The sequence below is a fragment of the Thalia democratica genome, chromosome 4 (assembly GCF_965202585.1).
Source record: "Thalia democratica chromosome 4, ktThaDemo2.hap1.1, whole genome shotgun sequence".
In the NCBI taxonomy this organism is placed as follows: domain Eukaryota; kingdom Metazoa; phylum Chordata; class Thaliacea; order Salpida; family Salpidae; genus Thalia; species Thalia democratica.
Window position 1 is genome coordinate 57,633,981 of NC_139168.1, and position 72,089 is coordinate 57,706,069.

Below are 72,089 nucleotides of genomic sequence, written 5' to 3' on the forward strand. Positions count from 1 at the left end.
ATCTAAAGTTAAACTTAATACTAAATTTGTTTATTTAATTTCTAGACGGAAAAAAAAACACACTCATGGCTTTTCATACTGTTCAAAAATTCAAAAACTCGAGTTGTTACTGAGTGAATCAAAAATTCTCATATACAACATTATTAATTACAGCAATTAGAAGAATACTGTAATCAAAATTACTTTTAAAGCTATACATATTTTAAGTATTTTCTTATAAAACTACAAGCTACTTTATTATCTTTTATACTTCATTAAACGATCAAAAACAGAAAATAAAATATTTCCTTGGCGATCGATGTTGACAGGAAGATTAATGTCTATGTACTTAGAAAAGTTTCAATCATCACTAAAGCTTCATCATCTGCGTTTTATTATAATCATAGGCGTAAAACATGTAATATATTTATCTTAAAGATAGTAATCCTGAATCTTATAGAACATATTTGTACTATCTTTAAATAAAATAATGTTATAAAATTACTTATTTTTGAGTTTATTTAATTATTACTTGATAAAACAATAAAGTAAAGTGATCTTAATGTAAACTTTTTTTATTATTAAAAGTTTTAATACTAAATATTTTGAAAACAGTTGTTTAATAGACTTAAAACAAAACTTAAATGTTTTCTTCAAATAATTATAACTATTAGTTTTTTTTCAATGCATTTTTTATCATTCAGTTAGATTTTTTATTATTTGTAGATTGATGTTCAAAAAAAGAATGTTTAAAAGTTTCGTCTTGTGCGGTATAACTTTTTTAAATCATACATTTAATGCGCATAGTTAAAGTCGAAAGTTTGGTAGCATTTAGGTAATTTAAGTTTAGTAGGGTTTAGGTAACTTTTACTTAGTTTAATAAAATTTAAAATTAATAAAAATTAAATGCGCTGATATGAAATGCTGTACTTTATAATTTTCATAAACAATTTCAGTTCTATCCAACATGTGTTCCATTGGATTTGACTTACTAGTCATCGTATAAGTCAATGGCTGCTTGACCCCACTTATAGCCAACTGTGTGCAACTAGTTAGACCAAGTATACTTAAAAGTTCAATTAAATACATGGCAAATAACAGGATAACTGACATATTTACCTAGTAGTTACGTAGCTTAATGATTTTTGTCTTCACCTACCTTTATTATACATTAACCTGCTGCTTAAATACACACTTCCGGTTGGGTACGCACTTTTTAGTAGAAAGACGCTAGTTCAAATACAATTTGTTTTTTACTTTGAAATAAAAGCAGCAAACCTAAGTGTAGTAATATAAAAGTATTGTGTTATAATACAAATTATACTGTATTAAACTTATACAAATTTAAACTAAAGAAAACAGAAAAAAAATTACAAGTTTGATATCAAACCCAATATTTAAAAGAAAAAATATTACTGTTTATTTGAATAAACAGTTTAATTTAAATTAGCATACTCCATGATTAACACATAAATCTAAAACTTTTATAAAAATCTAAATTAAAATTTAGATAAACGAAAATAATGACCAGTGCAATTGACGTTTAAATATTTTATGATTAAAACATAAATGTAAAAAAATAAATTTTCATGAAACTAAAGAAAATTGCAATTTAAACTTATTTAGAGCTAAATTACTGTTAGTGTATTTGGGTTTATCAGACACTTTTTGTTGCTCGTAAGTTCTTTTTAAAATATTTTGATTTTTCTTTAAGCTAATTGTAGCTTTCCATAACTGTTTTCCCAGCAGCTACTTGCGTTTCTGCTAAAGACAGTTCTCCTTCTATAATGACAAAATTTTTGTAAACTTAATCAAGAATATTGGTAGCTTATAAACTTTGGCTACTTTGTCTACACAAACATTCATTGGCTCATCCTCATCTTACTTAATATTCTCATCTTCATTTACTGATCTTCAAAAAACGGGCACGAAACCATTTCCTCCTCAGAGTACCACACTATTTTATCCTTTACTGTTGTTTTTCTACCAAGACAAACAGTTAAGTAAGCAGGAGTAAATGTTATAAACCCTAAATTAGACTATTAAATAAATTTAAACTAATAAAAGGATAATCAATGTTTTTTAAAATGTATGTTTATTTAAAATTAATTGTCTATATAAATTTCAATAGTATTAAAAAAAATTGAACATAAGCATAAATACATACTTAAGACTTCTTAAGGCTTCAACGAATATGTTTTTTGTTATGGTATTTTTTTGGATTTTAGTGCTAGTCATATATAAACTTTAGTGGCTTTAAACATGCTTGTATTAAGCTTAATGTAAGTAATAAAGAACCAAAATTCTTAGGTACGCACTTTTGAGCTGTGTTTAAAGTGCGTACCGCAGCAGTTAAAGTAAACGAAATATTTTGGCCAAATAAAAAGTTTGTCATCCATCGGTAAGTAATATAAATTTTAGCAACTAAAAGTAATCACTTTTCTTATGAAACTTGTTAAGTTTAAAGCATTTTGAGGTTGATAGAGCAAGTACAGTGCTTATTCACTTATCTGGACAGTAGAAAATTTTTGTATGATACAAGTATTTAAGATTTAATACTGAAAGAAGATTTTAAGTGATTCACAAAGTTCTACAACTTTGTCCATTATTAAGACGTAATAATACTATTAAAGATTACATTCTATTTTTGTTCAAAGTTAGTTTCGTTATCAAAAATCTTTGCATGTAAAGTAAGTCAGTTTAAAAACTTTTAAAGCATAACTTTTAGTTTTTTATTTTAAAGTTTTTTTAAAGGTAATGAAATTATTAACTGTTTCAGCCAGAAGCCACACCAGAAAAAGTTTCAAAATTTTTTAAATTCCGTGACTTTTCTGCTGAAAACGTGGAAAAACAAACGTCTATTTTTTCTTAATTTAGTACAACTTCCAATAAAAACTAGTTTGTTAGGAGTGATATATTTCCTTTAAGTTGACTTCAAACTTAGTCAAAATTTTTCGTTTTTCTTTACGTCTGTTTTTTTTCTTTGTTTAAAAAGATTTTTTTCATTAAGAGATAGTTTTATATTATTTTTGTTTTCAAAGATAAACTTAATTTATATTCTTGTTTAAATGCAGTAGTTAAATTATTATATGAAAAAATTGTTTTTTGTACTTATCCGGACATGTTAACAGAAAAATCTTACCCAACGTGTCCGGATAAGTGAATAAGCACTGTAAAACTACAACATTTTGTAACAAAGCATTGTTCCCAGATCCCATAAAAGCATGTGAAAGTTAAGTTAAGTATATAGACTAAAAAAAATAATTATGAAATAATAAAAAATATATACAGCTTAAAAGGATCGAAAGCTGCAAACAAATCTTGAATATTTTTATTTTATTTAGGTGATTGATAATGACAGCTTTGAAAACTCGAATTTAAACGTTGCAATATTAGAACCAATTGGTCAACAAAAAAACATTAATCTATATTAAACAAATTTTTCACACATACAGTTTTTATTTCATATTTTTGAATGTTTTTAATAATTTGTGAACAAAATACAAAGTATAAAAATAAGTAATTACATTACAAAAAAAAACACAACGTGTACAAATTTGAAAATGAAGTCACAAAAAACAGAAGATTTTATAATTTAATTATTGTTAGAAATAAAATATCAAAACGACAAAAACACCATTAAAGTATAAAAAAAATTAAAGTTCAGCAAAACACATAATAGTCAGAAAGCATTTAAAATAAACGAAAATAAGTCAGGTGGAACATTCTAAGGAACAAACGAAGTTTTTTAAAAAATGATGTACAATATATTATCACGAAAAGTATAAAAATACTAAAATGAAGGAGAATAAACATATTTCAAGGTTGCTACTTTTTCTTAAAAAAAACTATTGTAGGCCAGACATGATAGATTGAAAATTATTACGTTTAAAATTGCTTTAAATTAACAAAGTATTAGCTGACCTTATAACAAAATATGAACAAAAAATATTTGAAACTATAATAAATCACTAATTTTTGCTTGACTTAAATAAAAAGAACAAGTAAAGCTAAACTTCACATGAAAGTAAATTCAAACTAGCTTACGTTGGCCTTAGGGAGTGGCAACCTTAATAACTTAAAATGTAATACTGTTTTTAAAATTAAAACAGTAGTTAACACATTAACTAAAACATAGCGTAAGATAACTTGTAAAGATTTAACTTTTTTCTAAAATATTTTATAAAAAACAGAAACAGGGGTAAATATTTAACAAAAAACGATTATTTTTTAAAATAGTTGTCACAAAACTACTTTTTCTTCAGTTTACAAAAACTGATAAACGAGTGTTTTCTATAAAAAACTAAGGCAGTAAAAAGTTAAAAGCAAATATTTTGATAACTTAACAAAATTTCACAACAGTCTTTACTATGAAAAACTTTAAAACGAGATAAATTATTGCTTTAAATTTAATAAAAACAATTCTTAATCTTAATCTACAGTTCTGATTACCAAGCTTGATTCGCAACTTATTTCTGCAAACTCTTCAATTAAATTCTCTGTGCATGATTTCTCGGTAGTCGAACATCAGAAGGTCGGTGAACATCAGCATTATCTCCACTTTCGTTCCCTGTGTATGTCGTATTTGGTGATAAACTAAAGTCGTAAGTGAAAAAAGTAACTTATTCTTTTTTACTTTATACATTAATTCCATAGGATAAGTTAGATACAAAAGTATAGCATTACTATTAAAATAAACTAAAAATAGTTTACTTGTCACTTAAAAAAATCTTGGTATAAAAAAATAAGCCTATTAATATTTTCAATAGTTAAAACAAAGTACCTATACTTCATAAGCAAGGTTTAAAATGACTTTAAATTTTTTTATTCCTTACAACAAAACGCTTTACATTAAGAATACAGCTTATAACATGGCGTCTATTTAACTTTTAACTAGTGATGTACCGGACTCACTATCCGGGTCCGGCCGGATATTGCCATTTTTGTCTGATATCCGGATCCGGCCGGACTCTAATTTGAAAAAAAAGTCCGGGTCCGGTTCCGGCCGGATTCTAATTTGAAAAAAAAGTCCGGATCCGGTTCCGGCCGGATTCTAATTTGAAAAAAAAGTCCGGATCCGGGTCCGGCCGGATCCTAACAGAGATCCGGCCGGACCCGGATCTAGTTAGTAAAAAAAGCATACTGAAAGGTATTTTTTCAAAAACAAACCCTGTGTAAATTAATAAGAGTCATTTTCGTCAGTTAAAATTAAACACCTACCGTGATTGGCTCATTTTGTACACGTGACTAATTTACATTTGTTTACATTTAAACTATGAAATAAACATTTCAGAAATGCAACTCTTTACATATGTTGTAAAACTGAAAACTTTTGAATGAATACTTGCATTATTTATTGTTTAAAGTTGAGCTCAGTGAATATTTAGAGTTAATACGGTTGAATGTATGAGCCAATGAGAATCATATGACGAAATGTTTCAAACTAAATACTGATGCAACAAAACATCAGAACATGACAGGCAGTTTTTATGTAAGCAGTTAGTTAGTTTGGTGTGCAGCTTGAAGCAACAAAATATCTTGAACTTTTTTGTTAATGCTTATTGTAAGTAGTGTTTTGTTTTAAAAGTGAATATTTCAACTGGTGTTTAATTGTTGACATATTTAAGCCAGGTTTATAGTTTAATAGTTTATTAAATTTTTTACAGTTTCTTCTTTACTAAATTTTTTTTTAATTTTTAGTTTATTGTTTTAAGTCTATTGATATAGATTTAAATAGCTTCCAGTTTTTAAAGTGTTACCAAAGTAATTAAAAATTTTGTATATGCTAGTATTTATTGTTGTGTTTTGTATAAAAGATTCATCACTCAAAACTGTCGTGTCTGATTATAGAAAGTAGTCTCAGTTAGAATTTAGTATTTGTTAGATATTAACTAAATAAGGTAAGATTTAATTATGATGGGTAGTACTAATAAGTTAAGTGTACCACAATCAGTCCACAACTTTACTACCAAATTGTCAACCTTTGCAAGCTGTTCTACTGATTATTAGATTAAAGTAATTTTTTCAGTTCTTAAAGACCTCATTCTGACTCAGGCTTGTTTATACTCACTCTAGCTAGTTTTATTGACTTAAACAGTGGCAACCCTGCTAGTTTGAAAATTTTTGGGAACTTTAGAAAATCTTGGACTGCCTTAGTCTAGTTTAGTTTTTTATAAAAACTCAGGCTAGTTTTCTTTTAAATTTTGAATGAGTTTGAGCTGATCCAGTTTTCTATATTTGTTAATTTTCTAGTGTATTTTGTTCAAAAACTTGATTTCAGATTTTTAATTGTAAATAACACCTAAATTTGTAAACCTTGTGGCTAGCTGTTTTACTTATTATTAGATTAAAGTTCTTTTTTTCAGTTTTTAAAAACCTCATTCTGACTCAGGCTAGTTTATACTAATGATGTAGCGGACTCACTATCCGGGTCCGGCCGGATATTGCCATTTTTGTCTGATATCCGGATCCGGCCGGATTCTAATTTGAAAAAAAAGTCCGGATCCGGCCGGATTCTAATTTGAAAAAAAAGTCCGGGTCCGGTTCCGGCCGGATTCTAATTTGAAAAAAAAAGTCCGGGTCCGGTTCCGGCCGGATTCTAACTTGAAAAAAAAGTCCGGATCCGGGTCCGGCCGGACCCGAAATTGTGGGTCCGGTACATCACTACTTTTAACACAAGCAATAACAAAAGCCTAACTTGATTTGATAAGTTTATTTCATATGTACTTTTAGTTTAATCAAAGCAAAATCATCTTCCGTAGGATATACGCCAAAAGAAATTGCAAAAACCAAACAATCTAACCGTCAACTTCCATTCTGACCACAGGCTGCATGTCCCCCTGACCAGCGTGCTGCTGATTTCTGCCGATAGATGTCACTGTTGTCGGTTTGTACTCCTGCCTGTTAAAAAGTCGCGGGAGAACGGTCAGGGTGCACGCTCTCACGCCACCAAGTGCTGCCGGAAGGCAGAAAGTTTTGGACCACACGTCCTCGGTCGGGTCGTAACATTGGACGATGTCCACCATGCATCTGTTGTTCCATGAGTAGCCGCCTTTGAAATTTGTTGCAATTGCACTATAACTGACTTTTAACAGTTTTTTGTTAAACTTAAAAAGTGTATTTTATATAAGTAACTGGTTATGATTTATATGCACCATTTTTTCAACATAAAAACTGAAAGAAAGTTGCAACTTTGTAAAACCAATTTTAAAAGAATTTGAAATACTTTTAAAAATAAATTAAGAGTACTTTTTTTTTTGTTTTTTAAAAGTTGTTTCAAGTTAGAAAAAAATTGCGGTTAAAAATGTTTTTGATTGGCGGACTGGATCGTAGATTGCCTACCATTATACTCTAATAAATGATTGTTTTAAACTTGATGGCGCATCTAGAATTTTTAACAAAAATCATGAACTGTGTTTTTAGCTAAAAATGAAATATATACTGAAAAAAAACTTTTTAAAAAAGTACTGATTTAACTGTTGATATTTATATCTGTTTTTATTTATATTGAAGATGTTGATCAGAAAAATTTTGTTGCTTGTTTTTGTTTTTTTAGTACAGATTATTTTGAAAATATTTATTAACCTTATAAATATTTTTCGTAAGCTTATCTTTGCAATAAGTAAAATTATAGTGTAATCGAAAAAAATCTTTACATTTGCAAACAACTGTCTAATTTCCGAAATAAGCTAACAGTTGTCGATCTAACAAAAGCGAACTAAAATGCAAATAATTTCAACAACTTATTTTTAACAAATAATAATACTTGATTTCATTAACTTCAGTTAAGCATTTGCTAAAACAAATATAGGTAAATTCACGAACCAGTGACATATATTTTATTGTTAAAAACGGCAACTCCGACATCAGACTGTCCAGTCAACATCGGAGCAACTGAAGTCCACTGGTCAGTTGCAGTCAGGTAGAACTCACATTCCAACACGTCGTCATAATCTGTTGTTCCTGAAAAAAAAAAATCTTTGTTGTACACTAAAGTTGCATTTAAAAAAATTTAGTATTTCATACAAGAGTTTTTATTCATATAGAAAAAAATAAATTCATACCTACCTACTACACATTGTTAAAATTTTAGTTACAAAATTTTGTGGGTTTTATACTCGAATATTTCAATTATAGAATGCAAAAGTTTATATAATTTATTAAGACTTTTAGAGGGGTGTTTAGAAAACAGCCTTTTTCTTTTGAGAAGTTTTAATAATTACTTGAAACATAATTTAGAATTAGATTAATATTGTTATAGTTATGCTCAAATAGTTACTAGAAATATTAAGATAAGCTATTAATTTTAAATTAAGATTTTTTTTAGTTTTGAATTTAATGACAGAATAAATATTTAAATAAAAATACAGTAACTACTCTACTATTCAACAATGATAACATTTTCTTATTTGCATTACTAAGTTTTAATGTGTACAAATAAATTTACTATTAAATTAAACTTTCAAAATTTACAACACACAAATTCAATATACTGTCAAATTTACATTGAATTTTATCGTAAAAGCTTGCAAAAAGTAAAACTACTGTTGTACATATCAAATTAATTATAAGATTACTCAACTAGAGATTTGAGTTCTCACAAACGCTAAATATAACAAATTCACTTAGAACTTTTAAACTAAAAATAATAAGTTGCCCAATACTTTATAAATATATCTAATGAATATATAGCATCAAACCTTTGAAATGATTGCCACCAATAACATAAAGTCTATCTGCAACTGTAGTCATGCAATGGAGGCCTCTAACAGTAGACATCGGTTGTCTACAAACATATATCTAATGTTAGAAAATTACATAAAGTTTTTGTGTGCTTTGAATTTTTAAAACAGTGTTTCTAATAAGTAATACTTTGCCGTTAAAAAACTGACATTGGTAATAAAGTTATCTTGTTAGTTAAACAAGTTCTAAGTTCTTAATTATATGTATTTTAAAGATTTAACTATTGATGCAAACGTATTAAAACTAGATTTTTCTTTAAAAATTTTAAAACTGTAAACTCAAAAATAATAACTTTACGATACAACTTTTTTAAGTCCCATAAAGTTTTATACTATTAGTTAAAATACAAGTTTTAACTTTATTTGAATTCTCAGACAAAATTAAGTAATACGTATATATATTTTTTGAAATTTTATGTAAAACTTTTTGCTAAAAAACAACTTAACTGCAATAAAAATTAATTTCATAGTAAAAAATTATATTGTAAAGTTATGAAAGATGCTTTATGGCTTAATAAAATTTTTGTATGAATAATTAATCACTTGAAGACAATTTGTGAAAAGATAAAGAAATAACTCATTTAGACGTCGCGTAATAAAATTAAAATTTGTTTACTTATTGACTAACTTATTGGCCCATTTGTTTGTCTCAGGGTCATAACAAAGTAATTTTTTTTGAAACGAATCATGTGTTATACCACCAGATATGTACATTTTGCCATCAAAAACAGTTCCTGTTAATGTATATCTTTATAGGTTTGTATTTTTTTAATTCAGCAATAAAAAAGTTGGACAAAACAAATGTACAAGTAGCATTAATAAAATAAATAATATTAATTTACACTGTACAATACTAGAATTTACTTATAATTTAAAAAAAGTTATTTAATTTTTGTTAAAATTAATTAAGTACTTGATCAAAAAACTTTTAAACCTGAATTTTATTACCAGTTTACTTTGTTTAGATTAAAATCTAAATTAAAACTTTGAAAATATTTACTAAAAAAAATCAAAAAAAAAAAAACTTGAAGAGATGGTTTTTTAAAACGAACAAACTAAACATATATTAATCTATAAAAAAGTAGCTTTTATCAATAAATGTTATAAAAGAGTTTATTTATATTAGCAAAACATACCAGCATGTCCATAATGTGGTTCAGACATCTTTTCAACGAACGACCATTCATTAACCATGGGGTTGTAACACTCCACAGTTGCAAGTTCACCAGCAGCATTTCTACCACCCACCGCGTACAAGTTGCCGTTGATCGCACTGTTAAACGTTTATTATGAGAATAGCGGATAACAAATTGAATATGTTTTATTAGATCTGTTGTAAACTAACAAAATCATAAATATTAAACTTGGTTTACAGCATTTCCTTTCAAGTAGTAAACCGCCAAAATATTTTATACTTTCGGTAATAAGTTCATTAATTATTTTTAAGTTACAGTTATTTTTAATTAAGATGAAAACTTAAACGATTTTAACAAGTTTTATGACCATAACTGATATTTATTTAAATATAACTTAAACCGTACAAACATATTTTTTATATATATAAGTACGCTCATGTTATTTATTGTAATTCACAACCAATTTATCTGATGAAAATGTGAAATAATGATTATTGTGAATTTTATGAGTAAGAAATATATATTGGAAAGGTCTTAGAGTTAAATATTTTAAAAATGTTCTTGGTAAAAAAGGAAAGCTCACATTCAACCTTGAAGCTGTTTGAAACTAATTTTAAATTTTGTTATTAGACTTGACAACACCCTATTTTATATAAAAGACACCTATTAATTTATTTAGAAGAATACACTAATTACAAAAATATAATTAATATAAAATAAAATGTACGAAGTTATACCTAAAATAAGTTATGGCTGTATAAGTATTTACCTAGCTTTCATTATGTTTTCTTGTACAGATTTTATCATTCTTTTAATTAGTTTTGAATAAACTCAACAAAGAAAGATATATTTATTTATGATAAAATCTTGCTGAATTGAATCTACAATGCCTGTGATTAAATGCCCTCTTGAGTGTTGCACATATGAAACACCAGACGTTGATGCTTCTGTAGCTGCTTCTTTACTTATCATTCACAACAACGTTCACATTAATGCAAATTCTTCAAAACCAAAGCCTCCAAAAATGGACCGTCCTCGAATAGGGAGAGACTGCAATGAAGAGGGTTGGAACATATTTTTGCAAAAGTGGACTATTTTTAAAGATAGTATGGAAATGACAGAAGTAGAAAAGCATCGTCAACTGTACCAGTGCTGTGAGGAAGATCTAGGCGATGCTATTTTGAAGGGACATAATGATGTAGTAAATTTAAGTGAGCAAGAGCTTTTAAGGATGATCAAGCAGCTTGCAGTTATTCCTGTTTCAGTTGTTGTACGACGATCAGACTTTCTTAGTACAAGACAGGATTTGACTGAAAACACGAGATCATTTGCTGCCCGTTTAAAGGGAAAAGCTAGTACATGCTCGTACTCATGTAAATGCCCAAAGGATGGCTGTAACCAAATAATAGATTTCACAGACATTATCCTTAAAGATGTCATGGTAACCGGTTTAGCTGATGAGGATATACGCAAAGAGGTGTTAGGATGGGGTAGTTTAGACGAGAAAGATGTCAATGAGACAATTGGTTTTATTGAAGCAAAAGAGATGGCACGTGATGCAATGACACAACCTGCTGTTACTCCCTCAGTTTCCTCGTACAAATCCTTTAGGAAAATTACAAAACGACCAAGTGGTAAAATAACTTGTAATATATGTAGTAAAACATCTACAAAATTTATTTGGAGCAAGAAAAATAACAAGTATATTGAGTGTTCTACATGTAAGCAATGCTGGATTAAATCCAGGAAAAAAGTTTATCATGGTGACAACAATTGTGCAGATGAGACGAATGCACTTCTAGTTGGTGGATCATATACACAAAATTTTGATGAGTCAGTTAATGTTAATGATAGTGTAGTAAAACTTGATCATTACGTCTTTGATTGTTTGAATGGATGGAAAACATCAGTGTCACTGAAACATCCAACAATTCAATTAAAAGCTTCTATTGATGAACAAGCATACACTCAGATGAATATAAAATGCCCTAGACAAAATTATTGCAAAATTAAGGTTGTCACAGATACGGGTGCTCAGTCATGCTTATGGGACCTTAATAGTTACCTCAAACATGGTTTTAAGAAGTCAAGTCTTATACCAGTTAAAAGGAAAATGTTAGCGGCCAACAGAGAACAGATCAAAATAACTGGTGCTATATTTATGGAATTAATGGCTAAAGATGTACAAGGTAAAGTTCATGTTGCAAAAGAAATGGTATATATAAGCCCATGTACTGACAGGTTTTTCCTTTCAAGAAATGCCTGCATAACACTTGGCATAATAAATCATGATTTTCCTCGTATTGGTGCGACCATTGAATCCTGCACTGTCCATGAAGAACTGCAAACTTGTGACTGTATACCTAGAACTCCTCCCCCTGATAGGCCAAAGGAGTTGCCATTTGCTTGCATTCCTGCAAACAATCAAAAGATGAGAGAATGGCTTTTAGAAAGGTACGCATCATCTACATTTAATAAATGTACTCACCAATTGCTTCCAGAAATGACAGGTCCACCTTTGAAAATTCATATTGACCCAGATGCCATTCCAAAAGCAATATCAACTGCTTCCCCAATTCCAAAACATTGGGAAAATGAAGTAAAAGATACTTTGGATAGGGATACTCGATTAGGTGTGCTTGGTAAGACTCCAGTTGGTGTTCCGTCTACTTGGGTACATCGTATGGTTGTGGTTGCTAAAGCTGATGGTAGCTGTAGGAGAGTTGTTGACCTTTCACCTTTAAATAAGTATTGTGTACGAGAAACACATCATGTAAAGCAGTGCTTCTGAAATGGGGTTCCGCGGAACCCTAGGGTTCCGCGACGCCTCTCAGGGGTTCCGCGAAGCCTTTCGAAATTTAAAAAAGAACATTTATTCAATTAAACATTTTATGTAGAATTAAAATTAGGGGTTCCGCGGAAAAATTGAATTTTGGAAAGGGGTTCCGCCACTAGAAAAAGGTTCAGAAGCACTGATGTAAAGCCTCCATTCATTCAAGTATGTGAAATTCCTGCAAACACCTGGAAAAGTGTGACCGATGCATGGAATGGGTTTCATTCAGTACCACTTCGTCCAGAAGATCATCATCTCACAACATTTCTCACTCCATGGGGGAGGTACTACTACAAAGTAGCACCACAAGGTTATTTGGCAAGTGGAGATGCATATACGCGCAGGTATGATGAAATCATAATAGACATACCTAGAAAGACAAAATGCGTTGATGACACTGTTTTATGGGATGAGAAGTTGGCTGATCATTGGTGGCGTATGATTGACTATTTAGATTTAATGGGAAAAAATGGAGTTGTACTCAATCCTGAAAAGTTTCAATTTGCACAAAAAGAAATAGATTTTGCTGGCTTTACTATTACGAAATCTGAAATTAAGCCACAAGAAAAGTTCATAAATGCTATTAGAGATTTTCCTATACCAAAGTCAATAACAGATGTGCGATCATGGTTTGGTTTAGTGCACCAAGTTTCACACTACAACCAATTGACTTCTTTGATGATTGTGTTTAAGCCATTATTAAGTCCAAAAACTAAATTTTACTGGAATGATGGGCTAGATGATACATTCTACAAATCAAGAGAAGCTATAGTTGCAGCCATAACAAAGGGAATACAAATTTTTGATTTGGGAAAGCCCACTTGTATACAGCCAGACTGGTCTACAACTGGTATTGGTTACTTTTTGTCGCAGAAACATTGCTCTTGTAAGTCTGCTGTGCCAGGATGTTGTCAAACCGGATGGCGTATTGTTTTAGCAGGCTCTCGCTTTCTTAGACCTTCTGAATCACGTTATGCTGCGGTAGAGGGAGAAAGCCTTGCAATTGTATGGGCACTTGAGCAATCACGGTATTTCACACAAGGATGTGATAATTTGTTGGTTCTGACTGATCATAAACCACTGGTTAAATTATTTGGAGACAGAACACTTGATGAAATTGCAAACCCCCGCCTTTTCCGGTTAAAGCAGAGAAGTCTTTTATGGCGATTCAAGATTCTACATAAACCTGGTAAACTACACCTTGCTCCAGATGCAATGTCACGTCATCCAGTGGTAACCGTACATAAAACAAAAGATGAAGTTTAGATAAGTGCTTCTGAAATTTTAGCTGGAATACGTTTGCCAGACAGTGAGTGTATCATTGCAAGTAATCAAGTAGGTGACAATTTTCAAGCTGTGACTTTTGACCGAGTTAAAGAAGAAACTTTAAAAGATAAACAAATGATGAAGCTTATTCATTATGTTCAAGCTGGTTTTCCAGAGACCAAATACCACCTACCATTAGAATTGCATGATTTTTGGATAGTTCGCTATTCTTTGTTTATGATGGATGGGGTCATTATGTGTGGTGATCGTAAACGAGAACTTGATCATAATAAGCTTCTATCACCTAGCAGTATACTTCAGGATGATGTGTATAGAATTGTTATTCCTCCATCATTAAGAAAAGAGGTTTTAAGAGTGTTGCATTCTGCTCATCAAGGAGTCACTGCAATGAACGAGCGAGCAAAATCGATTGTTTATTGGCCGGGAATAACAAATGACATTCAAGGCTGTCGGGAAAATTGCAATAGTTGCAACTTAATTGCACCAAGCAATCCTCGCCTACCTCCAATTGAACCATTGATTCCAAAGGTTCCTTTTGAGTCAATTGTTTGTGATTATTTTCAGTTCAAAGGTTGGTATTATTTTGTAGCTGCCGACAGACTTTCAGGATGGACAGAACAACAAAGAATCAAATTGGGTACAAATGATTCTGGTTCAAAAGGGCTGTGTAAAGCTTTGCGTCGTATTTTTGTGACTTTTGGTGTTCCAGTTGAAATATCTTCTGATGGAGGTCCAGAGTTTTCTGCAAAAGTTACCAAAGATTTTCTGAAACGATGGGGTATACACCATCGTATGTCATCTGCATATCATCCAGTGTCAAACGGTAGGGCGGAATTAGCAGTAAAGGCTTCTAAGCGATTGTTAATGGAGAATGTTGGTTCAAATGGTGAACTAAATAATGACAAAATGGTACAAGCTTTACTTACGCAGAGAAACACGCCTGATCCAGGATGCAAACTATCACCTGCACAGATCCTTCTTGGAAGAAATTTAAAGGACTCCTTGCCTTACCTCAGGAAGAGTATTATGGCTTACAATAACCCGCAGATCTTAAACATTTGGCGTAACGCATGGAGTAAAAAGGAAGAAGCTCTTAGGTCTCGTTATGTTAAGTCTCTCGAGAATTTAAGTGAGCACACAAGATTGTTGCCACCATTGAATTGCGGTGATCATGTCATGATACAGAATCAAGCAGGTAACTTCCCTAACAAGTGGGGGAAAAGTGGTGTAATAGTAGAACTAAAAGACTATCATCAGTATGTTGTCAAGATTGATGGATCAGGTCGCTTAACTGTACGAAATCGAAAGTTTTTAAGAAAATTTAATCCTCCTGTTTGCAAATCTCAAAATAGTATCCCTTATCTTAGAAAAGCAAACATACCAACGCAGAAGTTGGTTTTTTCTGGCAACTATGAGAGAAATGATTCCAAGGAAAGTTTTGATTGTGTGCGCTCCCATAAAGGAATACGTTTCAAAGCTGGAGATAACTTTGACAAAATTTGCAAAGCGAAACCAGCTACCTTCCTTTCACCTGAGGACTCAAATTGCACTGATGAAAGCCAATCCTCTACAAATCAGAAAAATGGTGTATTGTCTCGTTTGGACCCTAATGATAAATCTAGGATATTTGAAAGAAATTTTAATGACGATGGAGTATTTCCAGAAAATGAACTGCGTCGTTCCGGTCGTGTAAGAACCCGGAGAAAGATTTATGATGCCGAAAGCGGTACATACAAACCTGTTTAAACTGTTGTTAAAATTAATGTTTTTGTACAAATTGTAACTATGTTTATTGTAACATTTTAGTGATTTACGTTCGTTTTGAGTGTTGTTTCGTTGATGTTAGCACAGAAAACTGTATTTAAGTTTGCAATTTTGTAAATAATTTGTTTTGTTAGCTAGACGTGTCGTTTCATCTCCTTGGTGATAAAATCTGGGGGGAGATGTATAAGTATTTACCTAGCTTTCATTATGTTTTCTTGTACAGATTTTATCATTCTTTTAATTAGTTTTGAATAAACTCAACAAAGAAAGATATATTTATTTAATGGCAAACCTACTTTTAAAAATTAAATATAGGTAAAATATAGTAATGTGACTTTACTTTTACACTCGGTCATAAGTATAAAAAACTTAAAGTTAAAAAAAAATATTATGGTGGTCTAAATCAAAGTTAAATCAAAGAAAAGTTAAATTGCTAAAATAAAACTTAAAAGTTAGTTTAAGCAACTCTGTAAGTGTTTATACAAAAAGTGTTCTTTCTTAAGAAATATTTTAAACAATTGTTGTACATAAAGTTTTATGTTATTAATAAACTTGCAGACTTTTTTAGACGTTTTTCAATGTTAGTTTTTTTTTTCTAGCACTAAATAAGATCAAAATTATTAATAAAATATTTGTTGAAAATTACCTACTCTAATTGAAATAGTTTGGTTATGGTACTGGTTTTAAATGTAAAATTTGAACATAAGTCACTCATTTTAAAATTATTTAATAAAATAGTTGTATCTTTTCCAGCACTGTATTAAAAGTATATTTAACTACATTATTATTAATTTTTTATTGCAATTTAACTTTATATAAATTTGCTTTAAACATATATCAAGAAAAGATTTGCTTTTGTATTTAAATAATAAAGATGAATTTATAGTTTTGAGTTATGTTTATCTCTTGAAATATGATAAACTATGCAGACTCTTTATTTATTGAAAAAGTAAACATGGAACAAACCATAAAATTTATTTACCATTGAGATTTTTTGAACACAGGTGAACACAAATTAAAAAATTATATATATACATATAAATTTGAAAGTTGAAACTTAGTAAACAATACGAAAATTAGTTGTTTTTTTGTAATATATATATAATTAATTATAGATATGGTGAATTTAAAGTTTTAAAAATATGTATACAGCTAATAGTATGTTACTTGTTTATTTTTTCATAAACAAATAACTAATACTGTTTATCAATGTTAGACATTATTTCTAGAACTTAATAAGAGCAAAATTATTAATAAAATATTTGTTCAAAATTATGTATAATAGCGGTAAATTATTTTTTGTATCTACCTAGTTATTACAATTAACCAAGTCTATCCCTGATATTAGTCAAGTATTGATAAAAAATTGATTTGATTATTAATTACATGAATTAAAAAAACCACTTTTTATTTTTAAATCTATAACCGTGTCATTACAATTTTCTTTAAATTTTAAAAACATTTACAAAACATACAACTAAGAGTAAAGCTACAAAATAGCAAAGATAATGGTAAAATAAAAGTATATGCGTTTTAAAAAGTAAAAAAAGTTTAACTACAGTTGAAAAAACCTTGTTTCAATGTATTTTATTTTATAATACTATTTCTTTATAATAAAGGATCAACATAAAAAAAAACTAACGGTATAAAAAAAATCGACTTTACAAAACAGTACAAAAATCTATTAAGCAGTACAAAATAGTTATACTTAAAAATTGTTTGATAACTACTTTCTATTAAATTTAATAGACATAGTTTAACTTATATTCTGCGTCAACAAAAGTCTTAAAATAAAGGTTACATGATACTTTAAATTACGACAAATCAAATTCTCATAGAAATTTTTAAGGGGCCACATCTCAAAAATTAATAGAAAATTAATAAATAATAAGTAAGGTACTTGAAATAAATTAACTTTATATTAATTCTTCAAAATAGTGTTTATAGTCAATAAGGTTATGATAGTAAAAGAAATGATTTTTTTTTATAATTATAAAAAGATAAATTTCATATTCACTAAAAAGAGCTATATTAAAGTAGGTTTTTAAAATAGTTTTAGTCAAATACAACAAAAATTAATTTTAAATAACAAAAAATGTTCTTGTCGTTTTAATTATTAAGTTTATTAAAGTAATAAAAAAACTAAATAATAATCTACAATAATTCAGAACTGTTATAATTTAAAATGTCGGAACTTGAATTGTTGTGCACCCTTAAATAAGATATACACAAGGCAAAAATAAAACTAAAAAGTCTTATTAAAAGCCTCACTTCAAATAAAACTTTAAAAACTCCTTACACTTGTATATAAATATTTAAATGAAACTCATTAGGTTATTGCGTTAAATTGTAATAAAATGTAGGAACCGATGTTGTTTGTTAAAATTATACCATAAAAACTCTAACAATTTTAAAAATTTGACATGGAAATATAAACAAGGCTTACGCAAAATAAAATAATACAAGTCAATTAAAAAAAAAGTTTAAACAACCAAATAAAATTTTATTCTAATTGAACTTTTATCAAATACAAACAGTGAATTGCAATTTCGGCAATCAAATAACTTTTTTCTTAAATAACTTAAAATAGTGTCAGTAACTAAACTATATTTATGGAAGAAAAGTTATTTCATTATCTTAACCAAGTTTAAATTCGCTTATTTTGACAGAACTTTAAAAGATAGTATAACTAAGTACTTTTAGCAAAATAATAATGTAATTCTAGTTAAGTTTAAATGTCAATAAGATAAACAAAATAGTTATTAAAGTTTTAATACTACAACTTAGTAATAAAATATTTTTTAGTAGAATCGTATTTTACTGTAACCAGCTATACTTTCCAACCTTATTAAATATGGAATCCAAGTTAATAAAATTTAACTTTTATTAACTAGATCACTCTGCATCAATTAAAAATTTTTAACACACAAAAAATTAAAAAAAAAACTTAAAACAGTTCATCTTTAAAATTATTGAAACTTAACACTTGCAAAAAACTCACATAAATATATTATGCTTATTATTATAAGTCACAAAACTTAATACACCAGGGTTGCCAAATGTTTTTTGTAAATTTCTCCAAGGTTTTAAAAAACATGTTTTTAGTACGATTGTAGTATAAAATTAAACTTAAGGTAAAAAAAAACTGTATTAAATAGAACAACGAAATTGGAAAGATAGTGTAAAGTTACTTTAATTTTTTTCATGAAATTAATGATACAAAAATTGTTTTAACTTTATAGTAGATTTTTCGTGTTTAATCAAAATTTCGTAACTTTATATTTGAAAACAAATTGAAATTCAAGTTTTTTTTTCAAATCTCTCAAATTCCAGATTTTTCCAGTTTTTTTTTGACTAAATTGTCAAACTCCAGTTTTCCAGGTTTTTTGGCGACCCTGATATACTAATAGTAACTTTAATTTAATTTAATAGCTGCTTACAGTAAAAAAATGTATTAAAAAACTTAAGTATTTTAAAAGGGTTGATATATTAATAAATATCTAAACTTAATCAACTATTTTATAATACTTCACATTTAATAATTTAAACTAAGCATACTAGTATACTTTAGTGAGTAATTTTATACACACTAAATAAAAGTATAAAAAACCCTTAATATAATATTTATTTAGCATGTATATTAATGATAAATTATAATTACCATACTTAAAAGTCTACATACCATAAAAACTTGTACTGTAGCTTGTACTGAACTAAAAACATAACTAGTGATAATAACCTTAAATGGAAGAAAGTTCTTTTTTCTATGAGAGATGCAGCATTAGTCCACTTATTGTATCGAGGATCGTACCTGAAGACGGTGTCTACTGCAGTCTTGCCTTTCGTGTCATAGTTGCTCTGGCCACCGACTACAAACAAAAAATTTCCGATCACCGCTATACCATGCTGGTATCTGTGAACATATTAGTTTGATTTGACATTTTTATTTTAACAAAAGAAAGCTATCTTGTTATATTTACAAGTTATTTTTTTAAATGGTTTTTAAAAGCGAGAAAATAAAACAGACACTTTTGTTTATATTTATTTAAAAATAGATTCCACTTTGAAATCACACTTTAAATTATTTTTACAGTTAGTATTATTTTTTAAGCGTCGTTGCACTAACTAAAAAATACGATTTAAATATCCAGAAAGACTATTACATACCTTGAACCAATTTAGTATCAATATTTTTATAGATCACAGCAAAAAGTTAGATAAATGAATAAAAAATTCAGCTGACTCAAAATAAATATTTAAAATGCTACGCTCTTAGGTAGTATAAGCTGACTCAACTATTTTTAGTTGTTTGAGAAACAAGTTTCATTATATTATAAAAACAAAAATATTTATAAAAAGTTATTGTTAAATATAATTTATATTAGTATCCAAAACTTGATTTTAGTGATGTATATTTAAACCAAAAAATTTTAGTATATAAAAAAAAATAATAAGAAGTACAAATAACCACAATTCAAATAGATTTAATTGTCTTGAGTGACAAATTTTATATTTGACATTAAATTCATAAAAACTTTTAAATTGTAACTGAACTAAAAAAATTTCGATTCATTTAAGAAATATATCAAAACTAATATTCACCATATAAGTATTGCTGCACATTTCAATTTAACAATTTTTCGAACATATGCCAGCTCCTTTAAATTAATATGTGCTTAATCAATATTCTTTTAGACTAGAAATGAATTTCGTATTTAAAAATTAAATTTCACTTCGATTAAAATAACAAAGAGTTACAGAAATTGTGTTTTGCAACTTTTAATGAAAATATTTAACAAAAATATAAGTAAAAGCCTAAAGTTTTTTGTAGTGAACAATTAGTAAAATATTCTTTAATTATTAACTAGTGTTTTACACATAACTTTAGTATGATAAGATTTATCAAGAACTTTATTTTAAAAATGTTTAACCTAGCTCAGTTTATATATTATTTAATTTAAATTTAACAAAGGTATGGCATTGGATAACAGTATAGGGTAGGGGTGGGCAACGTACGGCCCGCGGGCCGGATCCGGCCCGCAGAGTGAAAAAGACCGGCCCCCAAACCTTTTTTAATTTTAAATGGAATCCGGCCCACAGACAAAATTGATCCGGCCCGCAAGTGGATGATCCGGCCCGCTAAGCATTTTCAAAATTTATATAAAATCCGGCCAAAAAATTTAAGTGTTACAAAACTTGTAGAAAACCTTCTTTGAACTATTTTATTAAACAAAACTGTAAGACTTTGACCCTGAAAACGTTTGTGAAAATGGCTTATTATTTTGTGGTGATAAAACACTATTTTGTTATAGTATCTTGTTCTGTTTCAAGTCAGTTGAAGTAATCCTTTCTCAAATTATCAAAAAGCAATTGTTTGCTGAACTAACTTTGATGATTTTACCTACCATAATGTTTTCATAAAATATAAATGTGTCAAAAATTGCTGTCTTTTCCAGATAATTGTTGAGTTGTTTTTTAAATGTTTAAAAAAGTGAAAAAAATATGCTTTTAAACATTGAAAATTTTTTAAAGTCAAACTGCTCAAATTTAAATTTTAGTCAAATGTTTTAAGTTGACACTACAATTTGCACTTTTTCTGCTATTGTTTTTTCATTAAGGACTTTTTGATTAATTATATGGTTAAATTTAGTGATGACCAATTGATGAAAATAGTTTCACTTGATAATAAGTTTGGTCGTCGTTTTGCAGACTTTCAACAATTAAGTGAAAAATTCGACATTACTTAATCACCGTCGACGTTTGACACCGAAATGTACTTAGTAATATTGTTAGAACTGTTGAACTTCAAAGTAGCAATACACAAAAAGAAAAGTTAAATATTGAAAAATTGAGATATTTTATGACTTACTTAACAAGTCAAAGTTTGTTAATTTAAAAAAGATGACACTGAAGTTATTTGTTCTGTTTGTGTCTACATATATTTGCAAACAAACATTCTTAATCATGTATATAAACAAAAGTAAGCTGCGTTCAAATAATACTGATACCAATCTGCAGTCATTACTGAGAATATCTACTTCAAATATACTTCCAGATTTTAAACAACTTGTTAAAAACTTTTATGATCCACAAATGTCTCATTGACTTCTTCTTAGTGTAATTATTCTTGCTAAATTCTTTAAACTTAACATTTTAAGTATAATGTGACAGTTTTATGTTTTAGTTTTTCGTTTAGTAATATTTTCATTAGTGAAATCGATCTTAATCTAAAGTCTATTAAATTAATATGTTTGTTATGTTTTAAATATATATTAATTTCTTTTTTGTTTTAATCTTTCGTTATTTTGTGTTAGTACTCTTATTAAATTATTTTAGGTGCATTGTTTGATAATAATATTTTAAAAGTACAAAGTCGTAAATTAATTTTAACTATTAGATATTTTGAAAGTAAAAGTCTTAACATTTTAAGCCAAAGTAATTCCTTATCTAGGCTTAACTGTTTTTCAAATAAGTTATTAAGAAAATTTGAAATCAAACATAAAATTTTCGTTGTTTTATAAGATTTTTAGATAGATTTTATGTATTATTGATCGAGCCAAAGTTTGTCAACTTCTAAAGATGACCATGAAACTAGTTGTGTTGTTCGATACTTCATACATTTGAAAATAAACATTTCCGACCATAAACATTAACAAGGATAAGCTAATTTCAAACCTAATCGGTGTTTCAGTAGACTTGAAGATTTTCCCAAACTGTCATGCAACTAGATTTAATCAACTCTAATACATAATACTTAAGTGTTTCATTAAGATCTTTTTATAGTAAAACTGTTTATTTATATTATATTTTTTGTTTTGTTTCTTTTATACATACACAAAAGTGTAATGAATCTTCTTTAGCTTAATTAAGTTAAAAAGTAGTAGTTTAATATTGTAATGTTTGTTAATTTTTAAAAAATATTATCAATATAAACTCGAGATAAGGATTGCCAAAATTAATTAATTTCGAATAGTTAGCAATTTTTTTATGTTTTAGCTTGAAATGTTAGGCTCGAGTAACTTTTGTAACCAAATTATCATTTTTTTAGGACTAACTAGTATTAGTTCGGTCCAAAGTTATGATATATACAGTATTATGGATACTAAACAAAGTTTAACAAAAAATTTCATAATTGAGAACCTTGGTAAATAGTATATGGATTCAAAATTCTGAAATACCCGATCAATCAGCATCTAGCCGGATCCAAATCTTTTTGAAATTAGCTACCTTTCGGATCCAGACCTTTGTCTAAAATTAGTTTTTAGCCGGATCCGGATAATATGTTTAAAATAGGATCCGGATCTAAAAAAGGATCAAGCTGAATCCGTATAATCACTAACTTGAAATGATCCGGCCCGCTGAGGACTATTTTTTTCTGGATCCGGCCCGTCATGTATTTACGTTGCCCACCCCTAGTATAGGGGGATCAAGGCAATTTTTTACAAAAATTATCATATTCAATTTATATGAAAACTTAAAGTACGAACGTTAAGTTATTCTTTTTCGATTTTTTTTTAAATTAATTTTGTATAATTTTTCCATTACAAACGTATGTTTTTATTGTCTGTTTTTTTTTATGAAATTTAAAATTTCAGCAAAATTGGATTTTTAATTCATTTTGAGCTACAAATTGGGATGAAAAGGGGAGGGGGGTCAATTGACTAGAAAAAATAATTAGCTGAATAGAAAATCAAACTAAGAGTTATACATAGTTGGATATAACTTTATTTCTTATTTAAAAAATAAATTTTGTCATTTTGATACTTGAAGTATATCAAAAGTTAAGTAAGTTTAAATCCAATCAATTTTTGTGATATTTGCTATATAAAAATAAGATTTTTAACTAAAAAGTCGCAATTTTTCTTCTTACAAGTTTACAGAACACAAAAAAAAAGAAACCTTAAAAACATATGTCTGTATTTGGCTGGTAGTTGTTTTCAGAAATGAAAAACAACTCCATATTTATTTTGTTAATCTAATTCAGTTTTAACTTAATGAACGATCTGTAAATATAATAATACGATAAAATGAGCTACATAACTCTACATCCCAGCAGCTCAGTTAATTCAATTATTATTGAATATCGTTCATGATAAATAACTCTTTATTTAGTTTGCTAAGTTTATTTAGTTTTAAATATTAAACAATTCGTAAAAATCATTAAAGATAATAAAATAAGATAAAATGAGCTACATAACTTTACAAGAATATTGCTTATCTACTTTTCGTTGGGAAACTCCAATAGACAAGTATAAAAAATACTTATCAAAAACATCAAAAAAAAACTTTTACGTACTTGTAGAACAATTTACAATACTTGAAGTTATTAAAACTTAAAAATACACATTAACATTTAATAAAAAGTTTCATGAAAACTAAAAAATAAGCACAAAATAAATATACATCATACTTACATTTAAAATATTGTTATTTGAAAACTATAAATATTATTTTCTAAAACAATTTTAAAATTAAACATATGTGTTAAACAACAGAAACTAACAATAGTTTTCAATTACATCAAAAAATCGCTATAAATAGCTAACCTGGAATTTTCCATTGAGGTAAGATTTATCCAACGCTGTCTACTATCATCATACACTCGAAGTTCTTTTGAGACATCTAACTGGTGCCTTAAAACTCCACCTTGATTGAAAATAACTTGTTAATATATTTTTTTAATTCAAGTAACAATAGCTAAAAAGGCTTAAAATATTAAAATACTCAGAATTTTTTTCAACATAAACGGTAAAATAGTTATATAAATATATTTGAAGGAGAATATAATATAGCTTCAAAAAAAATGTTTTAAAAATAACTAATATATTTTTAATCTTCTTCTTCGAAATAAATCAGAAGCTTTTAAACTTTATAATACAGGAAAGCTATAGCATTATTATTAAAATCACTTATAGTATGTTAAAAGAAAATAAAAAATAAAGCATGTATATTTTGCAAGCTATACATAATGTATATGTAAGCAAAAACAAAAACTATAGCATCGCCTAAAAATCTTAATTGTTCACTTAAAAAACTTAGAAAAAAATTAAGAAAATTTTAGTGTTCCCAAAAAACTTTTAGTACCCTTTAAGATTTACGAGTTTAAAAGAAGTCTTATTTCTAAATTTTATACAAACCATAGTTGCAACAAATTACATATCTAATAACGACTTTCCACTTTCTAGAGGTGCCAATAACAAATTCAATCATGTATATATATAAACAGGGTTGCCAAAGAATTTTTGTAAATTTTTTCTACGTTTTTAAAAACAAGGTTTTCGGTTCATTTTTAGTATAAAATTATGCTTGAGTTAAAAAAACAACTTCTTCAAAAGTCCAACAACATTGATACTGTAAAGCTACTTTAAATATGTTTTTTTATGAAAATTTAAATGATAGAAATCATTTTTTATTTTTATAATATGTTTTTCGTACCTGATCGAAATTTTATTACTTGACATGTAAAAATCGTTCTAAATTCCAGGTCTTTTAACTATTTTTCTTCAAAATTAAAGGATTTTTACAAAGTTTCTCAAGTTCTAGGTGTTTTGCCTAAATTGTCAAACCCTAGTTTTTTTTCATGATTCCAGTTTTTTTGGCATCCCTGTATATATATGGTATACTATCAGAACCCACCCGCGTTCAAAATCTACCCGCGTTCAAAATCCACCAGATTTTTTTTTTACATTTTCTTTATTTACTAACTTATTTTATATATTTTTTGAGTTTTTTTTTATTTATTTTTCACTATCACTGTTACCTCTAACCCTTACCCTTGTTCGGTAAGCGGTTCTCGAATTTGACTGGGTGATTTTGAACGTGTCCCATATATATATATATATAGAAAATAATGTGTTAAATAAACTTAAAAACTTTCCACATAGCCCACTTGAAGGGCTTTTAAATAATTTAGTTGATTTAGAAAAAAATGAACAAATGCCTTATAAAAAGCAAAACGCAAAAATTATGTACATATGTTAATAAATGTTCTAGCCACCCAAAAAATATTATAAAACAAATACCAAACATAATTAATCAACGTTTAAATAAAAGATCAAGTAACGAAGAATACTTTTTAAAGACAAAACACGATCACGAATTAATAATGAAAAAATATGGTTACAATGATAAACTTAAAACAGAGCAAAAAACTAAAACGAACGATAAAAATAAAAGAAAACGAAATATAATTTGGTATAATCCCCCATTCAGCAGTTCAGTTATATCAAATATAGGCAGAGAATTTATAAATCGAGTAAAAAAACATTTCAGCAAAAATAATTTATTAACAAAAATCTTTAATAACTATAAAATCCGAACTAGTAATTTATGTACGGCTAATTTGGAGAGATGAATCAAGTCACACAATCAATATATATTAAATAAAAGTAATCTAATCCAGAATCAATGTAGTTGCGCTGGTGGCTGCAAATATAATTTGAAAGGGGGGTAATTATTACCGTTCGAAGAACATTATTTACAAGGCAACAGGGCATAGGGGGGGTCCGACATTTTTTTTACTAAAAATAACATTGTATCTTAAATGAAATCTTAAAGTACATACTACAAGCCAGTTTTTATAGAAATAAAAAATCTTATATAACTTTTGAGATATTGTAATTTTTATAAAAAGTGTCCGATACAAACGTATGGACCGCATACTTTTTGAGGTCAATTTTCTCGGAAATTTAAAAAATCATTAAAAACCTATCTTATGAGCTAGAGACCTCAAACTTTCAGGAAACGTTCCTTTTGAAATTTAGAAGACTTTGAATGTTGGAATTTTGAATATATCAAAAAATAAAAATTTTAGATTAAAAAAATAGGTGGTTTTTTTTTAGTAAAAAAATTATTTTTCAAAATTAAAAAAATTCTGCATTCAATCTCTTAACAATTTAGTAATACACTTTCTGTGAAAGTTTGAAGAAGATTGCTTAAAAAATGAAGGAGGAGATAGATTTTTAGTGAAGTGGTCTTTTTTCTCATTTTTAGTTTGCGCCTTCCATTAGGAACCTATTGATGTCACTGACTTTGATCGCTTATATCTTAAAAAATACTTTGAATTTTTTCAAGTGGTTAAAAATGTCTGATAGCTCAGATAAAACTCTATAAAATAAGATCTACTTGTAAAAATCAAGGTGGACCCCCCTATGCCCTTAACTCTGACCTTGGAAAGAAGTTCTACATCGGCTTATGCTCAACTCAGTTCAGATTCCGATATGCTAACCATAAAAAAACCTTTTAAAAGTGGTGTATATGAAAATGAGACTGAGCTCTCAAAGTGTGTTTGTGACCTAACGCGCAAAAACATTGATTTTAGAACAATCTGGGAGGTGATAAAAGAGGACAGCCAATAGCAGATGGTAATAACTCTGTTTGTAGGCTGTGCTTAAAAGAATCAACGGCCCTTGTGTATGCGTTAAAAAAAGAAGGTGGCTTAAATAAGAGGAGTGAATTTATATAGTCTTGTCGACATATGAAAAAGCTTCATTTAAAATACAATAAATTTTTAAGTTTTTCATAGTCACTCAATTGTAGTTTTGTGAATTTTAGTTGTTTGTTAGGATGGAAGATTAAATTTTGCACTGAATACTTGTACTGTACAATATTCAAAAACTACATGATATCGTTGTTTGTTTTTTTGTATAACTTTTGTATCATTGTTTAGCAAAGTGCTATTTATTTCAAACTGTACTAGCTGAAGATTAGAGCATTCAGCTTCTTTTTTTTTTAATCGACTTTTCTAAATAAATTATATACATATATACAATTATACACAAAAACTATATGTATAATTTGCTGAACTTTTCTGTATATAACACAAGTTGTCAGTAAGATTTTTATTTATTACAGAGAAATTGCAAACATATAAATATTTTGTCATATTGTTTAAATTTGGCATTATGTTAATCAATGTTTTATAAGCCAAGGAATAAAAGTGTACTTTTAAAACAAAAACAAACCTTTGTTTATAATTATTAGATTTAATAGGTAAAAATCAAATAATTTTTCAATTGTAACAATGCGAATTAGAATTTATACAAAAAATACAGGTAATGAACGGTGATATTTTTTATGACTGGTTAAGTTTGTAAATGGTATTTTTATTTAGTTATACAAATGAATAATTTTCTTATAATTGTGTAAAGTAAAAGAATTGACGAGAACTTATAATTTTACACTATCATTACAAAACTATTTTAAATATTTAGTTCGTAAGTTAGCTAACTATCGTCTATCTTTTTTTTTACTAGTAAAAGTAGATAAAACATATTTAAAATATAATAAAATATGTTCGTGTTTGTGGCTTGAGTTTGTGTTTAACTTAGGGTTGTTTGTTTGAAATTTTGTTAAATAATCACTTTTTGAAGTAGACTCATACTTTCTTTAATTCTGTTTTTTTTTTTGTTTAAAGCTTTTGATTAATTTTTTTTTTCAATTTTTCCAGTGTGCTTAGTTTACTATTTTTTAATCAAATATAGCTCTGCTGTGCTTATATTTCCCCACTATAAATAGTAAATGATGAAAAATATCGTTTCCTCAAAGTTATTCATAGTTTTTCAAAGTATAGACCAGGGTTTCCCAAACTTTTTTTCATAAGGCCAAGGCCCCCTTTGAAGAAACTAAAATAGTTATGGCCCCCTCCGACAAGATTTCTCAAAAAACTGCCATTAAAAACGCATAAGACTTTTTTTTTGATTTTTATATCAACTAAGTTTTAAATTGTATCCTTATGGCCCCCCTTTTTACAGCTTATGGTTTATTTATAAAATTTTCCTATAAAGTCTAGTATAAGAAAATCTAGTATAAGTTTCCAAACTACCCTTATTTACGCTTAAGACTTGTTTTTTGCTTTTTATCATTGACTTCTAAATATTTAGTTGTATTGTTAAATTATGGCCCCTTTTATACTGACGGCCCTCCTTAAGCCTCTTTGCAGCTTTTGGCCCCCTAAAATTCTGAAATGGCTCCTAAGAGGGATGTATGACCTTCTTTGGGAAACCCTGCTTTAAACAATATATCAGAAAAAATAGCACATACGTCAATATCCAACAATGTTTACTAATACACTACTAAACATATACTAATGTTGTATATATTTTATCTTACTTTGAAATAATTTCTAAAGAGATACAAAGTTTTTTAAGAGGAAAACTAAAATTAAGTTGAATCATGGTAATTCTAAATGTCTAACAAAGCATCAAAAAATTTAAAAAAGCGCATTGTAGCATAATGTTTTACAAAGTTTTAAAAGTAAAACATATAATCTTATTTCAGCAAAAGTTTCTAATCTTACTAACTTTGTTGTTACAAAACTTAGAAATTAAATATTTGTTTAAAAAATTACTTTATTCATCAACGTTTTTTGTTATAGTACAAGTTAACAAAAAACCTAATGCAACGAGATGTTTTGATTCAGCTCTAATTTGAGTTCTAGGAGTTTGCAAAACAGGTTGCATAAAAGGTACCATAGCATAATTTGAAGCTTCCAGTAATAATCTCATGCAGATTGGGTCATTTTTCATAAACTCAACTTCCTAATAAATAATTTAAATTTGTACCAGTCTTTGATTAATAAACACCAAGAGACTATGTATTTAAATTGGAAATATATTTTTCATACAAAAGAGTAAAAAACAGTTATTTTATAATAGTCTTATAATAATTACAACTTCTTAAGATATTGCATGAAAAACTTAAAGAAAAATAGTAAAATTAAAAACTTTTATGGTTCTATATAAACTTAGAAAAAAACAAAATGTTAGTAAAAAACTTAAACAGATTTTATAAAATTAGTATTTACTTGCACATGAGTTATTAATTCAGTAGGTGACATTAAAGGAAATCTTATTTTTTCCATTAATTTTGCAGCGTGTTTTATTCTATTTTTCTTGTCACTTTCTATCCAGTTTTTTGCAGCATTGAACAACTGTATTTCACTAAAATCCTATAAAATGATTATTAGCTTAAAAACTATTTTTTACAACTATAACTAAGAAACATTTATTGTTACTCACAAAAACAAAAAAAAGTTAAAAACTAATAGTGTTTTATAAATTATGTTTTTTCATTACCTTCAATACATCACTAGACAACAAATAGTTCATTCTCTCAAAAGAAATTTTGTTGAAATCTGTAACATCATTGAAATTTTCTAACATGAACAAGCTCACTTGCCTGTCAACTTGTTCTAAATGAAAGTTATTCGCAATCACACCAATTTCAACACAGTTTTCAGTAGTAATTTCAGCAATTAGAAATTTCTGTAAAAGAACACAATTTAAAGTATAAAATTAACTTTTTGAATTGTAAAAAAAACATATTACCACATCTACAACTTTATTGAATCAATTGGTATTGGTTGCAAAAACTATTAAGCCTAAGACAGGATTGCCTTTCTTAGAATCAAAAAACTGTCCTGAGTCACCCTGATTTTTTTTTCTAATTGTTTAAAAAAAAATTTGCCTTTGACGCAAATTACTTATACCTTATGTTCATTCTTCTTTATAGCTAAACGGAAGGTTGTATGTGTATACATCTGCATTAGATGTTCTTAAAACTTATGAAAAATACTGTTTTCAAAGACAGGACAACACTATTCTTCTATACTAGCTTTTTAATTTTTTACTGAATACAAGTATTTATGAATTATAACAAACATCTTAATATATGAATTGACAGTGTAAAAAACATTATAAGTATACTAAACTATATAAGTAACTAAAATAATAAAGTGTATTAAAGCTTTTTTATGCACATTTAAACTTTTATATCTCTAAACTAATTCTGATAATATAAACTCAAATCATATTAAGTATTAAATTCAGATTTAACAGAAACACTTAAGTGTTATTACTCAGAATGGTTAAGAGCTAGCAAGGCTAAAAAAATTGATAAGCATTTCAAAATCAACATTAATTATGTTCCTGAACGAAATTGGGTATAAAAATAAGAAAATATTGAAACTTAATCAACCAAATCTCAATATAGATCTAGAAAAAACCTGCTTTGATATTTTCTAAAAACCTTTAAATGATCCTTAGATTTTATAAAAATCAAAACTACCCTGAGTCATCCAGAATTTAAACAAAATCAAAATATCCTGAGTTACTCTGAGTCTACCTGAGATTTTCTAGAACTTAAAAATACCCCGAGTTTACCTGCTTGTGTGGCAACCCTGCTAAGAAAAAGGTTTAAGTCAATAAAAGCAAAAAACTAATTAACAAATTTGTGGCTAGAAAGGAAAAGTTTTAACTGAGCTTAAACACTATGAATGACCAAAAAACTTTAATTTTGATACAAAGTCACTAAAAAATTATATCAAGACTAAAATTTACATAAAAAGTCAAAACTTATCAAGTTTTAAAAACTAAATCAGACTAGACTAAATATAAACTTTTACCCTACACTACATTTGAAAAGTGTTAAGTTTTTTTTTAACTGTTTAAAAAATATAACTATTTTACATTAAGTTATTTGACCAAAATGTCACAAACTAAAATATTCTTTAATAATAAATCAATACTAACATTGCAAAAATCAAGAACTTCTGGAACTTGTACATAAGAAGCAGTTTGTAGCAAACTATTAATGTTTTGTAAACAAATTTGAATTCTTCCACTGTAAATAAAGTCCATAATGCATTTCAGCCCCACAGCTGAAACATCCTTCAGAATAATTTCAGTTTCAGTCATTTCACTCATTCCACTGGTACCAAGCATTGCTTAAAATATAAGTATTTTTATGAAAAAAGTTTTAGTAATAAATTAACTTAACTTATAGATGGATATAACATTGCTTTTTAACAAAAAACATAACAGTTACAAAAAAATTGGTTGCATTTCTAAATTAAAAGTAAAATACTATACAACAGGTTCTATAATGATTTAGTTTTATATAAAAAAATAATTGACTCTTAAAACATAGCTATAAAACTGAAGCTAATTATGTAGTTATTTTGCAAACCTCTAAAATAATCAGAAGTACAAGCTAGCAGTGCTCTGTGGGCTGGAAAACGCTGTTCCTCTGCAATTAAAACAATATCACACAATATCATTTGATCTCTTAAAAAAGAAAATCCAGTCACAAGTCGACTAGAGTAAGATTTTGACTCATATGATCTTGAAGAATTTGTAATTAACACTTCAGAATTCATTTGAAATATTATAATTTTTCTGATACATATAGTTGGTTATTTATTACTCAAAAATAAACAAATAAAACAAACAGAAAGAGAAAATGATTGTTTAAAAAATACTGTTTTTTTCTAAAACTGTTTGTTTGTTTGTTGAGCATGGTAAATTTGTACATGATTTAGTTTAATAAACACATACATGTATTTATTGCTTAAAAGGTAAGGGCATAGGGGGACAAAAATATCCTGAATTTATAAAAGACCTTAAATATGTGTTCAATATCAGCACAATTATCTTTAAACCAGTTTGCAAAAAAATGTATAAAAATACAACTATTCAAAATATAAGTTTAAGCAATTTAGTTGAGATCCTAGCAAAAATAGTTCACTGGAATATACAATGTTAACCAATTATACAGTATCCTTCTTTTATTACACTTACATATGTTTCTGTGTGTTAAATGAGTCAACACACTTCAACTGAGCTCTGTAAAAAAATAAATACTGTGAGGAAAGAATAGAAGCTTAAGTAGGTATATTAATATGTCCATTCAAAATAAAATAATTGCAATAGATTTTTATAGGTTATTAATAGATAAAACACTTAATGTTAATTCCAACTGTTATAAAACTAAATAATATTTGTAATTATTATATCTAAATTAAATAAATAAAGTAAAAATACAAAATAAGATAACAAATCATAATATAAAATATTTACACAAAAATAAAGGAAGTACTAATTCTAAAATATTTACTGGTTACTAATTGTTGAAAAAAAATGTATCTAATAATTACGCCACAATATAAATGAACATTAGAGATAGTATAATTTATACTACTAAGTTAGATAATTTATTCCTTATGTTTAAAAAAAGTAGTAGAGCATTTTAATTTAAAAAAGAAATGTAGAAATATTTACCTAGTTTTAGTTATGTTTTGTGTTACAGACTTTATCATTCTTGTAATTAGTTTGTGAATAAACTCAACCAAGAAAGATATATTTATTTATAATTATTATATTTATTATTATATAATTATTAGAAACATATATTAGATATGATAAAGTCAAGCTGAATTGAATCAACAATGCCTGTGATTAGATGCCCTCTTGAGAGTTGCACATATGAAACACTAGATGTCAATGTTTCTGTGCCTCTTTGCTTATCATTCACAACAATGTACACATTAATGCAAATTCTTCAAAACCAAAGCTTCCAAAGATGGACCGTCCTCGAATAGGGACAGACTGCAACAAAGAGGGTTGGAACATATTTGTACAAAAGTGGACTATCAAAAAGATAGCATGGAGATGACAGATGTAGAAAAACGCCGTCAACTGTACCAGTGCTGTGAGGAAGATTTAGGCGATGCTATTCTGAAGGGACATGAAGATGTAGTAAATTTAAGTGAGCAAGAGCTTTTAAGGATGATCAAGCAGCTTGCAGTTATTCCTGTTTCAGTTGTTGTACGACAATCAGACTTTCTTAGTGGAAGACAGGATTTGATTGAAAACACTAGATCATTTGCTGCCCGTTTAAGGGGAAAAGCCAGTACATGCTCGTACACATGTAAATGCCTAAAGGATGGCTGTAATCAAATGATAGATTTTACAGACATAATCCTAAAAGATGTCATGGTAACAGGTTTAGCCGATGAGGATATCCGTAAAGAGGTGCTAGGATGGGAAAATCTAGATGAGAAAAATGTCAATGAGACAATTGGTTTTATTGAAGGAAAAGAGATGGCACGTGATGCAATGTCAAAACCTGCTGTTACAGCATCAGTTTTCTCATACAAATCCTCAAAGAAAACCACACAAAATCCAAGTGGTAAAATAACTTGTGACACATGTAATAAATCAACTGATAAACTTGTTTGGAGCAGTAAAAATATGAGGTATATTGAGTGTTTTGCCTGTAAAAAATGCTGGATAAAGTCCCGTAAAAAAGTTTATCAAAGTCATCAAAATTTTGCTGATGAGTCAAATGCACTTCTAGTTGGTGGATTGTATACACAAAACTTTGATGGCCTTTATAGCCAAGATCGTAGAAAAAATATGTTCAAGCGAAAAATTGCAAAGAAAAAGGAGGTACAGGGACAGAAAAACGTACTTTTACACACTGGATCGCAACGAAAATTAAAGAAGTAATTAGCTTACGTCAGAAAAAGCGTTATGACCTACAATAACCCGCAGATCTCAAAAATTTGGTGTGACGTTTGGAATAAAAAGGAAGAATCTATCAGTATTTGTTTTGTTAAGTCTCTGGAAAATATAAGTGAGAACACAAAATCGTTGCCACCACTGAATTTTGGTGATCATGTTGTGATACTAAATCGAACAGGTAACTTTCCTAGCAAGTGGGGGAATAGTAGAGTGGTGGTGGAAGTGAAGGACTGCCATCAATTTGTTGTCAAAGTTGATGGATCAGGTCGCTTAACTGCTCAAAATCGTAAGTTTCTGAGAAGATTTACCCCTCCTTTAAGTAGTATCCCTTATCTTTAAGTAGTATCCCTTATCTGAGAAAGGCAAACATACCACTGTAAAAGTTTGTCTTTTCTGTAAGGTTGAGAAAAAGATGTCAAGAAAAGTTTTAATGTTCTATGTTTTTATAAAAGGAAGATTCTTTTTGTGAAGCATTGTGTAATTTCCTTCTGTACTAATGGTTTTCTTCAAAATTGATGTTGAACTGGAATGGCTCGGATTTGCTTTGATCTATATTTTCTTAACTTATATTTTCTACAGAAAAGCAAATAGACAGCCAAAGTTTACTGCAAACAACAATGTGTCCGGGATGAGTGTGTGAAATTATCGGATTATTTGCAGCGTTTCCTTGTAAGACTTTACGATAATTTCCAAAAGCTTTGTGCCACCAATGTTGCTATATTCATTTATTGTCAAGTTGGAATGTTCACTGTAAATTACTATTTTATGGTCTAATGAATGAGTTTCAGTCCAATGGTGACGTCCTAAAGTTTGTAGTTGACTTTGCAGCAGACTAGTCTAACAGCCATCTGTTCAAAGTGATCATGGATGAGGACGTAGAGATTGACTTTCAAAAATTCGAACTGTTGGTTGGTATCGAGTATTTGGAAAATAAGTGTAGCAGTATTTCGTCAGTGTTCAATGCTATCAGTAATGCACCTTCTACTTTGTTTAAAGTCAAAAGTATGATAAAGATGTTTATCAGCAAATGAAGTGAAGTTTTAAGATGGTTAGATGAATGGCGTGTGGTTTCGTTCTTCAAAGCTGAAAAGTTCGAATTGGTGAAGCAATTAAGTTTTTAAATGCTTGTATTCAGCAACTGAGTGAAGAAAAGTAAAGATTAAGTCTCAATTTTTTTGTTACAGTTTGTTTGTCTAAGTTGTACTTTGTTAACAAATCATTTATTAGTGTCTAAGTTAATTGTAATTTTTGAAATGTTTTTGTCTTTTTTAGTTTAATTTCGTTGAATTTTAGACCTGAAAAATGCGTTTAAGTTGTAACAAGTTGTTTAAAAAAAAATTTTGTTTTGCTAGGTAAATTTTCTGTTTTATCTCCTTGTAGATAAAATCTGGGGGGAAATGTAGAAGTATTTACCTAGTTTTAGTTATGTTTTGTGTTACAGACTTTATCATTCTTGTAATTAGTTTGTGAATAAACTCAACCAAGAAAGATATATTTATTTAAGAAATATGTAATCTATTTTGAATAAAAAGTATAACAATAGTAAAGGCAATAAAAGCCACTGAAACTTGGTATAATGTATATTTATTTTTTGAATGTTTATAGTGATCAAGTCTAAATTATAACAAAATTAAAGTTAAATACAGTTAGAAATCAGATTGAGTTTAATCTAATATAATTTTAAAACAAAAATTAAACTTTGTACAGCGCCATACATAAAACCACCATGACTTAAACTACATGTATATTATACATTAATTAATTATTGTTTTACAAAGGAGCAGCAGGGTATCTAAATCAAAGATCTAATACAGATGTTTTAAATATTTAATAATTAAACTATGTTATAAATTATGAGTTTGTGTTAAATATGAAACTTAAAATGTAAAACATAAAACAACAATGTGGTTATATGCTAAGTATAAACCTGCAGTAAAAAGACCTGTTATTTCAATACAGATTTTCAATTAAACTTGGAACTTTATGCATAAAAAAAGAAAAATTATAGTCAAAGAATAAAATGAATATATAAAATGTCCATGAATAGAAAGTGACATGTGTGAAATAAATATACAAAAATAAATGAACAAAACTATATTTTTACTTAGGATATATTACTACATTAAAATATATAAGTGAGTGTGTGTGTTTATGTAAAGGTAAATGAAAAGTGAGAAAGCGCCAAGGTAGTATTTGAAGAAGCCAAACGTTCTTACTGCCACTAATGGTTTTTAATAAGCTTCTTCCAATTTTCTTAATTTCTTCTAGGTTTTTGAAAGGACACATTTTTGGGTCTATTTTTAGTTTAAAGTAAAGTTTAAGGCTAAATAATGAATTAAAGTTTAAATTAAGTTAAAGGTTAAAACAGTATAATAATATTAAAAAGATTAAAAGCTACTGTAACTCGGTTTTTTAATAAGAAAAATTGGTGACAAAAAGTTTTAATTTATTTGATAGACTTTTTGTTCAAATCAAAATTTTACTACTTACATTTAAAAAATGTTTAGAATTTCATGTTTTTAGTGAATTTTGTTAAAAATGTCAGGTTTTTTCAAATATTTCTCAATTTCAGGTTTTCTCAATTTTCATGTTTTTTCAGACATTTTTCGCCTAAGTTGTTAAACTCCAGGTTTTTCCAGGACTCCAGTTTTTGATACAACCCTGAAGAAGATTTACCATACTGAATAAGGAATTTAAAAACATAATTGTTTATTGTTGTAAAAAGAAGAGGAAGTCTGATGTTTTTCTATCATTAAAATAATAGGTAATTACTAAGGATTATGTTGCATCAATATCAAACTGAAAATATATTTAATTTTTTGCTTTTTTAAACCATATTTTTAGGCTAAATATTCATATTTTATAAATACATAAATAAAATTAAACTTATTTATCATAAATTAATAAAACTTATATATTTAATTGCTTTTACTTGACAATATAAAGCATTTATATTAACACAATAGTTTATATGTATAAAGATATTGTAAAATAAAGTCAATTAAATATTTTAGTTTATCGTAAATAAATTTATATCTTACTATGTATTTATATAGCTTTTTTGATAAAAATGTTTTTTTTAGATTAAACATATTAGGCTAAAAACATTGATTTTTAGCCTATAATTATGGTTAAAAAAGATATAAAATAAAATATATTTTCAGTTTGGTATTGGTGCAACATCATCCTAGGTAATTACCAAATAATAATAGTAATACATCAATTTTAGAGTAATTGCTTTTATCTAAATAGTATTTTATTTAAGGGTAAAAAACAATATAGTATACATTCAGAAATAAAAAACATTACACAGTAAAACAATATGTATATAGTATCTAAACTTAGACTAATTAAAACAGCTTTGTAAAACTATAACAAACAGCTGAGTGAAAACAGGAGTATTTAAAGATAAGTTTTGACTTATAGAAGAAAAAAGTATTTTTTTTTATAAACTGATAAATTTTTCACCTTAATTGTTTTTAAATTCATGCACATTTATTACAATATAAACAAATTGAGGATCATTTTGTCATAAATTAACACAGTAGTGAGTACTATTATCTTTTAAATAAGCTAAATTCCAAGTAATTTTAATACTGAAAACTTTTCATACAATTTTAAAGTTTTGACAAAATTATGTTATGAATAACAATTGCTTGCTGGTTATTTTTTTAGGAAAAAAACAATAGTATTTACTTTCCTACAACTATCTTACAACCTCAAATTTGAATGCTTTTGTTTTTAAATAACTTTCACAGTTTTATGAGAAGTACAAAACCGTTCTTTTGAATTAATTAATTTAAGTAAAAAAACAAAATTCATTTATAATGATCTTTAAGCTAAATTTTATTAAAGTTCTAATTAAAACTTATCAAAGTTATTTACAAAATATATGGTGTGAGGCTGATGACCGAAAGGTCTTTCTCCACACCAATCTATTGAACATAGTTGTGAGTTGTGACCATAGTTGATCATAGTTGTGGACATTCACACTTTTCTTTTCTTTGAGTAGTTTTATCAAATAATTACCAGTAAAAGCTGGTTTTGTTTTTTTAAATTTGATTTACTACTAAAAGATAAGAGTAAATCAAATCTCCTAAGGATAAACATACGAGGGTTACTTTGGCTCGAACAGCTTTTTTTGTGTTTATTTAAACGAAACTTTAAAACCAATTTTTTTCAAATTGTTTAATGCTAACTTGGAACTTTTTTTTTATTCTCAAGAACGTTCTTTTGCTTTCCTTTTCATAATAATTTTTATCGAATTTGGGTTTGACTTTAGTATTGAGTTTGAGACCCTTTGAAAATTTAACGTTTTTTTCAATTTTTTACTTATTTTAGATTTTCTGCAAAAAAAAAAATGTTTATATATTTTTCAACTTTCTTATTGAACTGATTAAATTTTCAAGGTAATAATATTTTTACCTTTAATTTTTTTTTATAAGATATCCTTAATTAAAGTTTTCCATTATCATGGCTTTACTGCAAATATATTATATTTTTGAAATAATTTTCATTTTCATTATTCTTTTTCAACTAAGTTTTATATTAAGGAAATATTAACTTTTTCTTTTTTTTTTACGACCGATGCAAGTTTTACATAAATTCATAGCACTTGAGCAAGTAATCCCTCGAATAATGAGTAATAACTTAGAGAATTTCCCATATATTTAAAGTTAACAACTAGTAACTAATGAAAGCTTAGTTACTAAAAAGTTTATTCTTAATCATAAAATAAATTTTTATTAATGTTTTAGTTTTATTACAGAATGAATCCAAAAAATATTCTAGATCATAGCAGTTCAAATAAAAAAATTAATATTTATATTTTCATTAAATTGAAAAATGTTGTCGGTTTTTCATAGAAACTATTGTATGATCATCTCAAGATGAAAATTAATTTTGTTTTTAAGGCCTGACATTGGTTTAATTTTCTATTTTTATAGATTGAGTTTTACAAAAATTATACTAGGCTATGGGCCAGTATCTCCTCTTCTAAAATTGATAGCAAAAAAAAATCTAATCTTTCTAGCATCACTTTGCTACGTTTAGACTATAATGATTGTTTAATATATGTCTATCTTAAAATGTCTGATAGTTTAAAGTATTTACATAAAAAATATATAGATCACTACTATTTGCAACCAACTGGAAATATGCATTTACTACTTCATCATCTAGTCAGCTGGAACCTTGCAGTGTTACAATACCTTGGCCTGTAATTAAATTATTACTGATAAAATTAACTTTGGCACTATTACTCTTATTCATTGTACTTTGGTAAATTTTATGGGTGTTGTAAAAAAATTTTTAAGTTCTAGGTTTTTTAAATAGTTGTGATCACTGAGCAAACAACGATATAGTGTTTTATTTAACTGTGGATATAACTTAGAAGGTCCAGACTTCCCCTTAGGGGTCATACATAAAGTATTTGCCCCGTTACTATTTAAATTTGCATTTAATTTTTCGCCTTTTTATTAATTTGATAATGCCCCTTGATAACCAAAACAACTCCTAAACGAGCGATATTGTCTACTTTATGAAACCATATTTAAACGATTTGTAGCTAAAAGATTATTTTCGAAGTTGAACAGGAATTTTATAACTTTTTATCTAATTTTTTATAATTTACTCGACATTTACTTTTTTTTTCAACTCTTAATTTTATCTTAAACTGCTTTTTCTACATTTAAAAATTGTTAAACTTCAACTTTTAATATCAATGATGCTTTGTTTATTTTAAATTTACTACATTCTAGAGTACTTTTAAATCGTATTTAATGCAACAACTTAATTTTAAACAGTTTAAATTTTATTTATACTATATAGTATATACTAAAGCTAAAGTCTGTTTTGGGAAAAAATATTTTCAATAGCTTTATAATATTACAATATAATAACTTTACATCTTTATTTTAAAACATTGTTAAAAGAGTTGTGTTTTTAATTTTACTTAAGTCACAGACTAATATAAAAAAGATAAACCTTGAAAAACTCTAAAAGTTACTTATTTAAGTATAACTAGTATGATGAGACTTAGTTATTTGCTTTTAGATTTTGGTTAACATGTAATTTAACATAGGTGCACGACGATTCAAACTGATATAAACTAAATTTTAACATTACAAATTGTGATAATTCAAAATGATGAAAAGTATAAATTAAATTTTAGAAGGTATAGTGAATTATAACAAAAAATGGGATATAGTAGTTAAAGTTTTTTCGACTAAATTGTTGTTAAGCTGGCCTATACAGGTACTTCAAAATTACAAACAACAACTTAAGAGTATTTCAGCGCAAGAATTTAATACAAACAATGTTAATCAATAACTTTGCCTAATCAGTTGTTTATAATTAATCACAAAAAATAAGAATAATGGAAGACACCTATTAATTGTTCAGCCAACTATTATTTATCTAATTACATATAACTTTATAAGAAGTAAACTTGTGAAAACTATAATCAAATTCAAATTAGCTAAATAAATATTTGTATAAAACTTATTGTTCTCAAAGTACTAACTTAGAACACAGGCAAAAAATTCAAGTTAAATTGAAAAAAAAAAAACATAAATCCATAACAATTTAGAAATAATTGAAAAATAAATAGACGGAAAATGGGGTCATTCAAATGTAATTTAATTTAGTACTTATGCTTTTTATTTTTCAGTTTCAACGGTTGCCATTTCTCTAAGCTACGTATAGTCAGAACGGGTCAAAAATGCACAAAGACATTTTTACACGAAGGGTCAAATATGCACGAAAGGAAAATTTTGCACAAAGACATTTTTGCACGAAAATAAAATCAAACAAAAAAAAATACATAAAAAGATAAATTAACAAAAAAAGTTACCGACCGAGGATAAGGGTTAGGGGTAACAGTGATAGTAAAAAAAAATAATAACGTTATTAATAAAAATAATTTCTAAAAAAACCAAGTAAACAAAAACAAATGTTAATAAAAAAAAAGTTACCGACCGAGGGTAATGGATAGGGGTAATAGTGATAGTAAAATTAAAAAATAAATAAACTAATTAAAATTAATAAGGAAAATAAGAAAGAAAATTTTCAACCCCGTGCAAAAGTGACCCTTCGTGAATATTTGACTACTACCCACATATAGTACAGTTGTTGACATTTTTAAAGATCTTAAAATGAACTTTAAATGTCTATTAACTTTTGAGAATTTGATATAAGTTGCGACTATGAATTTTGATAAGGTAGTTGAATGAGTTTTTCGTTAACACTCAACTTGTTTTGTTCTCATAGAGACTACCGTCATTCAAATATATTCTTTCATACTATAATTAATCTTAATAATGGTTATATAGACTCATTTTGATATGCATTTTCCGTTGATTGAACTAGATTAAACGCTACAACTACAACTTCTAACCAATTTTTTCTTATTATCTAAGATATATTCATTTTGATGATAATTTTGTTAAAAACTTTGTCTAACTTGTTGCTATACGGGAAATGTATATTACCCAATTCCAGATAGCTTTGTCAATATTTATATTAAAGTTTTTACTAAAATGGTGTATTAAATGAAAATAATTTTCTTTATTTGTACTTATTGCTCTTGTTTTTATTGGTTATAGTAATTTCATTGTAGCCTTTGAATTTTGCATGGCCAATTGCAGCAAAACATTGATATAATCATTTTTAATGTTAACAAAAATAGCTATATTGCTATATCATCATTTTAATTTATTGTTTATCATTGGATTAATCCTGTTTTTTATAACAGTTAGATGATTCGACTAGTTGTTTATGTTTTTAGCATTTAAGTTATCTTTTCTGTATAGAGCATATGTGTTTGTGCTCAAATTCGTATTAATGTTTAAGAAGTCGGTTTGAATCATATTACTTTCTACAGGTGTATTGAAATCGTGTTTTTTAAATCATTTTTAATTTTTTTACAGCTATCTTCACTTCACCCTTTAATTTTGTCAAAACTGCTAACTCATCGTCGCAATCTTTATGGTCTAATCTTTATGATATAAAACTTGTCAGCTCAGCAACAATTTAGACGAATAAAACATAATATATTTTGAATAATAGTTTATTCAAGTTTTTAATAATAGTTTTATTGAATAGAATATTTCTTTATATTTTTTACCATCGCAAATTTAGTGAATTAAAGATTTTACTATTTTATACATTTTTTATTCAAGATTATTTTCGAAAAACGGTCAAAACATATTTTAAAACCTTCTTCAACATAACATTTTTTTGTATTGTGAATTATTTATTTAATTTTTTGATTTTTCTTTATCATAAGTTTTACAAAATTGATTTTCTTTGTTCGATTTTAGATTTTTGTTTTGAGGTAAAGGCCCTAGAAAAACTACAAAAAAATTGAATCGTCGAGTGATGTTACCATTTATTATTTAGTCTTAAATAAAAGAATAATTTCATTGTATTAATAAGTTTTTGAAATTATGTTCGATATAAGTTTGGTGCTAGTAATAAGTAAACATTAAAATTTCAGAATAGTATGGCGTCACTTTAGCAGGGAGTAATACTTTTAAAGACTGAGCGTAACTTTAGAACGAAATGACACTTTAGCTCACAGCGTCATTTTTGTACGGAGCATAAATTTAGCACAGAGCGTCACTTTAGCACGGAGTATGACTTTGCATCTTTATTTTTTTATTCTTATATATCATTTGTACTTTTATTTTTAAAAGTATAAAAAAGAACAATTCAAAATGTTATCTAAAAGTTAACAAGCTTTTAATGTGTTACAACTTTAAGCTTAAAGTAAAACTTTGTGTTTGAACTGAACTAATAACTATTTAAAAACAAAGCAAAACTTTTTACAAACAAGAAAAAAGTAAGTTTACAAAACTTGTTATTTAATTTTCATTATAAAAGTTTAAGAAGTTTTAGTATTTGTATTTTTGCTTTTTCAACATAAAGCTTTTTTTGTTGACTTTGTGAAATGTAAGAGATAAGTACTCTTTCCCTTAAATTCACACTTTGAAGTGCCTAAAGTGCGTACTAAAGAGAATGATTACTGTATTCAGTATAATTTTAAACATTTTATTTAACATAATTTATACCTTTATTAGATTTAATAACTAAAGAGTATTGATTGTGCTTAGGTGAAGCAACGTGCAAAAGTCGTACTAAAGTGTCACTAGGTACAAAAGTTACGCTGTACTAAGTTATCGCTCTGTGCAAAAGTGACACTCCGTTATAAAGCTTTCCTCTGTTACTAAACGTATAAGCTAAAATTTAAGCGTGCTAAAGTGACAACCCGTGCTAAAGTGTCACTGTGCGATTATAACTCCTACCCAAGTAAATCACACTCTACATACAACATTTTTGTTAGCTTTTTATTTGATATAATGAAAGGAACTTTTTCAATACACACACTTTTATTTATTCTTTTTTGCAAGTGATTGTAGCTTTTTGTTTGAAATAAAAAGTCATACACAATCTTTTTTTTTTTACAAACAAATGATAATGTAAAAGTTTTATGCCAACAACTTAGCACAAGTTTAAAAAAAAACACAAAATAAGTTGTTTAGATTGTCTAAAAGCTTGTAATAGCTTATATAACAACCAATTATATTTTAATATACCTAAAAACTAGTTTTTGAAAAAAAAAAAGTAATAAATTCCTTCTTATAAACAATATAAATATTTATACACACATATAAGATGCATTAAAATATTATCAACAAAAATAAATTAGATGATTTTTTAGTTGCATGTGTTTCTAATATTGGAAAGTAGTTATTTACACAAATCTAAATAAAATTTTGTATCAAAGCATTTTAATTTTTATTTTTTTATTAAAAAAAATTCAGTGCAATTGCATAACACTAGTTAATTTAAGTTTACTACATTAAGCATTTAATTATACTGTCGTACATTTAATTACTAGTTTACATTTACAGATTTTAACTTACCTTAAGTCAGATTTTGCCTGTATATGGTTGCTTTTTGAGATTTAAATATTTTTTTATGAAATTTATTTTCTGCTGAAAATAACGTATTAACAGTGATCAGTCGCATGTTATCTAGCAATATTGTAATAGCTACCATAAGTATATATTACTACTGTAGTAGACTACTGTGAAACATGTTTTACCAACACATTATTATACGTTCTTTTGAAATCTCGAAATTTAACCAACATATAGAACTTATTATCCACTATAACTAAATATACATTGTAACAAACTTTTTATAGTAAGAATATCGATAACGTACGCGAACGCATGAAGTACGCAGTAAATTGAAAAAGTGAGCCAACAGTTTTTCGAAAACTGTTTTTTATGATAAATCGCTGAAGAGTAAAACTATTTTTAAAATTATTTTCAATATACTTATTTTGATTAAGTATCTCAAATAAATTTTAAAAATTATATTTTTAGTGAAAGTGTATATAAAGTATAATTCAGTGTTAAATTGGTAAAGTTTGACTAAGATTGTAAAGGATTTGCGTATTTTATCGATGTCTAAACTGTAACAATAATGAAAAGCATTGACAGTTTCTCGCTGATTAAATAATAGTTTAAAATATTAAGGTTAATAAACATGTAGTTAATAATATGATTGCCATTTTAAACTGAAATAAAAAGAAAATTTTTAAGGTGTTTAATATATTTTTTTTAAACATTTTTTCGTTATATAACAAATGTACAATGTATATTTTAATTTTTGTTAACATATAATAACTTTGTAGTTTTTAAGTATAAATCTTTTAAAATAGTAAAATATATTTTTGTCACAAAAATAAGAATTTGTACTAAATTTGATGGACTAGTTTTTTAAACAAAAAACAATAAGTCATTATTCATTAGAACTTTTGAACAGCTAAAGAAGTATTGTAGGTTTTATGAATTTGATTCTTTCGTTGTCAAGAAAAAAAAATCAAGCAACTTAGTTATACTCCGTAAACTTTAAATAGTCATTAAATAAGTAAATTGCGTTTTTTTTAGTTGTTTTTTGTCTTATTTAAGATTAAATAATTTAAAAATATCGTAGGTTTACTAATTCTAATACTATATCGAAGAAATGTTAATAAAGTAATCTTTATTCAAAAATAGTATTTGCAATAACAACTATCGTGACAATAAAAACTAAACAAGTGTTTTAATACATTGATCAAATAAAATAAGTTAACTAATTCAACATAAAAAAACAGAGTTTTAGTTCTACAATACAAAAGTAAATTTACATGTTTACTGTACGGTTATGAATGTAGTTGAGAGTCAATATAAGAAAAATATTAAGTTACTTTTTAATGATTTTAACATTTACTAACTTTTGCTTAAAATTGTCGTCTTAAAAGTAAAAACTAACATGCAGTAATTACAGTACTTTTTAAGCACAAAGCAATTATTGACAGTTAATAGCTTTCGAACTTATAAGCTAATAGTGATCATGTATAAACGTAAATAAAATAAATTTATATACTAAGTTGTGTAACTTTACAAATTGTTGATGGAGTATTAAGTTGGTAACAAAATGTTAATACATATTATAACAACTATTAAAAATAGTAACTTAAATTGGTAAGTAAAGTATTCAAGTTAATTGATAATTAATTATTTATAGAATTAAAAACTATCCTTTAGTTTTTATTTATTTTAAGTTTATTTTTAGTATATGATTTAAGTTTCTTTTTTAACTAAAGTTAGTTTTAGTGAAGCTTTGTTTTTACAAAAATCTTTAAAAAGATTTGTTAAATATATAATATTTAAAACTGTAGCACATTTAACTTAACAACTTTACAATTTGATTTAAATACAAGTCTATATGTTTATTATACTCGTCTGTCTATGAAAAAACACGGAATAAGGAAAAGTGCTTATATTAAAATTTGTTTATTAATGAGAAAAAAATAGAAGTATATAACTGTATTGACAATAGTTTTATTTCATTAACAAAAAATGTTTTTAGACTTACTTTATTCTACTGTTGTCTTTAAAAGTTGTAGAAGAAAGTTTTAAATAGGTATATAATATAAAACATTTAAAAATAGTAGATAAGTTTCTTTAAAGCATATCTAAAAATAAGATTATTTTACTTAAATTTTGAAAATATCAATAAAGTATAGTAATGGTTTCGTTAATAATCAAGTTGTAATATATAACATTAGCTATATTAAGTATTGATATTTTTTGTTAACAAGACCTGTACAGTATTTTACAATACTACACAAATTAATTATAAAAAATATATAATTAATTTCTAAGTGAGTTAGCTATAAAGAAAAAAGGTAATAAATTACGCCTAACCTTTTAACTTTTGTTTCACATGTCCCTACTTAGACTAATATCTTCTCTAAACCTTGTTTGTCGGTGTCAAGTTGGATTTATAGCTAAATGAAATGACGTAGCTTAAAAATTTAATTGTAATCCCGTAGTCTATTAATAATAGGATTTTTAGTACATTATTCAAGTAGAAGTTTTTTTTATGTTTTAAAATCTATTTTATAAAAAAAAAACGAACATACTCTCAAATTTACTTTAAAAGCTTGATTTTCTTAAGCTTTTGAGCTGAAAAATTCGTCCATTTTGTCAATAATGCTTTAAACTTGCTAAAATTAGGGATAAAAATACCAAGTGATGATTCAGAATGAAACTCAGAACTTATTAATTTACAAAAAAATCAAAACTTTACTTAGAACTTAAAAGATTTTAAAAACTTGTACTGATTGACCCTGACGCATAAAAATCCTGAACAAATTTGATATATAAAGAAGTAAATAGTTTTAAACCTAGTTCTATTAAAAAAATGTAACGACAAATATTTAGACTAGTATATATATTTTTATAACCCTGACTTTATTGTTTTGATTCTTAAAAACTACAACATTTAATAAACAGTGCTTCCTTTTTGTATATTCAAGTCTTAAAAACTTAATATTTTATGTATAAATTTTATATTTTCGATAACAAGGCTTTTAATTTTTTTAGTGAAGTATTTTTTAGTACTAATATTTTAGTACTATTTATATTCATATTGAAAATAAATTATACAAATATAAAAAACAAGTCTTAAAGTTATATCTCAGTGTAACTACGTATTTTAAGTAATTGATAAAAGCTACGCAAAAAGTATTTATATTGTCTTTTTTACTATTTTCTAGTTGACAAAACAAGGTTCTATTTTAAACGTTAAAATAACTTTACAGTGTTTAAGTTTTATTTAAAGTTCACACTATCGATGATTATGTAAACACAATGATATTTTTTCTTCTGAAGCTGTATAACTAATATGTAAAAACAATTTGAAGATTTGTTGAAATTTAAAACTAAAACTCAGAAAATAAGACTTTTATTTTAATTTCAACAAAGTTGAGATGTTTTATGCCATCGATAATAAACAATGAACTTCACTGCACAACCAACAACAAGAGCACCCGAGACAACCTACGACCGGTTTTGTCCTTTTTAAGACTCATCAGTCACTCCTCACTGATGAGTCCTAAAAAGGACAAAACCGGTCGTAGGTTGTCTCGGATGCTGTTGTTGTTGGTCGTGCGGTGAAGTTCATTGTTATTATACTATTTTACAAAAGTTATAATTAGTGCAAACATATATAAAATTAAAAATTAAAACAAATAGTTCGCAGAAATTTTTTATTAAAAGGTTTAATATGATCAAAATTGTACCTTTTTTATTAAGTTAAATATATCTTAATAATTGATATTTAAAATTTATCTAAAAGTATAACAAAAATTTTTTTGAGTTATACTAAAATATAAATTAAATTAGAAATTTAGTGAAATTAAAAGTTTTAATTTATATTTATACATGTGCCTGATACATATTACCTCATTGCAATTTTTCGTGCTTATTTTTCTAACTTGAATTTTCTTATTGAAGCAGCATAGTTTTATTACCATTGGTTATTTACTAAAGTAAAAAAACAACATTGAATAAACTAAACGATTTGTTTTAACTATAATTTACTTAGTTTTTACAAAAATCTAAAATCTGTTGTGGTTAAAATTTTTAGCTTTTTATAAGTATCCACAGTTAAAACTAAAAGTTTTTTATCGTTTAAAAATATTTGCATACCAGATTGTTGTTATATAGTATCAAACTTGACATTTTATTATTATCAGAAAGTTTATATAGAATGTTAAACATTAAATCATGATAATTTCCACAAAAGTACTCAAAGAAAGTTTTGTTAAATAAAGATTTCAACGATTTTATGGTATTTAACTTAGTTGCATAAATGTGTAAGACAAATAATAACTGACGAAAATTTGTATGAGCGCATTTTCTAAGAAGTCACCTCCAGTTTAGAGTGAAACCATTTTAAAACAAACTCTTAAAATCTTATACATTCTTTACTAAAACTAAAACGTATCAAAGCAAGACTAAAATTAATATTTTAGTTTTATATAAAGAATTACAGCGTTCATACTATATAAAACTTACATATGATGGTATCAGAGCAAATAGAGTTAGATGATCGGGAAAAAATAGTAAAAAGTGACAACGAATGTGAAGAAGACGAAACACAAGAAAAGGGATGTTGTTCATGCTGGAATAAAAAATCACGTGATGAAAAAAAGTTATTTATTGTAATAATTATTGCGGTAATTTGTGTCGTTCTTACAGTGGTAACAGCTGTAATTGTTTGTATTATGAAACCAGATCCTACTACAAAACCATCACCTACAACAAAACCATCTTCTACGACTATAGAACAATGTATTCCTCAAGGTACTTATCGTTTTTTTTTTATTTAACAAATCAGAATTTTAGACTGTTTGCAGAGAGTATATGTTTTTTTGAGTTTAAGCGTGTGAAAAATAAAAAAATCTTAATTAATTAATAATAAAGGTTATTAAAAATTAAAAAAAAAACTAATTAAACTTAATCTAAAGTTTGTTTTTGTTAACTAATTTAATACTTTTTTTTTAATTTGTAAGATACTTTTTGAAACTAAAACTTTACATGTGATGTAAGGAGAGACAAGATTTAACAATTAAAATTAATTATGACAATAGCTTCTGTGTGCAAAAACTTAAAAAAAAAAAAAAAAATTATCAGAAAAGAGTAATTGCAAAATTTCTAAAATACCAAATGCCATTGATCATAGAAAATTAATTTATCACGACGAAACTTTTATGTACAAATGCCAAGAAGGATTTTCGAACTCGTTCACAAACAGAACCTGCAATAATGGTAGATTGCAGCCCTCTCCATTGGACATACCGCTTGACTGTGTGCCAAGTTGGTTAAATTCTAAAATAACAGTTTTAAAGATTTTTTTACAACTTATTTGACTTTTAATTCAGCAATGATTTTTTCACATTGAATTTTTATTTAATTTGTCTTTTGTACGGAAATTCTTTGTTCTACTTACAACGTTTTGCTGTTCATAAATATGACCATTTTTACATAACCTTTAGTCATTATAGAATACAACAGCTAAAAAACGTGCAAAAAACTGTATGCAATATAGATACGTACCTATTAGGTATACCCATATAAAAATGTATATTAACTGAAAACAGGATGGAACAGTTTTAATAAAGTGAAAACTTTTTTTTTCCGAGAGCTTTGTTTGTCTGGACCTTTAGGATTTAAAATCCTATTACGTTGTGGCTGATATATTTATCTAATTGTAATTAATAACTTTTTAAGACACAAAAATAAGTTAAGTGTTATTAAGAAAAATGAAACCAAGTTTATTATGTTTAGTAAACAATATATAATTTTACATTACAGTATAAGTTTATCTTCCCCAATATCTTTAAAATCTTTAGTACTTTTTTGCCTGTACAAGTGTTATTCTACATTAATTTGTAAATTTAAATTTTAAACGTAAGACTTTTCACGACACATTTACTTAACAACTAACGTTTTATTTTTTATTGCTTTAGTGCAATAGTTTTGATTTTTTTAAAAAATTAGATGTTTTTTCTGGTTAATTAAAAAAAAGTCTAATCAAACTTATTGAAACAAATTATGCTATAAGAAAGTTACAAAATTTCCTGTAACTGTACATTCTAAACCTGAATAAAAAAAAAACTTTTTATTATATTATAGGTGATTTATAACTTTGTAATATTTATATAATTGTATTTTGGTAGCCAACTACTTTTTTATTGACTTAAACACTTGATAAAAGATGACTGCTACATCGAAGATATCCTAAATTCAAAAGAGCATCCGAATAATATAAAGCATGGTAGAGACTTAGTGTACGAATGCAAACAAGGCTACTTTAACGAGTATACAACCAGAATGTGTATGAATGGTAACATTTCCCCAAGTGACAAAGATAAGCAACTCGAATGTTTTCCAAGTAATTTTTATCATTTTATTTTTTAATAATTTAAAAGCATTTAACTTTTTTATATTTGAATTAGCTTTAGAAAAATGCTTCATTTTTCTTAAAAAACTTAGTGCTTGCTTTTAACTTTGCAAACATACATAATTTTGTTTTGATCTATATACAGTTAAATAATGTGTGATTTTTTTCCAGAAAACTGTAAAGTACCATCAATAAATAATGCAAAAAAACACCCCACAAGCGTGGATCACGAAACATCACTTGTTTATGAATGCCTTTATGGTTACACAAACCCAATTACTACTAGAGATTGTATCAAGGGAGTTTTGTATCCTGAAACTATAAACAGAACTCTTGATTGCTTTCCAAGTTTATAAAAGCTTTATTGTACTTAAGATTTTAATTAATTTCAGATGTTCTAGCTATGTATAAGTCGTTTGTAGTTATAGTTTCTAAGTATCTTAATTTATCTTCTATACTTTTTGTGCTTAATATTAATATTAAAATTTTTTTAAACAATTTAAACAACTTACTTGACTGTTAATTACAATAAGATATATAATAATTTTATTTAGCGAGCTTATAGCAGTCATTTTTTTTTATATAATTGTCCTTTAAAGTAACTTTAGAAGAACAAAAGTATTAATTATATTTGATTAAAATAATTTCAAAAAAGCTTAAAGATAAAGAATAAAATAAGCCTTACCTCTAAAAATATATCGACAAGGTTAGATGAATCTTATTAATTCTAAAGACAATATTAGTAAAGTTTTAAGAATGAAAAAAGTCTGCAAATACTTTTGAAATTAAACTTTTTTTTGTAAATAAAAATTATATTTTAAGTTACTAGCAATATACACTTTAAGTTTATTTCTATTATACTAAAACCTGTTAATAAATTTATAAACTATTACAATAAAGCAACTTAATCGTTTTTATTCTAGTCATCTACCGAAAGTTTTTAGTAATTAAACTTTTAAACATAAAATTTTGTGGTAGAAATAGCTTTAGCTTATAAAACATTGCAAAATGTTTTTAAACACAACTAAAATATACTAACAAGCAATAAAAATATAAAAACTTTAAATACAAGGAACAATTTTTGTTTCAAAATTTATCGATTGAGCTTTTAAAGGTATAAATTGACAATGCACTGGTTTACTTCCTTAAAAAATTACTAAAGTTTAAGAAATCAGCTTTTAATTTTATAATAAAAGAATACAAATTGTCTAAAAATCGTTAAACGGTGCTTAAACAGTTATATAGAAGAAAATTTAACAACTAGAAAATTTAATCAAAATAGTGGTAAGTACAACAAAAACATTTTATACAGAAAACTGCAACGTTTCAATGATACATAACGCTGAAAAACATCAGAATGCAGTCGAACATGGTGATACTTTTCAATATGAGTGCAAGGATGGATACTCTAATGATTACACAGTTCGTAATTGCTCTTTAGGAAAACTCCAGCCATCGCCAGATGAAAAAAAGTTAACTTGTACACCAGGTTATACTAATTTTTGTATATTTTTTTTATTGAACGCTTTAAACAAATTTTTAAATATAATAGAATATAGTTTTATAAAAAAAAACAATAAATAGAAAAGGCAATAAACACTGTGTTAATTTTATTGATTTTTAATTGATTTTATTAAATATTTACTTAAGTTATTTTAAAAATATTAAAAAATTTAATTTCATAGTTTTAACATTTACCTACTTCATGTTATCAACAAACTTTTTTCTCTAAAATATAAATTATGTTTTAATTAAACTTACTTAAATTAGTAACTAGTTATACTTATCTAATTGTAAATTGGTATAGAACTGCTTAATCTACCTTTTGTATATTTTTATTATAAATTAGCTAAAAATTTTAGTTTAGGAAATTTAAGCTCTTAATTATAAGCAATTAAATAAGTATAAAGTTTATAATCATGTATGGTGAAAAATAATTTCAATGACATAACTTAACTAAAAACATTAGTAATTACTTTAATTAAGAAAAAAAACATGATTTAAAGATGACTGCAGTGTTCCTGAAATAGAAAAAGCAGAACCACATGAGACTGTTATAAAAAATAACCAAACCCTCAACTTTAAATGTATGGAAGGACACTATAATGATCACAATAAGAGAACTTGCTTACTTGGAAAACTGCATCCTAGTATAGTTCAACATCCTTTAGACTGTATTCCAGGTAATATTTATAATGGCTGATATATTAACAACTCAGTTTTATTAAAGTTACAAAAACACTTTTATCATTATACAGTCTATATAGGCAAGCAGGGTACCTGTCAAATTTGCACGAGCGTACAAAATTGCACGAGGGGATAAAATTGCACAAAGATACTTTTGCACGAAGACACTTTTGCACGACCAGAAAATTTTGCACGAGCAGACAATTTTGTACGGGTTGAATTCTAATTCATATTTATTTCAATTTTTTTATAAATTTTAACTTTTTTTTTTTACTATCACTGTTACCCCTAAGCCTACCCTTGTTCGGTAACTTATTTTGTTTTAATTATTTTTTTCTACCACTATTACCCCTAACCCTTACCCTCTGTGGGTAGCTTTTATTTTGATTAATTTTTAATTTTTAATCAATTATTTCTATTTTTCATAATAATTATTTTTTAGCTATTTTTAATTTTTATTTTACTATCACTGTTACCCTAACCCTTACCCTCGATCAGTAACTTTTTTTTTTCTTTTGGTTTTTTTTCAATTTATCTTTTAGGTTTTTTTCCTGTTTTTTTTTAATTTTTATTTTTTATCTGTTTTTTTTTTACTCTCGTGCAAAAATGTAACTCGTGCAAAATTGTAACTTAGTGCAAAATTTTCTTCGTGCAATTTAGTAACCTCGTGCAATTTGGTCTTCGTGAAATTTTGACCCGTTCTCAGGCAAACAAATTTTAAAATGATAAACAAATATTTTTGTTCATAAAAAAAAAACTGACGTGATTTAAAACTACTTTATTTTATAATCTACAATTTACATACACTTATTCTTAGCTTAGTTTATAACATGATTTATTAATTTTAAAGAATAGACTTAGTAGATAAATATATATTTTCAAGAATCTTGTGAAGTACCTCAAATAGCAAATACAGCTGGTGATTACCCGTCAGTCGTAAATCACAAGGAAAAACTTATGTATACATGCGAAGAAGGGCACGATGTTGAACCGAAACATAGGATATGTTTGTTTGGAAAGTTGGTTCCTAGTAACGACCAATTGCCCCTTGATTGCATTCCTTGTATGTTTTTTTATAGATTTATAGATACCAAAAAGGATTTTTCTACTTTGTTTTTTATTTAGTTGACTTTAATAAAAAATAATTAAGTCGCAAAAAAAAAAGGCTAAAAGTAGAAGTAATATTTTATTTTTTTCAAATAGCTGTATCACTATTTTAATTCTCACTCATATAAGTACTTACAATCAATGTTCTAGTTATACAATACTTAACTGTTCAACTTGCTTAAAACATTAACTGTTAGTAGCATAATATTTCCAGTGAACTGTACTATTCCTACTATACCTAACGCTGAAAACGACCCAGAAACTATAAGTAATAATGAAGAATTTTCTATAAATTGCAAAGAAGGTTACTATATAAAAAATTCTGTAAGAGTTTGTATTAATGGAACTTTGGTACCTTCAGATGACGAAAGTCCACTTGAATGCAAACCTGGTAAGCTTGTTATATGAATTATTTTTTAAGACCTCTAGCTAATAAAATTAAAACTAAGTGTTTTGTAATAATTGAAAATATTTTTCGTACAACAGTTTCTTAAACCAAAGAGCGCTTTTTTAGTCGTTTAATAAACATAATGATATTAAACATACTACTCAAGATTACAGTTTTTCTTTAAACAACTTTTCTTTTAAACTTTTTTGTTCATAATGAAATAACTCTAAGTCAAAGGATGTTTCAATTTTAAATACAAAAATTAAGTATTATATATATAGCATTTACTATATGCTATATTATATTTTTAAATAGTATATATTTTAATATATAATATAGTCAAAAAGTATAATCTACATTTTACTTAGCTTTTAAACTTTTGTTACATCATCTATTTTTTTGTATAAATCTATACTAAAACTTTTATTTACAAACAAGAATAAAAGCTGTTAAAGACTTTTGCACAAACAGAGGGATGCGCTATTAGTCAGATAATTAATTCACTGCCACACGAAAAAATAATTGAAAGTGGAAACAACTTAGTTTATAATTGTAAAGATGGATACATGAACAAACACACAGTAAGAATGTGTAAACTTGGCAAACTTTTTCCAAGCATTGAAAAGCACCCTTTGGATTGCGTACCAGGTTATTTTAATAGTTTTTAAAGCTTCATAAGGTTACTGAAGTACATTTATAAATCTTAAGTAAAGTAAGTAAGATAATTTTTTTGTAAGTTCATGTAAAAAAGTAAACAAAAAACATGTTCTCATACTTTTTTGAAGCCTAGTAAACTGTTTTTCATGAAACTAAAAATATGCTTTATTTTTTACAACAACGATAGAATTTTGCCTATTAAAGAAAAAAAATTACAAAATCGCTATGTTAATTATATATTTCAGAAAACTGTGACGTACCAAAAATAAAAAATGCTGTTGATGGTTATCCTAATTCTGTAAATAGTGGAAAAATATTTATTTATAAGTGTGAAAAAGGTTATTTTAACGATTACACGATAAGGTCATGTGATCGTGGGGAGCTGAACCCTGGTCTTTGCAAGCCTTTAGATTGCATTCCAAGTAAAAACATAGTTTAAAATTAAATTTTAAATGATAAAAAAAAATAAAAATGGTTTAAGCAAATGTGAAGCCCTTATTGTCTATTCACTATTGAATATAATTTGTTATAGAATAAAACAAAAAAGGTATTATTTATTTAAGAATATGTTTCTTTCTAATTTTTTTATTTATTTTACATGAAACTTTTTTTTAACATTTTAAGTAGTCCTTAGTTAAAATATGGTTACTTAAAGATTTAAAACGACTGACCTAATTAGTAGCTACTCTAGATAATCAAGTTTTGTTACTATTTTAACACAATTTTTTAGAAAAATGCGAAATTTCGGAAATTGAAAACGCAAAGAATCACAAAAATATAGTCGAAAGTGGAGAGAAGTTGGTTTACGAATGCAAAGAAGGTTATTACAATCAAAAAACCACCAGATATTGCGAGTTGGGAGGTCTATATCCTAAACCAACTGATATTGCTTTAGAATGCGTTCCAGGTAGAAAATTTTGGTCAATAAAATATTATTGTTAACTGGTATAACTTTTTGTAGAAAAAATAAACTTAAATTCATTGTAATGACTTTAATTAAAACTTGTAGAAAAAAGTTTTTCAAAAGCTAAACTAACTTTTTTTTCTGTAACTTATTGTTAGCAAATTGCACCATACCTGACATTCTAAACGCTATGAGGTATCCTAATGTTGTAAAAAACGGAGAAAAATTAGTTATCGAGTGTAAAGAAGGTTACTACAATGATTATAATAATAGGATTTGTGAGCTTGGAAGCTTATTGCCAAGTGATAAAGATAAGCCCTTGAATTGTCAACCAGGTAATAATAAAAATTTGCTTCTTTAATAAAATCATAACTCATGTTATAACAAAGTTGTATACTTATATCTATTATAAATTGAATATTTAATTAAAAAATTAGAAAAGTGCACTGTTCCAAACATACCTAATGCCGTCAAGAATAGTTACCCTTCTTACGTTCACAGTGGTAAAGATCTTGTTTATACATGTAAACATGGATATTTTAATGATTACACCAGAAGATCTTGCCACTTAGGTGAACTTATGCCAAGTGATTCTGACGAGCCTTTAGCTTGTAAACCAGGTACTTTATTATATACAATATAAATGCAAATTAGTTTTTAAAATTAAAACTTGTAAAGATAAAATATTTTGTGAAATGAAGTATTACTACTTAGATTCCAAGGTAAACAGGGCATTTATAAAGTAGTTCAATTTTAAATGATTAACAAATAAATGAAAAAACAATTGTTTTTTACATTATAGTAAAAAATTTAAATAGAAAGCGTTGCTTTATGTCGCACTTTTTTAAGAAAATTGTGAAATCCCAATGATCATAAATGCTGAAGATGGGTATGATAAAACAATAAAAAGTATGGAAAACTTGGTTTACACTTGCAGAAAAGGCTACTCTAATCCCTACACAACTAGATTTTGCGACAAAGGAGTCCTAGAACCTACACCTGAGAAGGAACCTTTAGAATGTATTCCAGGTAAATATAGTTTTAAAACTTTTAAAGTTAAAATGAATAACAAACTTTAGTTTAATAATGAAATTCCTAATTAGTTTAACTGCAAACTTTACTTTAATGTACTTTTATATAATTAATGTACTTTTAATGTCTTTGGTTTTATATAAAGTATTTGATAAGGATCAAAGTCAAATGTTATTATTTAGTAGATTGAATAATTGATTACAATACAGAATACTATTTTTAGCTCAAATAAAAAGCTCTATATTTCTTCACTACAGGTTTAACTTGTTGAAATTACTTTAAAAACATTATTAATTGATAAGAAACGCAGAAGTAAACTTAGATTTTACAGACAAATGCACTGTACCAAAAATACCAAATGCAGATGACCATGTTGAAATTGTAGAAAGTGGTACTTTTTTTAATTACACTTGTCAAACTGGTTATTACAACATGCATACTACTAGATTGTGCACAGCTGGAACACTTAACCCTTGTCCTTGTTCAAAACCCCTCGATTGTGCTCCAAGTAACTAGTTTCAGCAAAACATAATTAACTAAAAAATTATTAGTTTTTTTTTTTTTTCATTTTAAGTTAGTTTAAGAGTTAAGTTTATTTATTTACTATTTTTTAAATGATAGTAACAACAATAATTTTTAAATGTTAAAAACACCTTTATATAGCTTAAATACGTTAAAGTAAATAAATGGTTATTAACTTATATGACCATGAGATCCTAGTTTTAATTATTATTTTTTTTAGTCTTTTTTAATATACTGCTAACAATTATTAAAACTATTTTTTAATGTATTTATAAAAGTTGTCATTTACAGCTTGCATCTGTTTAAGGTTAGTAACTGACTGCAATTTTTTATAGCTAGTTTTAGTGCAAACTTTATTAACCAAATTAATGTGAATGTTTTTAAAGCCAACAAACACGTTTATAGAAAAATTCCGTACAAGTTATTAAATATTTAAAAACGTTATAGTTGATTGCGAAATTCCGAATATAGCAAATGCATTAAAACATCCTCCAAAAATTTCTCATGGTGAGGACTTTTCTTATACTTGCATTGATCGGTACTCCAACTCTTACACGACTAGAAGTTGCGTTGCTGGTAAATTAGAACCATCAGTTGAAGAACAACATCTTGACTGTAATCCTGGTAGTAATTTAATTAATTTAATTTTATTTTAGACTTATTTTAAATTTTACCGATTCAAACCATAGTAGAATTAAGGCAGATTTCTCAAAACAAGTTAAATGACAAAAACAGTTTTTTTTATAATGTTTAACAACAAATTTTACCGTGAAAAAAAGGTTTCAAAAAAGGAATCTCATTACATATACTTAATTTGACAAACATCGTTGTTTCAATCTTAAAAACTTCAATTAAATATTTTAGTTTAAAAATAGTTTGTAATGATAATTTAGCATAAAATAAGTTGTATAATACAGTATAAACTGTTTAATTCAATGAATCCAATCTAATAACGTTTTTAATTTTTAGTTCCAATGCTAAGTTTAAACATAGTTTAAAGCTAAGAACTTAACTTCTTGTATTAAAAAAATAAACTCTTGTCTTTAGATTTCTGCAAGATTCCTGAAATCAGTAATGCTGAATCGCTACCTGAAACTGTTCAAAATGGAGAAACCTTTATTTATAGCTGTTTAAACGGCTACCATAATTCAATGAATACAAGACGTTGTGACATGGGCCAATTGTACCCAAGTGATGAAGAGAACCCTTTAGACTGCATGCCTAGTCAGTTTTTATTTTAATTCTTAAGTATTTTTGACACTGTACGCTACTTTAATATTTAAATTTAAAAAAAGATAAAATTTGAAGTAAACTCTTTTTTATTTATGTATTAGTTTTTATTTAGAGAGATGATGTTCAACCTTGATTGTAAAAGTAAAAATTATATTAAAAGTAAGTATTTATCAAGTCAATTAGTTTTTTTTATCTTGAAAGAAGAATTTTATATAATTTTTTACACACTTATTTAATTAGTTTTTGTGTAGAACCAGTAAGTTGGTTCTAAAATTGTTCTTGTATTTAAGATTGACAAGATATAATACTTTGTTATATTACTTGTTTAAACTAACGCTTAATCTATAAAATATACAAAACTAGATTAAAATCAATCTCAAGTTTTGTAGTTTTTTATGTTAAGCAGCCTCAAAATTCTGTACGATTAATAAAATGTGATAAACTATATAAAACAATTAATATCAAGGTAATATACACCTTGCTAAAAAAAACTATTTATTATTAACTACTTACTTGTAGACCCATGTACTATTGAAGAAGGTATAAGAAACGCAAAGGAAGGTTATCCTACTCAAGTAGAACATGGTCAGAAGTTAACATTCGAGTGTTTGAAGGGTTATGATAACAAGAATACAACAAGAACTTGTAACTTAGGTACATTGGTTCCTTGTCCTTGTGCCAATTCCCTTGATTGTTCACCAAGTAAGACTTTTTAGTGTATCAAATAAAAAGCTGTAATTTTCATCTGCAAATTTTAAACTGTATAACTTTATTTTTAATTGTTTCTTATTAAGCATGTTATGCTTTCCAAAAAAAAAAAACAAAACAAATTAAAAAATGTCTTTAAATTAAAATATCCTTTAAATATCTATTAAAATATCTTTTTATGTAAATTCCTATATTTTTCAAACAATATAAACAAAATAGAAAGCTGTGCAATTCCTGAGATAGAAAATGCTCAAGATCATGAAACCCAAGTTGAACACGGAAGATTTTTAAATTATGTTTGCAACGATGGCTTCTACAACTCCGCCACTCATAGAAGATGCTTATTTGGAAAACTCCTTCCCAATCCACAAAACAATTCTCTATCTTGTAAACCATGTAGTTAAACTTTATACAAAGAATAATAATTTTTAAAGTTGACCTTAACTAAACGCGAAGAAATTCTAGATAAAGTAAACATTTATACCAGTAAGTAGCAAAAACATTTTGACAGCTTTGTTCATAATCGTATGGTTATTTTGATGTACTCTCAAAGTTTGTCTATATCTTTATATTTTGTGACTCTCATCTGTTTATTACTTTTGAATAGTCTTAAGTTCTTGTTAACATTGTCTATGTAAAAAACTATGGAAATTACAACTTACAATTTAGCCTCGTTACTTTACCAATAGTTTTTAATTAATATTTATTTTGTAACATTTTTATCATCTATATTATATCACACAGTGCACTGCCACATACCACAAATAGAAAACGCAACCGAACATCCAAATTACGTGGCTACTAACAAAAATCTCGTCTATACTTGCAAGACGGGCTTTGCAAACCCTAGCACAACGCGTAAATGTACTTCTGGCGAGCTGTTTCCATCGATCAAGAACGTTCCATTGGCATGCCGACCAGTTTGCAGGGTACCAAAAATTGACAATGCCAGTTACGGCACTTCACAAGTTTTGAGTAGTGGAAGGTTTGTCGAGTACACTTGCAATAAAGGGTACTCACCACTTCCATCTAAACTTCAATTTGAGTGCATTGATGGTGTTATTGATATTGCAGATGCTAAGTGTCAGCGTTAGTTTCTAATAAAGTAATCAATTAGTTGTTGATTTTAAGTTTTTTTACAAAAGAGTTATTCAATAAAAACTATAACTTAATTTTGCACTAAAAAAATCATCTTTGTTTAAAACACTTTTAAGCTTTAAATTACTAAATAAATCGACATCTTAAGATTGTATTTTATTCGATTCAGAACTGACTTAAATTGTTAATTTTAAATTTTGAAAATTTCTTAATTATTTATATAGGCTAAACTAGAACTGAATATATTATAAATAATTAAAAATACTGTTTTACAACTATATTCTAATGACTAAGTTTTATATACGGTTTTTTATGTTTACATGATAAATTGTTTTAATCTTTTAAAAGCAAGCTATATAACTTTATTTTTATTTTTATTAATCCCAGGAACTGGTTACAAACATGCAGTAGTTGAAGACATGATGAATTTTAAAGATGCTAAAGAATATTGTGAGAAAACATTTGGGGGAAATTTGTGGAGTAGTGGACTTTGGAAGACAACTGAAGAGAGAAGGTTTAAATTGACATACCACCCAAGATTTTATTTTTAATTTTATGTGTTTTGTTACCATTTTACGTGAAATTTTAGAAAAACAGTTTTCAATCAGGTCACGCATAACCGCTGTAACTGTACAAGGAGAAACTTTCAAATCAGGAAAAAGTTACTGGTGTGGTATTTATAGACCTAACTATTATCACTGGCTAAGAACGGTTGACAATTCTACAATACATTCAGATGATAATTTTAAAGGAAGTGCTTTTGATAGATGGGAACCACCTTATGTTACCAGCCACCTTGGTGATTACGACTACATAGCTTTAAATTACGATCAGTTGAGCGTCAAAAATGTTCAAGAAGGTAGAAAGCTTCCTTTTGTATGCGAATACTAAAAGAAACTATTTTTAGTTTTATTTGATGTACACTGTACAGTATACAAACTTATAAATTTTTAAGTTATCTTTACTAACAAATCAAGGTCTATATTTTTTATAAATACTTTTTGTTTTTTATGATCGTAACAATTATCTTTAAGCAATATGTTATGTTCTGGACAAGATATCAAACTGTATCCAATTGGTGTACGATTCGATAACTAAAATAATTTTTTGTGCACAAGGTCCTAGGACCAATTATTTTGAGCACTTTTTTCTCGTTCAATAAATAATGTATTAAATAACAATATTATATTTAAATTGATAGAGTTAAATCAGAAACTTTATTATATTTTAGTTCGTGATTTCTTCTTTTTTAAACTGTAAATAAAACAAAAATTAAGTTAATTTCAGATTAGTTGTGTTTATTGTAAAATTTTTACTTAAATTTTTTGCTTTAAAACTTATAAATTTAAATAATGCTTTGGTTGGTTGTTTAATAGTAGTATTTGAGCTAAATTTAAAGAAAAAATTATCATAAATTAAGTAGAACATGTATTTTTTTCTTAATAAAAGCTAACAAAAATATTAGTTTGTGACTTATTAAATTAAATACACAGCGAAATTATTGTTTTTTAAAATTGTTGTTTAAAGACAAGCTTTTTTTTTAAATAACGACAATAATCTAATAAAAAAGTTTTTAGATACTAAAAAATAACGGGTGAACGATATAGCTTTTTTGTTCCTAAAGTTTACGCTTTTTATAATAAGGTAAGTTTACTAAAAACTGATGCTCTCTACGAACTTAACTAAAGGGAAATTTTGTATTAATTTTGTAACTTTTATCTTTAGACTTTAAATATATGAGCCATTGAATCTTTTTAGATGGGAAGATTTATAATACTAAATTTTAGACTGAGTAAAGAAAATTGTAAATTATAAAATTTAAAAGTAAAAAAAAAAAGAATAAACGCAACAAAAATATGCGTTTTCAAAGTAGTCGTTCTCATATTTTTCCAACTGGTCTAGAAGCTGGATAAGCAAACTGCGATCCGCGAGCCAAATGCTGATCTCAAAGCTAAAATCTGCGTCCCGTGAGATACTTATTAGCTAAAAACATACTTTTTTGAAACAATTAAAATAAAAGGTTACAACTGGGCCGTTAATTCTATAAGTAATCTTTAATAGTGTTCCAATAGTCCTTATTTTATAATTTATTGGTTTGAAACAGCATTTTTGTATTGATTACTACAATTATTACAAAATAACTGCGGTCCTTGAACACTTTTTTTTTATTGTACTATTACAGTGCTTATTCACTTATCCGGACGCTCACTTATCCGGACAGTTTCGGTCAGAAAAATATTCAAAAAAATTTAATAGTAACCACAAAAATATATTCAAAAAGTTTCGCAATTTTCTAAATTCCATGAGTTTTCTGCTGCAAAACGTGGAAAAATTATAAAACAAATGTCTATTATTTCTAATTTTAGTAAAACTTCAAATAAAAACTATTTTGTTAGGAGTGATATGTTTCCGTTAAATTGACTTTAAACTTAGTCGAAGTTTCCCGTTTTTTTTCTGTCTGTTTTTTTAATAAAAAAAATGTCTTTCATTTAAAGAGATAGGTTTACATTATTTTTTTTGTTTTTAAAGATAAATTTAATTTATTTTTTCTCTTATACAAAAATTAATATTTTTTTAAATTAATAGTTAGGGCAGATGGAATTACAAATGATGAATTTTACTTGCTTAACCCATAAAAAATGTATATAGTTGCAGAGGGTTAGTAAGTCTGATGTTTTTCTACAATAGAAAAAATAAATTAATTAACCTTAAGTTTAGCTTTTATTATTTATCATTTTATTATATATTACTTACAATTACTATGTATTTGTTTTTACCATAGCACTTTTATTATGCATTGCATTATATGCAGCAGTTATATTATTATATGAAAAAACGATTTTTTGTAGTTATCCGGATTTTTAGTTATCTGGACACGTTTATAGAAAAATTTTGCCCAACGTGTCTGGATAAGTGAATAAGCACTGTATAAGCATTCTTTCCTAGAAAAATAAGGCTGCTTCCTATAATCTACCTACAAGGTTACTATTTTTAACATCAAAACGCTTAAAAATTTTTATTAATACAACTGTTAATTTTTATTTTGACACAACTCAAGATTTATTACGTGCTTGAAAAGTTAGAGATTTGATAATTAGAAAAACTGTTATAGAAACAACAGCTTTTTTTTACATTTCATGTAACAAAAAAAGTTTGGATTACCACAGACTGCACTATATAAAAGGCTATCACCGACCAAAAGTTTTAACAAAAAATAATTTAGATAACTTTCTTGAAACTTTAAATAACATAAATTTGCAAAAAGTGCTTTAGATCCCGTTGTTTATATGCAAAAGTTCATCAAGCTATCTATTCTTTCAATTAACTCGCGCATTGTAGATGAATAGAATTAATTAAAGCAACTTTTGTTGTTTTACTGTGACAGGATATAACCATTGATATAAGCTTATAAGTCAGTATCTTCCTAACCAAGACTATTTTCTACCAAACAAGTTTATATATTTTTACTGTTGTGTTGTTACTGTTATTTTAATCTTTTCATAATTTTAAAGAATACTTTTTTGCGAAGCTAACTTGTGTAAGTAAGTAGTATATTATTATTTTCTTACCTAAACTTTAGAAAACTAAGACTGTTATTTTTAAACCAGTAACCCTAATTGATGTTTATAACTTGAATAAACTTATCATAAAATTTATTAAGTTTCGTTTATACAAAGTTTAACATTATTCCTACTGAGCTTATAATAAATCATGGGTAAAACTATTTTTATCTAACTAAAACTTTTATCAGTTATTGAAATATAGTCTTATTTTAAGTTTCCAATACAAACGTTTGAAAAGCAACATCTTTTTGTTGGTTTTTTTTTTAAAGCTTAAAATTGCCGAAATCTATCTACGTTTTTGTTTTATAAGCCGTAGACGTAGATCATAAATTTTCTTGAAAAAGTTTATAAAGTTTTCAGATAAAAAAAAATAAAAAATAGCTTTTTATTAACAAAGTTATTATTTTTTCAAAATTTATAAAAACTATATTAGTTGGACTATTTAAAAAATAAAAGCTGACTAACTGAAAAAAATTGATAAGTGTTGGTTAAAATATAAAGAGGAGATAGACATTAATGAAAGTAGTCATTTTTTCGCCTTTCCAGTTTGTGAGTTCGGAAAAGAATATTATAAACTCATCGACTTCAGTCGCTTTTATCTTAAAATGCTTTAAATTGGTTAAGTGGAAAAGATGTCTGCTATCTAAGGTAATGCTCTACAAAAAAGTCGACCCCTGTGCTCTCAACTTAAAAGTGTTTTAAGTTTTCAAGTTTTCTTAGTTTTTTTTACTAAATGATAGTAATAGAGGCAATTTATTTTTTGAATACTACTAGTGTTAAAGATTTATAAGTAGAAAAAAAAAACTTTAAAAGATTTATTTAAAAAAGATTAATAATGTATACAGTATAAATTATTCTTACTATGTTAAAAACTTGCAAAAAACGAACATATTTTTTATTGTAGGTTAGTAAAAACAAACAAAGTGAGTTTATTTTAATCAAACTTATGTGCTAGACTTTATTAAATGTGGTTTACTCTTAAAGTAAAACATATTTTTGTGTCTTTGTAAATTAAAGGTAATCGTCCACATACTAAGTAGTACATAATCTTGTAGTCTCCCATTTAAAAAAAAATAATTTTGTGCAAACACTTTTCAAAATTATCTTTCGTGGCTGTTTTAACATACAGTAACGTGATTAGATTTATTGCTTTTCAAATACATATATACAAAAGTAAAGAAATTATAGTTAGAAAAAATAAACCGTTGTAAATGAACTTGTAACAATAAAAAAGCAACTTTTAAATTAGAGCGAGAAAATTTTAGAAGTAGTAATGGCTTTAAGTTTCATAAAAATAAATAATAAAAAACATTTTAAAAGTATAAAAATTTACGTTTGAAAAATAGTTTGGATTAATTAGTGCGAAACATTGGTTTTCTGTTGAATTTCTTCTTCAATTTGACTACCAAGTGAGAACCTAATTTCAGGACTCGATAAATTACATGCAAAAGATAAATTACTCAAGTTTGTTTTTGAACTTTTATAAGCGCTTAATGATTCACCCAAGTAAGATGAATCGTCTTCGCTGTTTAAAAATATTAAATTTTTTAGGCTGTTAATTAAATTAAGTTGTATGACTTAGTTTATTGAACAAAATCAAGTAAAACTTGTAGATTTAAGAAGGTGAGCATGCATAGAGTAAAGTATTAATAGTACACAGCGAACATGTAGCTTTGTAAAAAAATAAATGCGTACAAATTCAAACAAACACAAGTATATTAATATTTATAAAAAAAACTGTTCAAATTAACTGTAAAATGCACAGCTAAAATTATTGTATCCAATTTACTTAGGTAAAATTATTACTAGAAACATATTAAAATAATACTTATAAGCATTTACCAAAAACCAAAAATTGTTTAATACGAAATTAAAGCTGAAAATTCCAAAAAGTATAAGTAAATTTGCAAGATACTAAAAGGACAAGACGTTAAAAAGTATCCGTGGTGTGCGACTCAATAACCGAAAGGTTTTTTGTGCACCAAGTCTTAGGACCAAATATTTTGAGCGTAATTTTGTCTTTTAATAAACTTTATATGTATAAGCTAGTTGCATAAAAAATCGGCAAATCAGTTTCGCTTTGTTATTTTTTTATTTTTAAAGCTAATGTATCAAAACTTACAAAATACTTGCAAAGATATTATTAGCTAAAGAGTCACATAAAAAAGGATTGCCTATCTTTCGGTAAAAATAACTAGCCTGAACAATTTCATATTAGTGTAAATTTATCAAAATTCTTAAAAAAAGACTTATTTTTTTCAGCATGTTTATTGTTTTACTATAAAAATATATAAAGTTTCATTTATTTTAATATAACAAAGAGTATAACTGTAAAATGTACATTTTACTGTACAGTGTACGTACATATATACTACCATATTAAATGTTTAAATAATACTTTAAACATTTTTTTGTAAAAGCCTAAATTTTTTTCAATTCGAAACAAAAAAGATTTAAAAAAGTACATGAAGAATAAAACTAACATGTTTTTTTTTTGTATTAAGACACTAGTATTCATTTTTTAAGAATTTCTGCATAAAGTACTTCATTTTTTACATAGTTACTAAATACTTTTTTTATACTTCTTTCCAATCTTAGATTAAAATATAAAAGTTATTAAACTATTGAAATTTTCATTAAAATTTAAATTTTATTAATCAAAAAAAAACTATATTGAGAACTTGCCACTAGTTTTACCTAATAATTAAAATGAACATTTTAAAAACTAGGAGGTGGAGCAAAGGAAAAAATAACTTAATCCTTTATCAATTCAACATAATAAAACTCTAAAAATCTAGCCTGGCTCTAAAAAATAACTAGTCTGAGGTTTTTTAGAAAAATTAAATTAGTCTGAGTCAGCTTGAGTTTCTCAAAAAACTCTCTTAAAGTTCAAGCTAGCCTGAGTTAGCTCGATGTTTTCAGAATTTCAAACTAGTCTTAGTGAGCCTGAGTAGCCTGACTGTGTGGTAACTTTGCATAAGTTATTTAACTTAAACTGAAAACTATGAAAACAGTAAAAACTTAAATGAAAAATAGCTTTCAATTTATGTTCTTTTTATATGTTGCAATTTAAGTATAAATTAAAGCAATACTTAAAACTAAGCTACATCCATGGCATGTTACATTAAAAAAGTAGATTGGTGCTTTAAATTTTGCAGTTTTAAAAAAAATATTTTTATTAATTTTAAAGGAACTTATTTTCTTACATTTCATACGACAATTCTTTACAAAACACACTTACTCAATAGACATCACACTAATGACTGGTCGATTCTTCAACTTACTTCTTCCCTTTGTCTTTCTTAATCGACTACTTTTGAATGACTGTTATTTTGTTTTAAAACAATGAGATCTCATAAATAAATGAGCTAAGTTTTAAACCCTTGAATATTTTATCTATTTTTATTTAATTAAATTGTAGAACCTTATAACTTTATAGTAATTAAATGCTATCATTTTAACCAATTATAACACATTAAGTTTTTTGTAAACCAAAAAAAATGTACAGTTTCAAAGTTTTACTTTCTTTTTTGAAACTGACGTTGCTACGCTATAAATTAAGATATCATAACTAGCTTAGATATTGTATGACACCTTATAAAAGGTAGAGAAAATACACGAAAGTTGTTAAAATATAGCTAAGGAATTTATTTTAAGCAAACTACCAAAACAAAGTTTTTAGAAAAATCTCACCGAAGTTCTTTTAAGTTTTTCATCTGATTGTGATCTAACTAGCTCTTCGGTCGAAGTACCTGATATTTTTCCCACCGCTCCAAAACCTCCCCCAATTACACTTGACAATCGTTGAGATGACTTTTTAATAGAGTCTATTCTTGGCCGAAGACCAGCTACAAATCCTTAATATATACTTTGTATACAAAAAACTTTACAAAAATTTTTCTAATTGGAATTTAAACAAATTTTCTCACATTGAAATGAATGTTTGAAATAATGTATGTTTGTCATTAATTTTCCTTTTTTTTCGATAAATAAAATTTCTTGGTTATTAAACAGTACATTGAGAGTTTTTTGCAAATTCCAAAAACTATGTATATGTATATTTATTTCTTAAAACTTTGGCATAAGTAAAAGCTATTTTTTATGACGTTTTAACCAAAAAATAAATTTCTAAATAAACAAATAAATTTCAATTTGAAAAACAAAACATTTTACACAATTGATAAAAGAGTTATCCTCTACTATTTAATATTCAATCAAATACCTGAAGGCCGTTAGTTAAAAAAAATTACTTTTTAAAAAAGCAAAAAAAAAAAAAAATTAAAATACATAAATTATATAACTCTGCTTTGTTTATTAATTTTTATAAAGTTAATTGCTTTATAAATTAAAGTACAGACTATTTTTTATCTTAACCAACTTTTGAGTTAACATAGAATAATAATTCACAAACTTACCAAGTTAGAACGTAAAGATAAACTTGCAAACTAAATTTTAAATTAGTGTAATTTTTAAGCTCATACATTGTGTAAAAACTAGTATTATTAAAAAGAAATAAACTTAATGATACTTAGATTAAGAGCTACAGCTAGGTTTTTTACAAGCTATAAAATTCTATAGTTAAGAAGTATTTCAGATACATATAATTTATGATTGTTAAAAATACTTGTTTTTTTTTAACCAAAATTTAAGTGCTATTTTTTGGCTTGTATATCCTGAATTGTAGTTTTTTTTTTTGGCAATCTATTTAATTATTACTTACTTTATTAAATATCTAGCACTTTTTTACTTCAATATTTTCTAACTAAAATAAAATAATTCAAAATTTAGTATGTACAGTGTATTTGCATCCCAAACCAATCTACTTAAACTTTTGTTTATATTATTACAGAATAATAATTACAAACTCTATATAAACTACTATCATTTAAAATAATCCTTGTTTCTGATGATAGCTTGTTTAATACAAATTGACCTCGAAAAAAGCTGTAAAAATAAAGTTTTTTTATAGATAAACAGGTATGAATTACTTGCTTAAGATGAAACAGAGGACCTCAACTTTAAGGTGTCATTTACAGTTTTTAAACTTTTTGATTTGTATAAATATAGTGATGCATGTACGCAACAGTTTTTTTTTGTTACAAAAATAAGTTACAAAGATAACGTTTTGATGAAGCGCAAAAGCAAAGAAACAACCAGTATGCTTTTTCTTAAATTTTTAGATAAGGTTTTCTATTGGTGAGAAGGTAAAAATTGATATTAAAATAGAAAACTATGTAACTCTTTTTACTATTGTTGGATCTAACAGATCATTGAAAGTATTAGTGATGAAATTGGTTTTAAAGAGAAGAAATGACAAGGTTTACAACATCCTTCTACATCAAAGCGTAAATAACTTAATAAGTATAATGTCCTAGACTAAACGTTTAACTGTATCCAAGTAGTGTACGACTCGATAATCGAAAGGTTTTTTCGTACACTAGGTCATTGGACCGAATTTTTTTGAGTGCTTTTTTTTATAACTTTGTGTGTTAAAATTTTTGCTTTTTATGTTAACCTTTAAATTTTAAGTCGACTAATGTTTTTATTTTAAGCAAAATGAACATTTTGTGTTATTTTTATTATTAATATCTTGGTTATGTGTCTTTCAGTTTAAGTGGCCTATGTTTTGATGCCTGGGCAATAATGATAATAAAAATAATAATAACAATAATAATAACAACAACAACAACAACAACAACAACAACAACAATAATAATAATAATAATAATAATAATAATAATAATAATAATAATAATAATAATAATAATAATAATAATAATAATAATAATAATAATAATAATAATAATAAATAATAATAATTTTAATAATAATAATAAAAATAATAATAATAATAATAACAATAATAAAAAAAAAAAATAATAATAATAATAATAATAATGTTAATGATAATAATAACAATAATAAACAACATGATGCGCACTGGCAAAAAAATCTACAACTTTTTAAAATAGATTTTTACTAGTTTTACTAAAAACTATGGAATAAAAAATAACACATGCAAAATAAAAATATATTTTTTTAGTATTACATATTAAAAAATAAAAACTTTATTTTTGATATTAGTTAGATAGTTATCAAACTTTCAATAACACCATAACAACCCAGTGTAGAATAAATTCTTACTAAAGGTTGCTTTGGTTCCATTTGAAGAAGAACAGTTCTCACCTTTCATGTTTGGTTTCGATTGATGTTTATTTCCAAATATTTTCACTGTTCAAACATAAAAATGTATTTTTTTTCGGAAACCAAAATTGTTTTAGAAATGTATAAGTTTTAAACTAAACATTTAGAAAATTTAAAGGAAATATTTATGTGCAGAACAATTACAATTAATGTACAAATAGTCATATATAACACTTTAAGGCACCGAAAAAATGTTTTAAACATAACAAACATTTGTAGTTCTTTAGTTCTAGTCTGTACTTTATTTTCCAAAGCAAGTTAATACTACTTCTCAGTTTTTATATTAGTTGTAAAAAAGCATTTGAATCCAATTATTACTATAATCATTAGTTTTTCAAGGACAAAATAAAACAACCTCAGTATAAAAACATTAAGTTGAACCTCTAGTGCATGATTTTTAATTATCTTTGTAATTATTGTTTTAGGTATAGTATTATGAAGTCAAATTAAATTCAAAAATACTATAAATATTAAAAATCCTTACACGACTGCGAAGCATTTTATTTATCTACTTTTTTTTTTAATAAACTAAAAATAATAACGTTTTCGACACTACTATATGAATATTGTGTTAGCATCATAGACTTTTCTTTAATTAAAACATACACAAGATTGTATTTTGGCACTTAATGATAGTTAATGCTGTTCAGTAATTATTATAAACTAATACGAAATTATAGCTGATATTAAGCTTTTTGTAAAATTTATGCGCTAAAATAAATCCAATGAGAAATGCTTTTGGATGAATTTTAACTGAAAGAAAAGTAAATAATGACTGATTAAGACTAATTTATTTTATTCACATACTGAGTTTCAGACCTTATATTGTCTTTAAAATTTCCTGATCCCATAAAAAAATAAATAGTATATAAAATAATCTAAATAATACAAATATCAGTAAAATCCAATAACTTTCCATTAAAAACAAAAAAATCATAATTTATCTCATCTAAATTAAGTACTGATTTATTCATCAATATATTTGTTATAATAATTACTTTTGTTTCCCTACGTCTCTCCCTTAACAGACTGTTGACTTACTTTAATTAACTTTGTACAACTATTTATTTATTTGGTTTTACTTTCTTATGGACGTGCATCTATTATTTCTTTTTTGTAAGTTATCGCCTTTTATATTTAGGAAATAAGTTCAAAAAACTATTTTTAGAGTTCATCATAATTCAACTAATTTTGTTATTTGTTTTTTTTTTTGTGGAGTACAATTTTGAATTATATTTATATATCTTTTTGTGTGTCCTGTTTAAGTTGCTCAGGTTTTGATGCCGGAGTCCAATATTGCACAATAAGATATATACTGTTGACAACTTGTTATGTAGGAACGTAAAACAAGGAATTCGAGAGCTTTCTTTTGTACTTAAAAACTATCAAAAAGTAGAGTAAATTTAACCCTATAATACTTATAAAAGTACAAAATGTATAAATCTGTCCAAGTAAAGGCATTTTAAACGAAACAGTATGTTTATAAATTAAATTTAAAACAAATTTGGATTACACTCAAAACCATACGTAGGTATTAAAACATGCTCAAAATAAAAGGTTTCATTAAAACTAATAATTTATTTTTAACAAAATAAAAGGTATAAAAAGTGTTTAAGCAATTTCAATCGCATGAACTTTTTTTATGTATTTAAGAAAAAAACACGTTATTTTTTGTTTAATTGATACCAATTTGCTCATTTTTCGAAGTTATTAGAAAATAAAAAGAGTAATAACGTTCAAGGAAACACCAAGCAGTTAAAAATATAATTACTAATTTTTTGACTATCATGCCAACTTATATTGTCAAAAGTTTTACAAGTAAAAATGTGATGCAATTCTCATTAAAATTCAACTAAAAACTTCTGGTATTGTTCAAGGGAAACTTCGCTCTTACTTTAGTTTTTTCGATCCTATAATTCTTGAACTTAACGCTTTGAAATTTGGTATCACAACTTTTACTTACAAAATACTTTTAAATTGTTTAAAAATTACGATCTCCGAATATACTTCAACTGCTGTATTAAATTTTTAGTAATATTATAGTAAATTAACTTATCCGAAAACCAATTAGATATAAAAAAAATAAAATTTTCTATTCAACATTATAAAATCTTGGCTTGTTTTTCTTAAAATACC

General features: G+C 26.3%; 2 protein-coding genes across 2 annotated transcripts; one reads left to right on the forward strand and one right to left on the reverse strand.

Annotated features, from left to right (window-relative positions):
* Positions 1 to 3,646: 3,646 nt before the first annotated feature.
* Positions 3,647 to 31,910, reverse strand: LOC145835186 (kelch-like protein 9). Its single transcript, XM_082942749.1, has 13 exons — positions 31,707 to 31,910; positions 31,271 to 31,464; positions 29,816 to 30,004; positions 29,545 to 29,688; positions 29,134 to 29,278; positions 24,287 to 24,386; positions 19,480 to 19,653; positions 9,857 to 9,993; positions 9,349 to 9,454; positions 8,679 to 8,764; positions 7,804 to 7,941; positions 6,782 to 7,030; positions 3,647 to 4,549 (listed from the first exon to the last, which is right to left on the reverse strand). Exons 1-13 carry the CDS (start codon positions 31,894 to 31,896, stop codon positions 4,470 to 4,472), a joined length of 1,932 nt encoding a protein of 643 aa, XP_082798875.1. The 5' UTR covers positions 31,897 to 31,910; the 3' UTR covers positions 3,647 to 4,469.
* A 16,557-nt stretch (positions 31,911 to 48,467) lies between these two features.
* On the forward strand, positions 48,468 to 61,077 carry LOC145833464 (sushi, von Willebrand factor type A, EGF and pentraxin domain-containing protein 1-like). The gene is made up of 20 exons (XM_082940640.1): positions 48,468 to 48,598; positions 49,130 to 49,263; positions 50,165 to 50,341; positions 50,522 to 50,698; positions 51,663 to 51,839; positions 53,421 to 53,600; positions 53,859 to 54,035; positions 54,935 to 55,111; positions 55,420 to 55,596; positions 55,752 to 55,928; positions 56,031 to 56,213; positions 56,443 to 56,622; positions 56,990 to 57,133; positions 57,595 to 57,762; positions 58,195 to 58,371; positions 58,900 to 59,082; positions 59,308 to 59,484; positions 59,833 to 60,177; positions 60,574 to 60,700; positions 60,795 to 61,077. The coding sequence occupies exons 1-20, from the start codon at positions 48,468 to 48,470 to the stop codon at positions 61,075 to 61,077; spliced, it is 3,651 nt and encodes a 1,216-aa protein (XP_082796766.1).
* Positions 61,078 to 72,089: the final 11,012 nt, after the last annotated feature.

Bases quoted from the DNA above. Each gene is read 5' to 3' on its own strand.
- LOC145835186 (XM_082942749.1), bottom strand. From the start codon at position 31,896: ATGAATTCTGAAGTGTTAATTACAAATTCTTCAAGATCATATGAGTCA. The intron at 29,279-29,544 runs GTAAATACTAAT...ATTATTTATTAG, and splicing joins AATTAATAACTCATGTGCAA to GAAGTTGAGTTTATGAAAAA. The intron at 7,942-8,678 runs GTTTGATGCTAT...TTTTTTTTTCAG, and splicing joins TGGTGGCAATCATTTCAAAG to GAACAACAGATTATGACGAC.
- LOC145833464 (XM_082940640.1), top strand. From the start codon at position 48,468: ATGGTATCAGAGCAAATAGAGTTAGATGATCGGGAAAAAATAGTAAAA. The intron at 55,112-55,419 runs GTAAAAACATAG...ACAATTTTTTAG, and splicing joins GCCTTTAGATTGCATTCCAA to AAAAATGCGAAATTTCGGAA. The intron at 56,214-56,442 runs GTACTTTATTAT...CACTTTTTTAAG, and splicing joins GCCTTTAGCTTGTAAACCAG to AAAATTGTGAAATCCCAATG.